The sequence below is a fragment of the Rhamphochromis longiceps genome, linkage group LG8 (assembly GCF_057381845.1).
Source record: "Rhamphochromis longiceps isolate RC_006_pf linkage group LG8, R_longiceps_female_GT1.1, whole genome shotgun sequence".
NCBI classification, from domain to species: Eukaryota; Metazoa; Chordata; class Actinopteri; order Cichliformes; family Cichlidae; genus Rhamphochromis; species Rhamphochromis longiceps.
The window spans coordinates 16965832-17022259 of record NC_140564.1 but is presented as its reverse complement, the minus strand read 5'-3'; the positions used below and the strand labels follow the sequence as shown (position 1 = coordinate 17022259).

The 56428-nt window shown below is 40.1% G+C and overlaps 4 protein-coding genes and 1 pseudogene across 5 annotated transcripts; 2 read left to right on the top strand and 3 right to left on the bottom strand.

The window, feature by feature from the left end:
* Nucleotides 1-19849: 19849 nt before the first annotated feature.
* LOC146663388 (uncharacterized) lies at nucleotides 19850-21700 on the bottom strand. The gene is made up of 3 exons (XM_085416137.1): nucleotides 21287-21700; nucleotides 20825-21141; nucleotides 19850-20616 (listed from the first exon to the last, which is right to left on the bottom strand). Exons 1-3 carry the CDS (start codon nucleotides 21529-21531, stop codon nucleotides 20261-20263), a joined length of 918 nt encoding a protein of 305 aa, XP_085272263.1. The 5' UTR covers nucleotides 21532-21700; the 3' UTR covers nucleotides 19850-20260.
* Nucleotides 21701-35221: 13521 nt separating this feature from the next.
* On the top strand, nucleotides 35222-37061 carry LOC146663387 (uncharacterized). The gene is made up of 4 exons (XM_085415273.1): nucleotides 35222-35873; nucleotides 35985-36053; nucleotides 36147-36241; nucleotides 36658-37061. Exons 1-4 carry the CDS (start codon nucleotides 35802-35804, stop codon nucleotides 36764-36766), a joined length of 345 nt encoding a protein of 114 aa, XP_085271399.1. The 5' UTR covers nucleotides 35222-35801; the 3' UTR covers nucleotides 36767-37061.
* A 2382-nt stretch (nucleotides 37062-39443) lies between these two features.
* On the bottom strand, nucleotides 39444-45311 carry LOC146663386 (XK-related protein 8-like). The gene is made up of 3 exons (XM_085416139.1): nucleotides 43632-45311; nucleotides 43059-43249; nucleotides 39444-41387 (listed from the first exon to the last, which is right to left on the bottom strand). Exons 1-3 carry the CDS (start codon nucleotides 43937-43939, stop codon nucleotides 40663-40665), a joined length of 1224 nt encoding a protein of 407 aa, XP_085272265.1. The 5' UTR covers nucleotides 43940-45311; the 3' UTR covers nucleotides 39444-40662.
* A 673-nt stretch (nucleotides 45312-45984) lies between these two features.
* LOC146663385 (XK-related protein 8-like) lies at nucleotides 45985-49234 on the bottom strand. The gene is made up of 4 exons (XM_085417365.1): nucleotides 48909-49234; nucleotides 47695-47926; nucleotides 46440-46473; nucleotides 45985-46338 (listed from the first exon to the last, which is right to left on the bottom strand). The coding sequence occupies exons 1-4, from the start codon at nucleotides 49232-49234 to the stop codon at nucleotides 46181-46183; spliced, it is 750 nt and encodes a 249-aa protein (XP_085273491.1). The 3' UTR covers nucleotides 45985-46180.
* A 772-nt stretch (nucleotides 49235-50006) lies between these two features.
* LOC146663384 (G2/M phase-specific E3 ubiquitin-protein ligase-like) lies at nucleotides 50007-55546 on the top strand (annotated as a pseudogene). The gene is made up of 9 exons (XR_014913119.1): nucleotides 50007-50137; nucleotides 50373-50526; nucleotides 50726-50798; nucleotides 51045-51387; nucleotides 51871-51966; nucleotides 52500-52810; nucleotides 53938-54119; nucleotides 54525-54694; nucleotides 55303-55546. The product of XR_014913119.1 is annotated as a G2/M phase-specific E3 ubiquitin-protein ligase-like (transcript).
* Nucleotides 55547-56428: the final 882 nt, after the last annotated feature.

Sequence of the window (56428 nt, the reverse complement as noted above, 5' to 3'; positions counted from 1 at the left end):
AAGTGTGAATTTGCCAAGGCCACTGTAACATACTTGAGCAGGGAAGTGGGACGTGGTCAGGTGCGGCCCCTTAGCGCCAAAGTGGTGGCGATTAATGAATATCCCACACCTAAATAAAGGACTTGAACTGTGCAGATTCCTGGGAATGGTAGGTTATTACAGGAACTTCTGCAAAAACTTCTCCTCCATAGTCCAGCCATTAACTGATCTACTTAGTCCAAAAGTGGATTTTATATGAAAGTGCAAAATTCCTCCTCTGCCACACTCCTGGCTGTAATCTAAAGCACAGCGTTAACATAACTTTATGGCAGTTCAGGTACTACCATAAACAAGGTATAGCGTCACATCAGCAGTGACAACATCAGTGACATCGCTTCACGTCCTTTATAAGATTTTTTTTTCCTGATGTGTCATGATTTTTAGTATTCCCCAAAATCCGTAATTAGTAATAAGCTGTTGAAAAATAAAAAGATCACCTTAAAAAAACCTAGTACACATATTCTCTGTGTTTTAATTTGATGCAGGATGAAAGCAAACATGTCACACTGATGTGTTACAGCATTTTTCTTTTTTAAATGAGTGAAGTTATCAAACCAGAAGCCAAGAGGCTTGATGTTGTGTGCAGTCCTACTGGATCCCTACTGTCTGTTTAACGAGCAGGCTGTGAAGTGTTAACAGCTCAATGTTGCTCTTTTTTTTGGCACCTGTTAGATGTTTAGTAATGATGCTGGATTCCTGATTCCTTGCAAGCTTTGTTTACTATGTAACTGAGAGACATTAGATGCAAGCAGCTTGACTCCCGGGGGCGGGTCTAGCGTTAGACGTTTTCTCACTGGCTGCGTGCGCAGAGTATTACTTTGAACAGGAATAGGAAACAAGCATTAATGAACAATACTAATCAGATGTTCTACAGCACCTGAAACATTTGAACAAGCTAAACAAACACTGGATGACTGAATAAAATTAGCACTAAATCTGGTACTTGAACACAGTGAAATCTCTTCATTTCTAACATATTTATGGCTGTGATGAACACGCAGCGCTCTGAAAATGGGCTTAGGTTAAATTTAGAAGAGGGATGAATTAAAATTAAAAAAAAAACAAAAACATATTTCAAATTAATGTATGAATTTAACTGACAAATTCTGAGAGCCTGTGGGCGGGACCTATTTTCAATGGGCGGGACCTATTTTCAAACATCAAAGCAAAGAGAATGAGGCCATGACATCACAGTCACCAAAATTCTATAAATAGGGGTGAAACAGCACACTGGTCAAGCACGTTTCTTACTTACAGTCACGAGCGATTCACTAGACGAACTTTTGTTCTGCTACAGCCAACTTCAAACCCTGATTCACATTTGATTATCGAATTCACATCTGAATATCTTATTTAGTGTAACACGCTAAATTTGTTTCAAAGTTAAATATCAAAAATGAGCAATCAGGAAGGAAAACCAGAATTTGTCTTCACTCTGCCAAAGAGTGCACTCGACAACCTCATGCTGGTTAGGAAAGCCTTGCAAAACTCTCTGACTGAAAACAAACTTTTAAAAGAGGGTGAAAGTAGAGCCAGACAGCAAATCAAACAGATGATGACTCAAATTTCAAACATGCGCACCAAGCTGGAGCTGTATGAGAACCAAGCTGCAGGAGTCACTGACGAATCAGTGTCGCGCAAACCGCAGGTGAGCAGCGCCACCAAAGAAAAAGAGCAACAGACGTGTTCAGATCAGGAAAAGGTCAGCAACCTTGACCTTGAGATGAACTGTCTGAAAGAGCAGCTTCAGCAGAGGGACAACGAAATCCTGATGCTGAAACAGGAGAAGGACACTCTGTCTGCCAAGTTCACGCAGCTCCAGAAACATGAAAGAGATCTGAAAGAAACTATGTGGAATGCTCTGTGGAAAGAACAAACACTGAGAGAGAATCTGGAGCAGGAGAAAAAAGTCCTGGAGGAACAAAATAAGAAACTCCTGGAAGAACAGAAAGTGGTGAAGGACACAAAAGAAGAAGTCAAAGAGGCCATCACAAAATGTCAGGATGCAGAGAAAGAAGAGAAAGAACTGGAGGAGGACAAGAAAGCTCTGCAGCCACAGAGTGAGGACTCCAGCGAGATTAAAGAAAGTCAGGCAGAGACAAACATACCAGAAATGCAGACAGAACTGGACACGCAGAGAAAAGAATTAGTAGAGTCTCAGACTGAAACACAGGAGACGGCAACCCCAGAGTCGTCCTCATCTGATTGTCTGAGTGGGGAAAAGTTGTGTGTCAACAAAGTGATTGAGTTGGTGGTTTCACAGGCCATAGAACAAGTCTCCACTAAATACAAGCTCTTCACAGAGCGCCTCACTGCTGACTGCATTAGCGATCGCCTGATTGAAAAAATTTGGCCTGAAATTGAGCTGAAACATTTGGATCTATCCCCCAAATGGCTGAAAAACATAGACAAGGCCATTCTCAAGGATCTTTGCAAAAGACACAACTGCAAGGGAAAATATCTGATTTTCAATCTGAGGGAACAGCTTGATAGTATTACTGTCCCAACCTTCACCAAACACCTGTTGGCATTACCAACAAGAGTACTTAGTGTCTCTAAACACAGGGAAGAGTACCAGGAGGCTGTGAAAAATGTCACCAAAGATCTGGTAATGCACGCTATGAAGGGAGAAAATGAGGCAGCTACATGGAATGCAGGAACATCAGAGTTTATTGTACAGAGGCTTTCCCACAAGATCTGGAACAAAATTTTGTCCAAAAGCTACAAAATGTCCATGGAAAACATTGAACAACTCGGCCTGAAAGTAGCCAATGATCTCCGTGAAAAGTGGCCTTCTCCAATACTGTTAATGAGGTCAAGCAACCCAGTGGTTGACGAAGCGGTCGTCAGCATATTCAAAAAACATGCCAAGCTGAGGAGCCAAAATGTCATCTTGAGGGTTTTCTCATGTGCACGCTAAAATCGAACTGAAACGTGCACGTGATTCTGTTACAAAACTCTTAAACTGGCGTCAAATATTCTTTTAATTCAGCAACCTAAATTACATTTTAAAACCCCAACTTCCTTCCCTCATCACTAACTGGCCGAGGCAGATGGCCACCCCCATCTCAGAGCCTGGTTCTGCCGGAGGTTTCTCTCTTTTAAAAGTGAGTTTTTCCTTCCCACTGTCGCCAATGTGCTTGCTCTAGGGGGTTAGTTTTTGTGCATTATTGTAGGGTCTTCACCTGACAATATAAAGCACCATGAGGGAAGTGTTGTTGGGGCTTGGCGCTGTTTCTTATCTCAAAATGTCCAATTACAACAGGACATTTTGAGTTAAGAAACAGCGTCAAACCACAAATTAAAATAAAAAAATTAAATTAAAAAAAACAACTGTGACTTTGTGCTTTGTTTCATTTGCTGTAAATTTGCTAAGAATGTAATATAAGATTAGAATAGTGTTTATTTGTCTGCTTATTTATAAGGAACTCCATTAGCTTCCACAACAGTGGTTGCTAGTCTTCCTGGGGCCTAAGCCATCAAATACAATCAATTAAAATATTACACAATAAAGTGGATGCAAAATATCCACAATTTGGCTCTTACATCCACAGTGAGATTTTGCAATTGTGAAAATATAAGCATATAAATATCAATAACACTGAGGCAAAACACACCAATAATGTTGTTTAGATATTCTACTTTCCATGTTCCAGATCCCCAGAATTGATATTTTCACCGAATGGTCTTTTCTGTCTGCCAGTGTGTCATGCAGATTTCAAGATTAATAAGCGCTGACACTCAACCTGACAAAGTGTGAATTTGCCAAGGCCACTGTAACATACTTGAGCAGGGAAGTGGGACGTGGTCAGGTGCGGCCCCTTAGCGCCAAAGTGGTGGCGATTAATGAATATCCCACACCTAAATAAAGGACTTGAACTGTGCAGATTCCTGGGAATGGTAGGTTATTACAGGAACTTCTGCAAAAACTTCTCCTCCATAGTCCAGCCATTAACTGATCTACTTAGTCCAAAAGTGGATTTTATATGAAAGTGCAAAATTCCTCCTCTGCCACACTCCTGGCTGTAATCTAAAGCACAGCGTTAACATAACTTTATGGCAGTTCAGGTACTACCATAAACAAGGTATAGCGTCACATCAGCAGTGACAACATCAGTGACATCGCTTCACGTCCTTTATAAGATTTTTTTTTCCTGATGTGTCATGATTTTTAGTATTCCCCAAAATCCGTAATTAGTAATAAGCTGTTGAAAAATAAAAAGATCACCTTAAAAAAACCTAGTACACATATTCTCTGTGTTTTAATTTGATGCAGGATGAAAGCAAACATGTCACACTGATGTGTTACAGCATTTTTCTTTTTTAAATGAGTGAAGTTATCAAACCAGAAGCCAAGAGGCTTGATGTTGTGTCCAGTCCTACTGGATCCCTACTGTCTGTTTAACGAGCAGGCTGTGAAGTGTTAACAGCTCAATGTTGCTCTTTTTTTTGGCACCTGTTAGATGTTTAGTAATGATGCTGGATTCCTGATTCCTTGCAAGCTTTGTTTACTATGTAACTGAGAGACATTAGATGCAAGCAGCTTGACTCCCGGGGGCGGGTCTAGCGTTAGACGTTTTCTCACTGGCTGCGTGCGCAGAGTATTACTTTGAACAGGAATAGGAAACAAGCATTAATGAACAATACTAATCAGATGTTCTACAGCACCTGAAACATTTGAACAAGCTAAACAAACACTGGATGACTGAATAAAATTAGCACTAAATCTGGTACTTGAACACAGTGAAATCTCTTCATTTCTAACATATTTATGGCTGTGATGAACACGCAGCGCTCTGAAAATGGGCTTAGGTTAAATTTAGAAGAGGGATGAATTAAAATGTAAAAAAAACCAAAAACATATTTCAAATTAATGTATGAATTTAACTGACAAATTCTGAGAGCCTGTGGGCGGGACCTATTTTCAATGGGCGGGACCTATTTTCAAACATCAAAGCAAAGAGAATGAGGCCATGACATCACAGTCACCAAAATTCTATAAATAGGGGTGAAACAGCACACTGGTCAAGCACGTTTCTTACTTACAGTCACGAGCGATTCACTAGACGAACTTTTGTTCTGCTACAGCCAACTTCAAACCCTGATTCACATTTGATTATCGAATTCACATCTGAATATCTTATTTAGTGTAACACGCTAAATTTGTTTCAAAGTTAAATATCAAAAATGAGCAATCAGGAAGGAAAACCAGAATTTGTCTTCACTCTGCCAAAGAGTGCACTCGACAACCTCATGCTGGTTAGGAAAGCCTTGCAAAACTCTCTGACTGAAAACAAACTTTTAAAAGAGGGTGAAAGTAGAGCCAGACAGCAAATCAAACAGATGATGACTCAAATTTCAAACATGCGCACCAAGCTGGAGCTGTATGAGAACCAAGCTGCAGGAGTCACTGACGAATCAGTGTCGCGCAAACCGCAGGTGAGCAGCGCCACCAAAGAAAAAGAGCAACAGACGTGTTCAGATCAGGAAAAGGTCAGCAACCTTGACCTTGAGATGAACTGTCTGAAAGAGCAGCTTCAGCAGAGGGACAACGAAATCCTGATGCTGAAACAGGAGAAGGACACTCTGTCTGCCAAGTTCACGCAGCTCCAGAAACATGAAAGAGATCTGAAAGAAACTATGTGGAATGCTCTGTGGAAAGAACAAACACTGAGAGAGAATCTGGAGCAGGAGAAAAAAGTCCTGGAGGAACAAAATAAGAAACTCCTGGAAGAACAGAAAGTGGTGAAGGACACAAAAGAAGAAGTCAAAGAGGCCATCACAAAATGTCAGGATGCAGAGAAAGAAGAGAAAGAACTGGAGGAGGACAAGAAAGCTCTGCAGCCACAGAGTGAGGACTCCAGCGAGATTAAAGAAAGTCAGGCAGAGACAAACATACCAGAAATGCAGACAGAACTGGACACGCAGAGAAAAGAATTAGTAGAGTCTCAGACTGAAACACAGGAGACGGCAACCCCAGAGTCGTCCTCATCTGATTGTCTGAGTGGGGAAAAGTTGTGTGTCAACAAAGTGATTGAGTTGGTGGTTTCACAGGCCATAGAACAAGTCTCCACTAAATACAAGCTCTTCACAGAGCGCCTCACTGCTGACTGCATTAGCGATCGCCTGATGGAAAAAATTTGGCCTGAAATTGAGCTGAAACATTTGGATCTATCCCCCAAATGGCTGAAAAACATAGACAAGGCCATTCTCAAGGATCTTTGCAAAAGACACAACTGCAAGGGAAAATATCTGATTTTCAATCTGAGGGAACAGCTTGATAGTATTACTGTCCCAACCTTCACCAAACACCTGTTGGCATTACCAACAAGAGTACTTAGTGTCTCTAAACACAGGGAAGAGTACCAGGAGGCTGTGAAAAATGTCACCAAAGATCTGGTAATGCACGCTATGAAGGGAGAAAATGAGGCAGCTACATGGAATGCAGGAACATCAGAGTTTATTGTACAGAGGCTTTCCCACAAGATCTGGAACAAAATTTTGTCCAAAAGCTACAAAATGTCCATGGAAAACATTGAACAACTCGGCCTGAAAGTAGCCAATGATCTCCGTGAAAAGTGGCCTTCTCCAATACTGTTAATGAGGTCAAGCAACCCAGTGGTTGACGAAGCGGTCGTCAGCATATTCAAAAAACATGCCAAGCTGAGGAGCCAAAATGTCATCTTGAGGGTTTTCTCATGTGCACGCTAAAATCGAACTGAAACGTGCACGTGATTCTGTTACAAAACTCTTAAACTGGCTTCAAATGTTCTTTTAATTCAGCAACCTAAATTACATTTTAAAACCCCAACTTCCTTCCCTCATCACTAACTGGCCGAGGCAGATGGCCACCCCCATCTCAGAGCCTGGTTCTGCCGGAGGTTTCTCTCTTTTAAAAGTGAGTTTTTCCTTCCCACTGTCGCCAATGTGCTTGCTCTAGGGGGTTAGTTTTTGTGCATTATTGTAGGGTCTTCACCTGACAATATAAAGCACCATGAGGGAAGTGTTGTTGGGGCTTGGCGCTGTTTCTTATCTCAAAATGTCCAATTACAACAGGACATTTTGAGTTAAGAAACAGCGTCAAACCACAAATTAAAATAAAAAAATTAAATTAAAAAAAACAACTGTGACTTTGTGCTTTGTTTCATTTGCTGTAAATTTGCTAAGAATGTAATATAAGATTAGAATAGTGTTTATTTGTCTGCTTATTTATAAGGAACTCCATTAGCTTCCACAACAGTGGTTGCTAGTCTTCCTGGGGCCTAAGCCATCAAATACAATCAATTAAAATATTACACAATAAAGTGGATGCAAAATATCCACAATTTGGCTCTTACATCCACAGTGAGATTTTGCAATTGTGAAAATATAAGCATATAAATATCAATAACACTGAGGCAAAACACACCAATAATGTTGTTTAGATATTCTACTTTCCATGTTCCAGATCCCCAGAATTGATATTTTCACCGAATGGTCTTTTCTGTCTGCCAGTGTGTCATGCAGATTTCAAGATTAATAAGCGCTGACACTCAACCTGACAAAGTGTGAATTTGCCAAGGCCACTGTAACATACTTGAGCAGGGAAGTGGGACGTGGTCAGGTGCGGCCCCTTAGCGCCAAAGTGGTGGCGATTAATGAATATCCCACACCTAAATAAAGGACTTGAACTGTGCAGATTCCTGGGAATGGTAGGTTATTACAGGAACTTCTGCAAAAACTTCTCCTCCATAGTCCAGCCATTAACTGATCTACTTAGTCCAAAAGTGGATTTTATATGAAAGTGCAAAATTCCTCCTCTGCCACACTCCTGGCTGTAATCTAAAGCACAGCGTTAACATAACTTTATGGCAGTTCAGGTACTACCATAAACAAGGTATAGCGTCACATCAGCAGTGACAACATCAGTGACATCGCTTCACGTCCTTTATAAGATTTTTTTTTCCTGATGTGTCATGATTTTTAGTATTCCCCAAAATCCGTAATTAGTAATAAGCTGTTGAAAAATAAAAAGATCACCTTAAAAAAAACCTAGTACACATATTCTCTGTGTTTTAATTTGATGCAGGATGAAAGCAAACATGTCACACTGATGTGTTACAGCATTTTTCTTTTTTTAAATGAGTGAAGTTATCAAACCAGAAGCCAAGAGGCTTGATGTTGTGTCCAGTCCTACTGGATCCCTACTGTCTGTTTAACGAGCAGGCTGTGAAGTGTTAACAGCTCAATGTTGCTCTTTTTTTTGGCACCTGTTAGATGTTTAGTAATGATGCTGGATTCCTGATTCCTTGCAAGCTTTGTTTACTATGTAACTGAGAGACATTAGATGCAAGCAGCTTGACTCCCGGGGGCGGGTCTAGCGTTAGACGTTTTCTCACTGGCTGCGTGCGCAGAGTATTACTTTGAACAGGAATAGGAAACAAGCATTAATGAACAATACTAATCAGATGTTCTACAGCACCTGAAACATTTGAACAAGCTAAACAAACACTGGATGACTGAATAAAATTAGCACTAAATCTGGTACTTGAACACAGTGAAATCTCTTCATTTCTAACATATTTATGGCTGTGATGAACACGCAGCGCTCTGAAAATGGGCTTAGGTTAAATTTAGAAGAGGGATGAATTAAAATTAAAAAAAAAACAAAAACATATTTCAAATTAATGTATGAATTTAACTGACAAATTCTGAGAGCCTGTGGGCGGGACCTATTTTTAATGGGCGGGACCTATTTTCAAACATCAAAGCAAAGAGAATGAGGCCATGACATCACAGTCACCAAAATTCTATAAATAGGGGTGAAACAGCACACTGGTCAAGCACGTTTCTTACTTACAGTCACGAGCGATTCACTAGACGAACTTTTGTTCTGCTACAGCCAACTTCAAACCCTGATTCACATTTGATTATCGAATTCACATCTGATTATCGAATTCACATCTGAATATCTTATTTAGCGTAACACGCTAAATTTGTTTCAAAGTTAAATATCAAAAATGAGCAATCAGGAAGGAAAACCAGAATTTGTCTTCACTCTGCCAAAGAGTGCACTCGACAACCTCATGCTGGTTAGGAAAGCCTTGCAAAACACTCTGACTGAAAACAAACTTTTAAAAGAGGGTGAAAGTAGAGCCAGACAGCAAATCAAACAGATGATGACTCAAATTTCAAACATGCGCACCAAGCTGGAGCTGTATGAGAACCAAGCTGCAGGAGTCACTGACGAATCAGTGTCGCGCAAACCGCAGGTGAGCAGCGCCACCAAAGAAAAAGAGCAACAGACGTGTTCAGATCAGGAAAAGGTCAGCAACCTTGACCTTGAGATGAACTGTCTGAAAGAGCAGCTTCAGCAGAGGGACAACGAAATCCTGATGCTGAAACAGGAGAAGGACACTCTGTCTGCCAAGTTCACGCAGCTCCAGAAACATGAAAGAGATCTGAAAGAAACTATGTGGAATGCTCTGTGGAAAGAACAAACACTGAGAGAGAATCTGGAGCAGGAGAAAAAAGTCCTGGAGGAACAAAATAAGAAACTCCTGGAAGAACAGAAAGTGGTGAAGGACACAAAAGAAGAAGTCAAAGAGGCCATCACAAAATGTCAGGATGCAGAGAAAGAAGAGAAAGAACTGGAGGAGGACAAGAAAGCTCTGCAGCCACAGAGTGAGGACTCCAGCGAGATTAAAGAAAGTCAGGCAGAGACAAACATACCAGAAATGCAGACAGAACTGGACACGCAGAGAAAAGAATTAGTAGAGTCTCAGACTGAAACACAGGAGACGGCAACCCCAGAGTCGTCCTCATCTGATTGTCTGAGTGGGGAAAAGTTGTGTGTCAACAAAGTGATTGAGTTGGTGGTTTCACAGGCCATAGAACAAGTCTCCACTAAATACAAGCTCTTCACAGAGCGCCTCACTGCTGACTGCATTAGCGATCGCCTGATGGAAAAAATTTGGCCTGAAATTGAGCTGAAACATTTGGATCTATCCCCCAAATGGCTGAAAAACATAGACAAGGCCATTCTCAAGGATCTTTGCAAAAGACACAACTGCAAGGGAAAATATCTGATTTTCAATCTGAGGGAACAGCTTGATAGTATTACTGTCCCAACCTTCACCAAACACCTGTTGGCATTACCAACAAGAGTACTTAGTGTCTCTAAACACAGGGAAGAGTACCAGGAGGCTGTGAAAAATGTCACCAAAGATCTGGTAATGCACGCTATGAAGGGAGAAAATGAGGCAGCTACATGGAATGCAGGAACATCAGAGTTTATTGTACAGAGGCTTTCCCACAAGATCTGGAACAAAATTTTGTCCAAAAGCTACAAAATGTCCATGGAAAACATTGAACAACTCGGCCTGAAAGTAGCCAATGATCTCCGTGAAAAGTGGCCTTCTCCAATACTGTTAATGAGGTCAAGCAACCCAGTGGTTGACGAAGCGGTCGTCAGCATATTCAAAAAACATGCCAAGCTGAGGAGCCAAAATGTCATCTTGAGGGTTTTCTCATGTGCACGCTAAAATCGAACTGAAACGTGCACGTGATTCTGTTACAAAACTCTTAAACTGGCGTCAAATATTCTTTTAATTCAGCAACCTAAATTACATTTTAAAACCCCAACTTCCTTCCCTCATCACTAACTGGCCGAGGCAGATGGCCACCCCCATCTCAGAGCCTGGTTCTGCCGGAGGTTTCTCTCTTTTAAAAGTGAGTTTTTCCTTCCCACTGTCGCCAATGTGCTTGCTCTAGGGGGTTAGTTTTTGTGCATTATTGTAGGGTCTTCACCTGACAATATAAAGCACCATGAGGGAAGTGTTGTTGGGGCTTGGCGCTGTTTCTTATCTCAAAATGTCCAATTACAACAGGACATTTTGAGTTAAGAAACAGCGTCAAACCACAAATTAAAATAAAAAAATTAAATTAAAAAAAACAACTGTGACTTTGTGCTTTGTTTCATTTGCTGTAAATTTGCTAAGAATGTAATATAAGATTAGAATAGTGTTTATTTGTCTGCTTATTTATAAGGAACTCCATTAGCTTCCACAACAGTGGTTGCTAGTCTTCCTGGGGCCTAAGCCATCAAATACAATCAATTAAAATATTACACAATAAAGTGGATGCAAAATATCCACAATTTGGCTCTTACATCCACAGTGAGATTTTGCAATTGTGAAAATATAAGCATATAAATATCAATAACACTGAGGCAAAACACACCAATAATGTTGTTTAGATATTCTACTTTCCATGTTCCAGATCCCCAGAATTGATATTTTCACCGAATGGTCTTTTCTGTCTGCCAGTGTGTCATGCAGATTTCAAGATTAATAAGCGCTGACACTCAACCTGACAAAGTGTGAATTTGCCAAGGCCACTGTAACATACTTGAGCAGGGAAGTGGGACGTGGTCAGGTGCGGCCCCTTAGCGCCAAAGTGGTGGCGATTAATGAATATCCCACACCTAAATAAAGGACTTGAACTGTGCAGATTCCTGGGAATGGTAGGTTATTACAGGAACTTCTGCAAAAACTTCTCCTCCATAGTCCAGCCATTAACTGATCTACTTAGTCCAAAAGTGGATTTTATATGAAAGTGCAAAATTCCTCCTCTGCCACACTCCTGGCTGTAATCTAAAGCACAGCGTTAACATAACTTTATGGCAGTTCAGGTACTACCATAAACAAGGTATAGCGTCACATCAGCAGTGACAACATCAGTGACATCGCTTCACGTCCTTTATAAGATTTTTTTTTCCTGATGTGTCATGATTTTTAGTATTCCCCAAAATCCGTAATTAGTAATAAGCTGTTGAAAAATAAAAAGATCACCTTAAAAAAACCTAGTACACATATTCTCTGTGTTTTAATTTGATGCAGGATGAAAGCAAACATGTCACACTGATGTGTTACAGCATTTTTCTTTTTTTAAATGAGTGAAGTTATCAAACCAGAAGCCAAGAGGCTTGATGTTGTGTCCAGTCCTACTGGATCCCTACTGTCTGTTTAACGAGCAGGCTGTGAAGTGTTAACAGCTCAATGTTGCTCTTTTTTTTGGCACCTGTTAGATGTTTAGTAATGATGCTGGATTCCTGATTCCTTGCAAGCTTTGTTTACTATGTAACTGAGAGACATTAGATGCAAGCAGCTTGACTCCCGGGGGCGGGTCTAGCGTTAGACGTTTTCTCACTGGCTGCGTGCGCAGAGTATTACTTTGAACAGGAATAGGAAACAAGCATTAATGAACAATACTAATCAGATGTTCTACAGCACCTGAAACATTTGAACAAGCTAAACAAACACTGGATGACTGAATAAAATTAGCACTAAATCTGGTACTTGAACACAGTGAAATCTCTTCATTTCTAACATATTTATGGCTGTGATGAACACGCAGCGCTCTGAAAATGGGCTTAGGTTAAATTTAGAAGAGGGATGAATTAAAATTTTAAAAAAAACAAAAACATATTTCAAATTAATGTATGAATTTAACTGACAAATTCTGAGAGCCTGTGGGCGGGACCTATTTTCAATGGGCGGGACCTATTTTCAAACATCAAAGCAAAGAGAATGAGGCCATGACATCACAGTCACCAAAATTCTATAAATAGGGGTGAAACAGCACACTGGTCAAGCACGTTTCTTACTTACAGTCACGAGCGATTCACTAGACGAACTTTTGTTCTGCTACAGCCAACTTCAAACCCTGATTCACATTTGATTATCGAATTCACATCTGATTATCGAATTCACATCTGAATATCTTATTTAGCGTAACACGCTAAATTTGTTTCAAAGTTAAATATCAAAAATGAGCAATCAGGAAGGAAAACCAGAATTTGTCTTCACTCTGCCAAAGAGTGCACTCGACAACCTCATGCTGGTTAGGAAAGCCTTGCAAAACACTCTGACTGAAAACAAACTTTTAAAAGAGGGTGAAAGTAGAGCCAGACAGCAAATCAAACAGATGATGACTCAAATTTCAAACATGCGCACCAAGCTGGAGCTGTATGAGAACCAAGCTGCAGGAGTCACTGACGAATCAGTGTCGCGCAAACCGCAGGTGAGCAGCGCCACCAAAGAAAAAGAGCAACAGACGTGTTCAGATCAGGAAAAGGTCAGCAACCTTGACCTTGAGATGAACTGTCTGAAAGAGCAGCTTCAGCAGAGGGACAACGAAATCCTGATGCTGAAACAGGAGAAGGACACTCTGTCTGCCAAGTTCACGCAGCTCCAGAAACATGAAAGAGATCTGAAAGAAACTATGTGGAATGCTCTGTGGAAAGAACAAACACTGAGAGAGAATCTGGAGCAGGAGAAAAAAGTCCTGGAGGAACAAAATAAGAAACTCCTGGAAGAACAGAAAGTGGTGAAGGACACAAAAGAAGAAGTCAAAGAGGCCATCACAAAATGTCAGGATGCAGAGAAAGAAGAGAAAGAACTGGAGGAGGACAAGAAAGCTCTGCAGCCACAGAGTGAGGACTCCAGCGAGATTAAAGAAAGTCAGGCAGAGACAAACATACCAGAAATGCAGACAGAACTGGACACGCAGAGAAAAGAATTAGTAGAGTCTCAGACTGAAACACAGGAGACGGCAACCCCAGAGTCGTCCTCATCTGATTGTCTGAGTGGGGAAAAGTTGTGTGTCAACAAAGTGATTGAGTTGGTGGTTTCACAGGCCATAGAACAAGTCTCCACTAAATACAAGCTCTTCACAGAGCGCCTCACTGCTGACTGCATTAGCGATCGCCTGATGGAAAAAATTTGGCCTGAAATTGAGCTGAAACATTTGGATCTATCCCCCAAATGGCTGAAAAACATAGACAAGGCCATTCTCAAGGATCTTTGCAAAAGACACAACTGCAAGGGAAAATATCTGATTTTCAATCTGAGGGAACAGCTTGATAGTATTACTGTCCCAACCTTCACCAAACACCTGTTGGCATTACCAACAAGAGTACTTAGTGTCTCTAAACACAGGGAAGAGTACCAGGAGGCTGTGAAAAATGTCACCAAAGATCTGGTAATGCACGCTATGAAGGGAGAAAATGAGGCAGCTACATGGAATGCAGGAACATCAGAGTTTATTGTACAGAGGCTTTCCCACAAGATCTGGAACAAAATTTTGTCCAAAAGCTACAAAATGTCCATGGAAAACATTGAACAACTCGGCCTGAAAGTAGCCAATGATCTCCGTGAAAAGTGGCCTTCTCCAATACTGTTAATGAGGTCAAGCAACCCAGTGGTTGACGAAGCGGTCGTCAGCATATTCAAAAAACATGCCAAGCTGAGGAGCCAAAATGTCATCTTGAGGGTTTTCTCATGTGCACGCTAAAATCGAACTGAAACGTGCACGTGATTCTGTTACAAAACTCTTAAACTGGCGTCAAATATTCTTTTAATTCAGCAACCTAAATTACATTTTAAAACCCCAACTTCCTTCCCTCATCACTAACTGGCCGAGGCAGATGGCCACCCCCATCTCAGAGCCTGGTTCTGCCGGAGGTTTCTCTCTTTTAAAAGTGAGTTTTTCCTTCCCACTGTCGCCAATGTGCTTGCTCTAGGGGGTTAGTTTTTGTGCATTATTGTAGGGTCTTCACCTGACAATATAAAGCACCATGAGGGAAGTGTTGTTGGGGCTTGGCGCTGTTTCTTATCTCAAAATGTCCAATTACAACAGGACATTTTGAGTTAAGAAACAGCGTCAAACCACAAATTAAAATAAAAAAATTAAATTAAAAAAAACAACTGTGACTTTGTGCTTTGTTTCATTTGCTGTAAATTTGCTAAGAATGTAATATAAGATTAGAATAGTGTTTATTTGTCTGCTTATTTATAAGGAACTCCATTAGCTTCCACAACAGTGGTTGCTAGTCTTCCTGGGGCCTAAGCCATCAAATACAATCAATTAAAATATTACACAATAAAGTGGATGCAAAATATCCACAATTTGGCTCTTACATCCACAGTGAGATTTTGCAATTGTGAAAATATAAGCATATAAATATCAATAACACTGAGGCAAAACACACCAATAATGTTGTTTAGATATTCTACTTTCCATGTTCCAGATCCCCAGAATTGATATTTTCACCGAATGGTCTTTTCTGTCTGCCAGTGTGTCATGCAGATTTCAAGATTAATAAGCGCTGACACTCAACCTGACAAAGTGTGAATTTGCCAAGGCCACTGTAACATACTTGAGCAGGGAAGTGGGACGTGGTCAGGTGCGGCCCCTTAGCGCCAAAGTGGTGGCGATTAATGAATATCCCACACCTAAATAAAGGACTTGAACTGTGCAGATTCCTGGGAATGGTAGGTTATTACAGGAACTTCTGCAAAAACTTCTCCTCCATAGTCCAGCCATTAACTGATCTACTTAGTCCAAAAGTGGATTTTATATGAAAGTGCAAAATTCCTCCTCTGCCACACTCCTGGCTGTAATCTAAAGCACAGCGTTAACATAACTTTATGGCAGTTCAGGTACTACCATAAACAAGGTATAGCGTCACATCAGCAGTGACAACATCAGTGACATCGCTTCACGTCCTTTATAAGATTTTTTTTTCCTGATGTGTCATGATTTTTAGTATTCCCCAAAATCCGTAATTAGTAATAAGCTGTTGAAAAATAAAAAGATCACCTTAAAAAAACCTAGTACACATATTCTCTGTGTTTTAATTTGATGCAGGATGAAAGCAAACATGTCACACTGATGTGTTACAGCATTTTTCTTTTTTTAAATGAGTGAAGTTATCAAACCAGAAGCCAAGAGGCTTGATGTTGTGTCCAGTCCTACTGGATCCCTACTGTCTGTTTAACGAGCAGGCTGTGAAGTGTTAACAGCTCAATGTTGCTCTTTTTTTTGGCACCTGTTAGATGTTTAGTAATGATGCTGGATTCCTGATTCCTTGCAAGCTTTGTTTACTATGTAACTGAGAGACATTAGATGCAAGCAGCTTGACTCCCGGGGGCGGGTCTAGCGTTAGACGTTTTCTCACTGGCTGCGTGCGCAGAGTATTACTTTGAACAGGAATAGGAAACAAGCATTAATGAACAATACTAATCAGATGTTCTACAGCACCTGAAACATTTGAACAAGCTAAACAAACACTGGATGACTGAATAAAATTAGCACTAAATCTGGTACTTGAACACAGTGAAATCTCTTCATTTCTAACATATTTATGGCTGTGATGAACACGCAGCGCTCTGAAAATGGGCTTAGGTTAAATTTAGAAGAGGGATGAATTAAAATTTTAAAAAAAACAAAAACATATTTCAAATTAATGTATGAATTTAACTGACAAATTCTGAGAGCCTGTGGGCGGGACCTATTTTCAATGGGCGGGACCTATTTTCAAACATCAAAGCAAAGAGAATGAGGCCATGACATCACAGTCACCAAAATTCTATAAATAGGGGTGAAACAGCACACTGGTCAAGCACGTTTCTTACTTACAGTCACGAGCGATTCACTAGACGAACTTTTGTTCTGCTACAGCCAACTTCAAACCCTGATTCACATTTGATTATCGAACTCACATCTGAATATCTTATTTAGTGTAACACGCTAAATTTGTTTCAAAGTTAAATATCAAAAATGAGCAATCAGGAAGGAAAACCAGAATTTGTCTTCACTCTGCCAAAGAGTGCACTCGACAACCTCATGCTGGTTAGGAAAGCCTTGCAAAACACTCTGACTGAAAACAAACTTTTAAAAGAGGGTGAAAGTAGAGCCAGACAGCAAATCAAACAGATGATGACTCAAATTTCAAACATGCGCACCAAGCTGGAGCTGTATGAGAACCAAGCTGCAGGAGTCACTGACGAATCAGTGTCGCGCAAACCGCAGGTGAGCAGCGCCACCAAAGAAAAAGAGCAACAGACGTGTTCAGATCAGGAAAAGGTCAGCAACCTTGACCTTGAGATGAACTGTCTGAAAGAGCAGCTTCAGCAGAGGGACAACGAAATCCTGATGCTGAAACAGGAGAAGGACACTCTGTCTGCCAAGTTCACGCAGCTCCAGAAACATGAAAGATATCTGAAAGAAACTATGTGGAATGCTCTGTGGAAAGAACAAACACTGAGAGAGAATCTGGAGCAGGAGAAAAAAGTCCTGGAGGAACAAAACAAGAAACTCCTGGAAGAACAGAAAGTGGTGAAGGACACAAAAGAAGAAGTCAAAGAGGCCATCACAAAATGTCAGGATGCAGAGAAAGAAGAGAAAGAACTGGAGGAGGACAAGAAAGCTCTGCAGCCACAGAGTGAGGACTCCAGCGAGATTAAAGAAAGTCAGGCAGAGACAAACATACCAGAAATGCAGACAGAACTGGACACGCAGAGAAAAGAATTAGTAGAGTCTCAGACTGAAACACAGGAGACGGCAACCCCAGAGTCGTCCTCATCTGATTGTCTGAGTGGGGAAAAGTTGTGTGTCAACAAAGTGATTGAGTTGGTGGTTTCACAGGCCATAGAACAAGTCTCCACTAAATACAAGCTCTTCACAGAGCGCCTCACTGCTGACTGCATTAGCGATCGCCTGATGGAAAAAATTTGGCCTGAAATTGAGCTGAAACATTTGGATCTATCCCCCAAATGGCTGAAAAACATAGACAAGGCCATTCTCAAGGATCTTTGCAAAACACACAACTGCAAGGGAAAATATCTGATTTTCAATCTGAGGGAACAGCTTGATAGTATTACTGTCCCAACCTTCACCAAACACCTGTTGGCATTACCAACAAGAGTACTTAGTGTCTCTAAACACAGGGAAGAGTACCAGGAGGCTGTGAAAAATGTCACCAGAGATCTGGTAATGCACGCTATGAAGGGAGAAAATGAGGCAGCTACATGGAATGCAGGAACATCAGAGTTTATTGTACAGAGGCTTTCCCACAAGATCTGGAACAAAATTTTGTCCAAAAGCTACAAAATGTCCATGGAAAACATTGAACAACTCGGCCTGAAAGTAGCCAATGATCTCCGTGAAAAGTGGCCTTCTCCAATACTGTTAATGAGGTCAAGCAACCCAGTGGTTGACGAAGCGGTCGTCAGCATATTCAAAAAACATGCCAAGCTGAGGAGCCAAAATGTCATCTTGAGGGTTTTCTCATGTGCACGCTAAAATCGAACTGAAACGTGCACGTGATTCTGTTACAAAACTCTTAAACTGGCGTCAAATGTTCTTTTAATTCAGCAACCTAAATTACATTTTAAAACCCCAACTTCCTTCCCTCATCACTAACTGGCCGAGGCAGATGGCCACCCCCATCTCAGAGCCTGGTTCTGCCGGAGGTTTCTCTCTTTTAAAAGTGAGTTTTTCCTTCCCACTGTCGCCAATGTGCTTGCTCTAGGGGGTTAGTTTTTGTGCATTATTGTAGGGTCTTCACCTGACAATATAAAGCACCATGAGGGAAGTGTTGTTGGGGCTTGGCGCTGTTTCTTATCTCAAAATGTCCAATTACAACAGGACATTTTGAGTTAAGAAACAGCGTCAAACCACAAATTAAAATAAAAAATTAAATAAAAAACAACAACTGTGACTTTGTGCTTTGTTTCATTTGCTGTAAATTTGCTAAGAATGTAATATAAGATTAGAATAGTGTTTATTTGTCTGCTTATTTATAAGGAACTCCATTAGCTTCCACAACAGTGGTTGCTAGTCTTCCTGGGGCCTAAGCCATCAAATACAATCAATTAAAATATTACACAATAAAGTGGATGCAAAATATCCACAATTTGGCTCTTACATCCACAGTGAGATTTTGCAATTGTGAAAATATAAGCATATAAATATCAATAACACTGAGGCAAAACACACCAATAATGTTGTTTAGATATTCTACTTTCCATGTTCCAGATCCCCAGAATTGATATTTTCACCGAATGGTCTTTTCTGTCTGCCAGTGTGTCATGCAGATTTCAAGATTAATAAGCGCTGACACTCAACCTGACAAAGTGTGAATTTGCCAAGGCCACTGTAACATACTTGAGCAGGGAAGTGGGACGTGGTCAGGTGCGGCCCCTTAGCGCCAAAGTGGTGGCGATTAATGAATATCCCACACCTAAATAAAGGACTTGAACTGTGCAGATTCCTGGGAATGGTAGGTTATTACAGGAACTTCTGCAAAAACTTCTCCTCCATAGTCCAGCCATTAACTGATCTACTTAGTCCAAAAGTGGATTTTATATGAAAGTGCAAAATTCCTCCTCTGCCACACTCCTGGCTGTAATCTAAAGCACAGCGTTAACATAACTTTATGGCAGTTCAGGTACTACCATAAACAAGGTATAGCGTCACATCAGCAGTGACAACATCAGTGACATCGCTTCACGTCCTTTATAAGATTTTTTTTTCCTGATGTGTCATGATTTTTAGTATTCCCCAAAATCCGTAATTAGTAATAAGCTGTTGAAAAATAAAAAGATCACCTTAAAAAAAACCTAGTACACATATTCTCTGTGTTTTAATTTGATGCAGGATGAAAGCAAACATGTCACACTGATGTGTTACAGCATTTTTCTTTTTTTAAATGAGTGAAGTTATCAAACCAGAAGCCAAGAGGCTTGATGTTGTGTCCAGTCCTACTGGATCCCTACTGTCTGTTTAACGAGCAGGCTGTGAAGTGTTAACAGCTCAATGTTGCTCTTTTTTTTGGCACCTGTTAGATGTTTAGTAATGATGCTGGATTCCTGATTCCTTGCAAGCTTTGTTTACTATGTAACTGAGAGACATTAGATGCAAGCAGCTTGACTCCCGGGGGCGGGTCTAGCGTTAGACGTTTTCCAGAGGTGGAAAGAGTACTCAAAATTTGTACTCAAGTACAAGTACTGTTACACTGGTTAAATTGTACTCAATTACAAGTAAAAGTACTGGTGTTAAAAAAATACTTGAGTAAAAGTACAAAGTACTGTTCTCAAAAACTACTCAGAGTATTAATTACTTTTTAACAGACTGATGTTTTATTCTGTTGTCAATAGCAGGCATTCAACTCGATTCACCAGTATAAATATTTATGTTCAAAGCACATTTTTCAGATGAACAAGGTATAGAAAGGTAACTTGTTTTGTAAATAAATGTAGATATAAAAGGAGGAATTTTGTTTGTTAAAACAATGACAAAAATGTTTCTGAACATGCGTAGAACCATTTAAACTTTTCCCCATACACTGAACAACAGGCAGGTAAGTGTCTTAAAGTCTTAGCATTTCTTTCACACTTTACTTTCTGAACCTTTTGTTCAGTTTCAGCAAGAGCTGGTTTTCTAAATTAACAGAGGCAATCCGACTTCGTTTGGCAGTGAAGAGTAGACCAGCACAGCTAAAAAGTCGTTCACACGCAGCAGAAGCAGGCAGAGCTGTGTTCAGTTTAAGAGAGAGGTTTTTGATGGCTGAGAAGGAGTGCAGCAGCTCCATGGTGTCTGTGGCACAAGCAAGATAACCATCAAGCTCAACTGCACTTTGCAGCCTTCTGGAGATTGGTCTGGAGAAGAATTCATCTTCATCAGATGACTCTCTTTGCTGATCCTCACTCTCATGCTCTGTCGTTTCAAGATGTTGTTTGATGTATGTCAAGGCTGTAATTGCAAGTAGATAACACAATTTTGTTATTTAAATTTCAGTGATTATTCCTGAACACAAATTTAAAATCGGCAAATTCTCAAAAAGGATTGTTTAGTATTCAGGACAGACCATCAATAACTTACAATGTATTAGGTGAAATACTCACTTAAGCATGTGTTCAAATGTAAAAATACACAAAAATGGGATCACATGAATCCTTACCAGCCTCTGTTACATCTGCTCTGTCAGTCCAGGAAGTCTTGAACTTGGGTAAGAGGACTGCAGCTGCAGCCAACTCTGGATCCTCCATCATCGCTCCAAAACGCTTTTGAAGGCCATTTTGCAGGGCTCTGATGAGTGGCACGCATGTCTTGCTTGATGTCTCCAGCCTGCTAAGTTTGGACAGTAGTTGTTGGATTACTGGCAGGAGCCATCCCATAAAGGAAGTGGACTCAGACTGAAGGATGTTTGAAGCTTTCACCAGTGGCTTCATGGTGGTACAGTACTCCCTTAGGAATGCAACTTCTGCAGGACTCAACCTGTAAGACACAACAACAAAACCCACCATGACTATAATAGGGATCTTCTGATTTAATATTAAGAGTCTGCTCACGTTTTTAACCATCCATTAAGGAAAATTCACAAAATTTGAAACCATATTGGTAGGTGTCCAATTTTACTCACATTTTCACCTTGAACTCCTCACAAATGCTCCTGATGGCATCTTCCCCCTTCTCATCAATGATGCGTATTATCCTTTCAATGGCAAGGTAGGTTGAATTCCATCGTGTTGCATTGGGACGAATGATCTGTAGCTCACACTTGTCCTCTACCACTTCATTAGCCAAATGAGATCGGCCAGTTTTGTTCCAAATGGCCTGGCATTTTGCAAAGGTTGCACGGGAGAGCCTCTTGTAGGTTTCATTCATGCTCTCTGCTAGGGCAGCATCAGTTGTTGCCACAAGGTTTAGCAGGTGACATGCACATCGCTGATGAGGCGGAAGTTGATACTCCAAACCAGAGTCTTCATCAAGAATTGCACTTGCCTCATGGTAGTCCCTATGGTCAGTCAGGTCAATAGTTTCTGGGTCTGCTTCATCTTCATCTGCATCATTTTGTGCCCCAAACATGTGGAAGGCCTTGACAAAGTTGGATCCACTATCAGTTGTGGTTCTTACAACTTTGCCTCTAATCTTGTATTGGCAATGGATATCATCAAGCGCACCAGCAAGCATGTCAAATGTGTGAGACCCTCTCAATCTTTTGCATGCTAGTGCTGCAGATCTTCTTTCCAGGGACGCTTCCTCTATCCAATGGCATGTGACTCCAAGGTAACTTTTCTGATGAGCTGACCAACAATCAGTAGTGGTAGCAACAAATTTGACTTTATCCAATTCTGCAACCAAAGTCATCTTCATGTGATCAGCAGCTTCACAGATTCTGGCACGGACAGTGGGTCTGGAGATGACTTTGGCTTGAGGTTGTAATGTGGTAACCAATTCTTTGAAAGATGGCTGTTCTACCACTGCAAATGGCTGTAGACCCTCACATATGAAATTGATGACAAGCTTGTCAACAGTTGCTTGTGGAACATGTTTGTTTGCAGCTCTCAACATCAGGTCTGGTAACTTGGCTTGTGTATTTGCTGAGAGCTTGTTTGGTGTGGCTGTGGTCTTTCGCTGTCGAGATGTTGATGCCACAGTGATATTGTACTGCTCAGTCTTCGATGGATGTTTCCTCTGTAGAGATAAATATTATCATACGTCAGGTTCATACATTACTTCATAACATCACTGTGATTAACACTAAAAGAAAACACATTTTTAAAACATTATTCAACTAGACTTGAGCTAATCTTTGATTGTTGAGCATAGTATAAAAGAGTGGTGAATTGGTCAAATTTTGCAGATATATTGCTGTATTTATTCACAAGTGTAAACCAATTTTGAACGATCATTGCAAAAAACATGAATTTCTGTATACATTCTAAGTTCTGTAATCTGTATACTATCTGTAAAAAGAGTATCGACCAATGTATCAGTATCTAAATTTTTAACTCCTTTTTATCAGTATCACCCTAAAGTTTTCAGTATTAGTCAGGTCCTAAAAATACTAAGAGAGCAAAATATGTGTATCTAGCAAATCTAATTTAAGAAAAGGGATCACATACACAAAAATGCTGCCCATACAGCTAACAAATAAAACCAATCCACATTATGTTCTTTAAAAAAAGATATCATATTGGGAAACATATAACCCTACTGATTAAGAGCCATGTCACTATGATAGACCTATATCAGGCCAATGATACTGATCAACTGATCCATCAATCGGGCTCTGGTACATGTCAGCTGAGAGCTGGAAGATTAATTTGAGATGCAGCTCAGCACTGTGTTCAAGTTTGTTTGTTTTTTTGTTTGTTTGTTTTTTTAAATAGGCCAGCTGATTGTAGGCCTGTGAGTTTTAAATGACTACAAGTTTAATTTATTGTAATGACGGTGGTTATCCAAATAATAAGCTAAAACATTCCTACGAATTGTAGCTCAATTATGCATGCACACACGCACATTAGCTAGCTCCGTCTTATTTTAATATCAGGCTAACCAATGGCGGTGACAATATCTTAGCCAAACTAGTAACCTTAACACACATGAAAAATAAGAAAGCAATATCATACACGTATAGTTGTAAAACCTCTTACCTCAATGTGTTTTTTTAGATTAGATGCTGAAGTCTTGTAAACTGAAATGACTGTAGAGGTCAAACAAAGTTTGCACTGCATCTGGACGCTGTCTCCTTTTCTTCCTATGTACACGAAAAATTCCTCCAGGTATGGCCACGGGCACGCGTCCTCCGTCTTTTCTACGTCGTTTTCATGGTTGACAGTGTTGTCCTCTGTCTCCATTTTGGCTTCTTTGTCTCCAAATCTTTCGTCTATAAAGTAGTTTATACTCCACCATTTAGCACCTCCAGACACCTGTGCCTGCTGCTGCAGCGGAGTTTATTCTTTGCTTACGTCTTAAATTGGCGCGGTTGCGATTGCACGGCGTTATTGGCTGCAAAAATGCAGACGAAAGGTTTGAATATTAATTCAAATTGTGGGCGTACTCAGTAGTGACTTTTGATTTTATAAGTAGCGAAGTAGATTACATGGTGTAAGTTGTACTCAAGTATGAGTAAAATTACACACTTGAAAAATTACTCGTAAAAGTACAAGTACCCAAAAAATGTACTTAATTACAGTAACGTGAGTATTTGTAATTCGTTACTTCCACCCCTGACGTTTTCTCACTGGCTGCGTGCGCAGAGTATTACTTTGAACAGGAATAGGAAACAAGCATTAATGAACAATACTAATCAGATGTTCTACAGCACCTGAAACATTTGAACAAGCTAAACAAACACTGGATGACTGAATAAAATTAGCACTAAATCTGGTACTTGAACACAGTGAAATCTCTTCATTTCTAACATATTTATGGCTGTGATGAACACGCAGCGCTCTGAAAATGGGCTTAGGTTAAATTTAGAAGAGGGATGAATTAAAATTAAAAAAACAAAACAAAAACATATTTCAAATTAATGTATGAATTTAACTGACAAATTCTGAGAGCCTGTGGGCGGGACCTATTTTTAATGGGCGGGACCTATTTTCAAACATCAAAGCAAAGAGAATGAGGCCATGACATCACAGTCACCAAAATTCTATAAATAGGGGTGAAACAGCACACTGGTCAAGCACGTTTCTTACTTACAGTCACGAGCGATTCACTAGACGAACTTTTGTTCTGCTACAGCCAACTTCAAACCCTGATTCACATTTGATTATCGAATTCACATCTGAATATCTTATTTAGTGTAACACGCTAAATTTGTTTCAAAGTTAAATATCAAAAATGAGCAATCAGGAAGGAAAACCAGAATTTGTCTTCACTCTGCCAAAGAGTGCACTCGACAACCTCATGCTGGTTAGGAAAGCCTTGCAAAACTCTCTGACTGAAAACAAACTTTTAAAAGAGGGTGAAAGTAGAGCCAGACAGCAAATCAAACAGATGATGACTCAAATTTCAAACATGCGCACCAAGCTGGAGCTGTATGAGAACCAAGCTGCAGGAGTCACTGACGAATCAGTGTCGCGCAAACCGCAGGTGAGCAGCGCCACCAAAGAAAAAGAGCAACAGACGTGTTCAGATCAGGAAAAGGTCAGCAACCTTGACCTTGAGATGAACTGTCTGAAAGAGCAGCTTCAGCAGAGGGACAACGAAATCCTGATGCTGAAACAGGAGAAGGACACTCTGTCTGCCAAGTTCACGCAGCTCCAGAAACATGAAAGAGATCTGAAAGAAACTATGTGGAATGCTCTGTGGAAAGAACAAACACTGAGAGAGAATCTGGAGCAGGAGAAAAAAGTCCTGGAGGAACAAAATAAGAAACTCCTGGAAGAACAGAAAGTGGTGAAGGACACAAAAGAAGAAGTCAAAGAGGCCATCACAAAATGTCAGGATGCAGAGAAAGAAGAGAAAGAACTGGAGGAGGACAAGAAAGCTCTGCAGCCACAGAGTGAGGACTCCAGCGAGATTAAAGAAAGTCAGGCAGAGACAAACATACCAGAAATGCAGACAGAACTGGACACGCAGAGAAAAGAATTAGTAGAGTCTCAGACTGAAACACAGGAGACGGCAACCCCAGAGTCGTCCTCATCTGATTGTCTGAGTGGGGAAAAGTTGTGTGTCAACAAAGTGATTGAGTTGGTGGTTTCACAGGCCATAGAACAAGTCTCCACTAAATACAAGCTCTTCACAGAGCGCCTCACTGCTGACTGCATTAGCGATCGCCTGATTGAAAAAATTTGGCCTGAAATTGAGCTGAAACATTTGGATCTATCCCCCAAATGGCTGAAAAACATAGACAAGGCCATTCTCAAGGATCTTTGCAAAAGACACAACTGCAAGGGAAAATATCTGATTTTCAATCTGAGGGAACAGCTTGATAGTATTACTGTCCCAGCCTTCACCAAACACCTGTTGGCATTACCAACAAGAGTACTTAGTGTCTCTAAACACAGGGAAGAGTACCAGGAGGCTGTGAAAAATGTCACCAAAGATCTGGTAATGCACGCTATGAAGGGAGAAAATGAGGCAGCTACATGGAATGCAGGAACATCAGAGTTTATTGTACAGAGGCTTTCCCACAAGATCTGGAACAAAATTTTGTCCAAAAGCTACAAAATGTCCATGGAAAACATTGAACAACTCGGCCTGAAAGTAGCCAATGATCTCCGTGAAAAGTGGCCTTCTCCAATACTGTTAATGAGGTCAAGCAACCCAGTGGTTGACGAAGCGGTCGTCAGCATATTCAAAAAACATGCCAAGCTGAGGAGCCAAAATGTCATCTTGAGGGTTTTCTCATGTGCACGCTAAAATCGAACTGAAACGTGCACGTGATTCTGTTACAAAACTCTTAAACTGGCGTCTAATGTTCTTTTAATTCAGCAACCTAAATTACATTTTAAAACCCCAACTTCCTTCCCTCATCACTAACTGGCCGAGGCAGATGGCCACCCCCATCTCAGAGCCTGGTTCTGCCGGAGGTTTCTCTCTTTTAAAAGTGAGTTTTTCCTTCCCACTGTCGCCAATGTGCTTGCTCTAGGGGGTTAGTTTTTGTGCATTCTTGTAGGGTCTTCACCTGACAATATAAAGCACCATGAGGGAAGTGTTGTTGGGGCTTGGCGCTGTTTCTTATCTCAAAATGTCCAATTACAACAGGACATTTTGAGTTAAGAAATAGCGTCAAACCACAAATTAAAAAAATAAAATAAATTTAAAAAAAAAAAAACCTTTGAATTTGTGCTTCATTTCATTTGCTGTAAATTTACAAAGAATGTAATAGTAGATTAGAATAGTGTGTCTCAATATTATGTATCATAGCATCATTTCCCAGTTTGAAGTGGATGTCATAGTACTGTCTTTCTGTATGTGAAAAAACTCAGAAGATAAATAAAGTATAACCTGTGTTTGATGTTAGCTGGTTACATTTGTTTAGATATTCTACTTTCCGTGTTCCAGATCACTTTGCCCAGATAGCTTCCTGTATTTGAAGATATTTACAAGTATTTCTAGTAGGGCTGGGCGATACATTGAATTTTTAGGTTATTTACATATATCGTGATACAGCAAAACAGAAATGTTCTTATTTGAGATTTTCCTCACATTGCCCAGCCCTAATTTTTTGCACCCAATACAACAGGCAACATGGTATAGTATAAAGCAACATTTGTGCTGATGTGTGGGCTGGAAGCCCCAATGGGTGACACCAGCTAAGGTGATCGGGAATGACCGAATTAAGATCACGTGGGAGGTGGGTCGTGTGGATGGCTTCAGTTGTCACAGCTGTACCACATCCAGCTGTTAACCTGAGTGAATCATGATGAGCCCATAAGAAACAGCAGTCAGCTGCTTTGAAGTCTGTGTTGCAACATCCAGCGTGTGGCTGTTTTACACACAATGTGTGTGACCTCCGTCACGCAAACATGAATGACAAAGCAATACTGAAAGTAGTAAGAAGTGTGGGAAAATGAAACTGAATGTGTTTCAGCGAGGGAGTTTTCTATATGACGTTATCAGTCTCTCACATCATTGCGAAGGAATTTTGACCCACTCTTCTACATCACACAATGTTGTTTTGGATCATCAAGTTATCCTAAGTTTCTCTTGTGCACAGCTCTCTCACGGTTCTGCCACAGCATTTAAATTAAATGGAATCTGGACTTCGTGGCTGGACAATTCAAACATTCAATTGTTTTTCAGCCATTCTGTTGTAGATCTGCTGCTGTGCAAATACACAGAGAAAGAGAACAATGGTTTTCTCCTGGTAACCATTGAAAAAAATAATTGTTCAGCCCTTTTCTAATTCAACTGTCATTAATATTTAACATGCTGTGGCAGTTTTTCTGAGCATTGCACTCTCTGGCTTTGGGATGAATTTTCTCCTGGGAGGTGTAACAGTCTGTTAACACACACCTGAGTGCTCTATGCTGATGCTCAGCTCTTGATCAGTATATCAGTCCTGGGGTAAAAAGAATATTTGTTTCCTCTTTAATTATTAGTCTCTTCTAAGGAAAAATTACAAAAGTGAAACAGAGAAAATAAACAGAGCTCACATACATTTGAAAAAACAAGGGAAGCTTGGTATCCTTGCAGCTCGTTTAACCTTTATTTAGTGAATGTATTACGCTTCAATAAAGTACAGCCTAGTAACAGTGCAATATTCTTTGAACAGGTTTACCAATAATACGGGTTTTTTCCTCTTTTTCTCTTTTACCTTAAACAATAACACATTCGTCAACATGCTTTTTACACCAATTTCACACTTATTTTATTTAGAGATCCATTAAAATATCTTTCAAAGAAGTCTTTCCTCTCAGCCCTCAAACATCAATTTCATACAGTCATGTTTCTCCAGAGCAGACAGTGCAGATGAGATTTTATGTCCACATTAGGCTGAGTAATATGAGACTGGAACTGTGGTTAGTCAGGATGCAAGTCCAAGTCCTTAATCCTACACAACCCTGTGATCTAAATTTTAAATTTGTGGTATAGCATGACTCCTGTGGATGTCAAATGATGCAGATCAGGAGTAATAGCTCTAAACCAGCTTCCTCATTGCAGTGCACAACGTATGTTGTACGTTCTGACGTGCAGAAGTCAAAGTTAACTTCTGGTTGCTCTGTTCTGATACTGACGGAGTATAAATTCACATGGTCATCTCCTGTACTTCAGTATTTATATTTATGAGGGCTCTAAACCCAAATTATTATAATGATTATTATTATTAGAGTCGTAGTAGTACTGCATCCAAGATTTCATCACGTGTGGTCACTCGTAATTTTTGCCTAAATCTGCATGACCTAGCTTGAGTAATAAACTCTTGTCACAGGATCCAGCTGAAGGAAAAATGGTGAGCATGCACATGACATAAGCCATGGAGCACTGCCACGAACATTCATAACATGCGGACATCATGGTTCAGGAATCTGGACACACTCTTACTGACTTTGTGTAGAAGCTCTGTGTGTTTCTCTTGTTTTCCATGAATCCTCTGTGACTGAGAGCCAAACGATTATGAAACATAACCAGCTTCTCTGGAAAACAGCATTTTTGTCACACACAAGAAGAAGCAAATAAATTCAGTTACAACAAATGAAAGAAAACTTTTGTTATTGTAAGTCAGGAGACTGAGACTTGACTCATGCATCAACATTTTCCCAGTTCTTAAATGAGTCTACACACAGGCATATTTTACAACAAGGAGACGTGAAACCGATGATGTAATCTATAGATGGTTTATTGCAGCAGACTCAGCTGCTGGAGTTACTGTGGTTTGGTCCTGAACCTCTGACTTCATGTCAAAGTTTTCACAGTTGGAGAGAAGCTGTATCTTCTCTCCAGAGCACACCTCCACCTCACCTGCTCCCTACTCTCACTACATATCACAGTGTCATCAACAAACATCACAGTTCACAGAGACTCCTGCTGACCTCATCTGTCAGGCAGTCCATCACTACTGCTTCATCAGTTTATGTGGAAATAAAGACACAAATCAAATCAAATCAAATCACTTTTATTGTCACATCACATGTGCAGGTACATTGGTACAGCACATGTGAGTGAAATTCTTGTGTGCGAGCTTCACAAGCAACAGAGTTGTGCAAAATACAATAATGTAAACAAGCAAAATACAAGAATGGCTACATCTGAAACTAATAAATATATGTACAATATATAATAGTATATGCATTTCTGGATGTGTATACTAAATATTTTTCTACGTGTGTGTGTGTGTGTGTGTGTGTGTGTGTGTGTGTGTGTGTGTGTGTGTGTGTGTGTGTGTACACATATTTTACAAATTAAATAGAGTAAACAATAAATAAAATATATAAAATAAATAAAATAAAATATACAGAGTTGAGACATGTGCAAAACAGTGGCATTACTGTACAGTATGGAGTGCATAATGTTAAAGTTCCAGTAGTGAAGCTGAGGTGTCTATGAAGTGTTCAGCAGTCTGATGGCCTGGTGGAAGAAGCTGTCTCTCAGTCTGCTGGTACGGGACCGGATGCTGCAGAACCTCCTTCCTGATGGAAGTAGTCTGAACAGTTTATGGCTGGGGTGACTGGAGTCCTTGATGATCCTCCCCGCTTTCCTCAGGCACCGCTTCCTGTAGATGTCTTGGAGGGAGGGAAGCTCACCTCCAATTATCCGTTCAGAGCACCGCACTACTCGCTGGAGAGCTTTGCAGTTGTAGGCGGTGCTGTTGCCATACCAGGTTGGTGATGCATCCAGTGAGGATGCTCTCAATGGCACAGTGATAGAAGGTCCTGAGGATGCGGGGGCTCATGCCGAATCTTTTCAGTCTCCTGAGAAAGAAGAGGCGCTGCTGCGCCTTCTTCACTGTTTTGTTTGTGTGTACTGACCACGTAAGATCCTCAGCCAGGTGTACACCAAGGAACCAGAAGCTGCTCACTCTCTCCACAGCAGCGCCGCTGATGGTGATGGGGGTGTGTACTTCTCTGCACCTCCGGAAGTCCACTATCAACTCCTTTGTCTTTGCGACGTTGAGGGTGAGATGGTTGTCTTGACACCAGTGGGTCAGGGCGCTGACCTCCTCCCTGTAAGCCGTCTCATCACCATTGGTGATAAGACCCACCACTGTAGTGTCGTCCGCAAACTTCACAATGATGTTGGAGTTGTTAGTGGCTGTGCAGTCGTAGGTGTAGAGTGAGTACAGGAGAGGGCTCAGTACACACCCCTGTGGAGCACCAGTGTTCAGTGTGACGGGGGATGAGGTGATGCTGCCCAGTCTGACCACCTGGCGTCTGTCAGACAGGAAGCTAAGGATCCAGCTGCAGAGGGAGCTGCTCAGTCCTAGATCCTGCAGTTTCCTGTCCAGCTTCGAGGGAACGATGGTATTGAATGCTGAGCTGTAATCTACAAACAGCATTCTCACATACGTGTCTCTCTTCTCCAGGTGTGACAGGGCAGTGTGTAGTGTCAGGGCTATGGCATCATCAGTGGACCTGTTGTGGCGGTATGCGAACTGTAGAGGGTCCAGTGAGACTGCGGTCAAGTGAGCCCTCACTTACGAAGTCACAGTCAAGCTAGCCGCCCCGCCAGCCGCACCTAAAATGTGGTTGCACTACTCTTACGCATATTACGGTATAGGTGCCGACTGGCTTAGAAACGAAGTGTTTTCTGTCCTGACACTATTTTACTTCACAATCCACTCCCAGTTTTGGTTTATCTCCACTTTCCCCCCTGTGATCCACAGCCAAAATTACTGTATGATTCAGAGAAAATTAACAATAAAATTTGCCCAATTTACTCTACTGTACTCTTAATATTCTCATTTTTGAGCTCAGATTACAGGAAAACTGTAAGAGGTGACACAGATATTTCACTGGATTATGACTCTGGGTGACCCCCACTCTTCACACTGTCATCCACAGCAAAAATTACTGTACGGTTTTTGAGAAAATTGATAGTAAAATCTTCCCATTTTGCTTTACTGTACTCTACATATTGACATTTTTGAGCTCAGATTACAGGAAAACTATAAGAGGTGACGCAGATATTTCACTGGATTCTGACTCTAGGCTGTCGCCACTCTGCACCCTGTGATCCACAGCCAAAATTACTGTACGGATTTCCAGAAAATTGATAGTAAACTTTGCACAATTTACTGTACTATACTCTATATATTCTCATCTTTGAGCTCAGATTACAGGAAAACTATAAGAGGTGACACAGATATCTCACTGGATTATGACTCTGGGTGACCCCCACTCTGCACCCTGTGATCCACAGCCAAAATTACTGTACGGTTTTTGAGAAAATTCATAGCAAAATCTTCCCATTGTGCTTTACTGTACTCCACATATTAACATCTTTGACCTCAGATTACAGGAAAACTATAAGAGGTGACACAGATATTTCACTGGATTATGACTCTGGGTGACCCCCACTCTTCACACTGTCATCCACAGCCACATTTACTGTACGGTTTTTGAGAAAATTGATAGTAAAATCTTCCCATTTTGCTTTACTGTACTCTACATATTAACATCTTTGAGCTCAGATTACAGGAAAACTGTAAGAGGTGACACAGATATTTTACTGGATTATGACTCTGGGTGACCCCCACTCTGCACCCTGTCATCCACAGCCAAATATACTGTACGGTTTCTGAGATTGCTGTGTTGACAGAGTATGATAAAGGCTAAGAAAATATACTGCCTAAAATAATATCAAATTTATACAACAAATTACAAAATTGCCACATCTGCTGTTATTGCCATGTGTTAGAGCATTATTTAGTCACAGAAAATACATATCATTGTAATATCATCAGGTGGCACGGTGGTTAGCACTGTTGCCGCACAGCAAGAAGGTCCTGAGTTCAATTCCACCATCAGGCCGGGGTCTTTCTGTGTGGAGTTTGCATGTTCTCCCCGTGTTTGCGTGGGTTCTCTCCGGGTACTCCGGCTTCCTCCCACCGTCCAAAGACATGCAACTTGTGGGGATAGGTTAATTGGATAATCCAAATTGCCACTAGGTGTGAATGTGGGTGTGAATGGTTGTCTGTCCCTGTGTGTTAGCCCTGCGACAGACTGGCGACCTGTCCAGGGTGTACCCTGCCTCTCGCCCTATGACAGCTGGGATAGGCTCCAGCACCCCCCGCGACCCTGAAAAGGATAAGCGGATGGATGGATGGATGTAATATCATCAGTAAAAGAAATACTCCCACTATGTAAGACATGTTTTTAAATTCAGTTAATAAATATTTTATCAAGTCCATACAGATGTTTAAAGACATAATGCAAAGCATGTTTGTTTCTTATTGCTTACAAATGTGTTTGCCTTTAACATAATTTACATTTCATTTATACAGTTTCACAGACGAAACAATAAAATCGGTTTCCTGAACTGTTCTTGATGGCCCAAATTTTGAATCCTTTTGAGGGTGATGCATTATCCAAGAAAGTGGGAAATTTGTTCATTGATCTCTGACCCTAGCTGACTATGACGCCTCCTAATTCTGCTTCCAGCCTTGCTGATTAATTTGTTCTTCCTTTTGGCATCCCTGTCACTGATGCTGTCACCAGTTGTACACAGCATCTCTGTTTGTCCACCAGTCTAATCTGTAATTCAGGTGAACCCAGAATTACATGTATCTTTGTAATGTTTCAAAAAATATACACTATATGTTGATGGGCATTGTCACACCTTTCTTTCCTTTATAAGTAAGAATCTCTATGGTTTTAATGACAATTCATATACAGATTGTGGAGGACATTTAATTCAACATTCAAAAAAGTTCCTCATCAGCAGACTATAGTACAATTTCAGCCCACCGTTAATAAACCCATCCAATGCAGGGTTATCAGAGAAATTATGCAAATGTTATGTTTTCATGTACTGGTAATCTATTTATCATTTATCATGATTCCTGCTCTGATGATTACTTTCTTCTACTTCTGTAATTTTAATAGATAAAGGATGTTGAACATTAAGCTCCAAACAGGATGAGTGAGGAAGACCACAGAGGAGAATCGTGGATGTAGTAAAAGAATACATGCAGCTGTTTTTTTTTTCATGGTGGAGGAGCAACTTCTGATACTATCTTAAAGAAAAAACACATCAAATTGAAGAGTAAAAATAATGACAACAATATGTCTACATTTTTTTTTATTAATTCCTTAAAGTAAATGCAGTCTTGTCATGGTCAGAGTTGCCCACTCATATTTAACTAATTCAAATACAATTACTGCATATCAATGCTTATGTTCTAATAAAAGGCATTGTTTAATACTTCTTCCATGACAACCCAAATAAATCAATGAGAGGGAAACGGAAATATTAGTAATCAGGCAAGGTTTACTGTTCATTTACCATTCCCTGATAACAGTAAGCTTAACAAAAGAAAAATGTTGGGGACGAGAGCCGGGACGCTGAGCCAGATCAAAGACATTACTAAAACAAAAAGACGCCAACAGCTTCCCTAAAGTGGAAATAAAATAATATGCAAAACAAAAGGCCTGTGTACCTGCTTGACACATACAGTGGGGCAAAAAAGTATTTAGTCAGCCACCGATTGTGCAAGTTCCCCCACCTAAAATGATGACAGAGGTCAGTAATTTGCACCAGAGGTACACTTCAACTGTGAGAGACAGAATGTGAAAAAAAAATCCATGAATCCACATGGTAGGATTTGTAAAGAATTTATTCGTAAATCAGGGTGGAAAATAAGTATTTGGTCAATAACAAAAATACAACTCAATACTTTGTAACATAACCTTTGTTGGCAATAACAGAGGTCAAACGTTTACTATAGGTCTTTACCAGGTTTGCACACACAGTAGCTGGTATTTTGGCCCATTCCTCCGAGCAACACGGACTTTCAACTCCCGCCACAGATTTTCTATGGGGTTGAGGTCTGGAGACTGGCTAGGCCACTCCAGGACTTTCAAATGCTTCTTACGGAGCCACTCCTTTGTTGCCCGGGCGGTGTGTTTTGGATCATTGTCATGTTGGAAGACCCAGCCTCGTTTCATCTTCAAAGTTCTCACTGATGGAAGGAGGTTTTGGCTCAAAATCTCACGATACACGGCCCCATTCATTCTGTCCTTAACACGGATCAGTCGTCCTGTCCCCTTGGCAGAAAAACAGCCCCATAGCATGATGTTTCCACCCCCATGCTTCACAGTAGGTATGGTGTTCTTGGGATGCAACTCAGTATTCTTCTTCCTCCAAACATGACGAGTTGAGTTTATACCAAAAAGTTCTACTTTGGTTTCATCTGACCACATGACATTCTCCCAATCCTCTGCTGTATCATCCATGTGCTCTCTGGCAAACTTCAGACGGGCCTGGACGTGCACTGGCTTCAGCAGCGGAACACGTCTGGCACTGCGGGACTTGATTCCCTGCCGTTGTAGTGTGTTACTGATGGTGACCTTTGTTACTTTGGTCCCAGCTCTCTGCAGGTCATTCACCAGGTCCCCCCGTGTGGTTCTGGGATCTTTGCTCACCGTTCTCATGATCATTTTGACCCCACGGGATGAGATCTTGCGTGGAGCCCCAGATCGAGGGAGATTATCAGTGGTCTTGTATGTCTTCCATTTTCTGATGATTGCTCCCACAGTTGATTTTTTCACACCAAGCTGCTTGCCTATTGTAGATTCACTCTTCCTAGTCTGGTGCAGGTCTACAATACTTTTCCTGGTGTCCTTCGAAAGCTCTTTGGTCTTGGCCATGGCGGAGTTTGGAGTCTGACTGTTTGAGGCTGTGGACAGGTGTCTTTTATACAGATGATGAGTTCAAACAGGTGCCATTCATACAGGTAACGAGTGGGGGACAGAAAAGCTTCTTACAGAAGACATTACAGGTCTGTGAGAGCCAGAGATTTTCCTTGTTTGAGGTGACCAAATACTTATTTTCCACCCTAATTTACGAATAAATTCTTTACAAATCCTACCATGTGAATTCATGAATTTTTTTTTCACATTCTGTCTCTCACAGTTGAAGTGTACCTCTGGAGCAAATTACTGACCTCTGTCATCATTTTAGGTGGGGGAACTTGCACAATCGGTGGCTGACTAAATACTTATTTGAGTTAGATTTAAAACCGTTGTAATTGATTACAATGAATGTTCTCATAAGAAGAATTATTTGAATTTAGTTACTATTGTCTTGTTGAAACACAGGTCGCATATTTGTGGAAACAACAGGAAACGGAAGTTGTTGTTTCTGTGGTCCCATCTCAGATTAGAGGTAACAACTTTGTCATACGTCACAGTGAGTTCCTGACCCTTAGACCACACAGCTGGCTTGTTGGAGAGGTATGTAAACTAGTTATTTAAAAAAAAAAAAGTACTGCATAAGGTTAACGTTAAAGCTGGGGCAGGACATTAGTTTTTCCCTACACATTCAGTAAGTACTACTTTAGATCGACATTCCAGGCATATCCTCATGACTGAATACTGAGTATACGTAAGTAAAAAAAATCTTTATTAAACTTTGTATTCCAAAACTTTATCATGTTTACAAAGTAATAAAAGGTTATTTATTATACTCCTCAGGTCATTGAAAGTCTCCTGCACCACTGGGCCATTCGGCTAAATCAGGGGAATAATATCTACATTATGAACCACTACACGAGCGGTGTGATCCTCTATGGAGAGAGAGAACTAATCAGGAGACAAAGCTTGTCCAAGGTAAAAAAAATTTTTTATATATTCTAGAATTAATTTTTTAAAAGTTAATTAATGTCTCGAAATGGAAAAGGTATTGTTGCAAATTTGTAATTAATTCCTAATATGTCACAGGTGAACTTTGACAACTACAGAGCCGTTTTATCCTTTGTGAACATTGGAAATATACACTGGAAGTTTCTGGTTAGTATGAGCAGCATTTCTGTGAAAACAGTTTGTTTCAATAACACATTATTGAAAATTTATGTACTTTTTAAATTTATATATCTATCGCAGTACATAAATGCAGATGACAGCTGTCTGTATTTGGTCGATCCTTCAAGAAACTCTTTGGAGCAGGAAGAGTCTGACCGTGCAGCCAAAAGATTCCGGTAATTATGCGTTATTACATGTATATAATAACATGAAGTATTAGAGAAGTGACAGGAGGACTTAGGAGGTCTTTTTCTAAAGGTGAACGTATGGTTGTAGATTAAAGTTTAATAAAATCTGTGGTTATCAGTTCTTTAAAGAATTTTAAAAAATAATTCAAAATTACACACATATGTAATTTTAAATAATAAAAAAAACCACTGACAGTGTTTAAGCAGTGATACATTTGAGACAGTTAACATTTGTAGATTTAAAAGAACATGTTAATAATTTTGATACTTCATCTAACATAATGTAGAGCACAGGGCTTTCTGACACACCATTAAAAACAGTGATATGTACTATATGTGTCTTTTTCTGTGTGACTTTTATCTTTCATTATTATATAAATGTGATGTATGTTATGTTCACAAAGTGAATACTTCAAAATGAGGAGGACATGCTACAACAAAACAGACTGGGTGAATGTGAGACTTCGAGGAGGAGTACTGACACATCCATTTCAACGGGATGGTTCTAGCTGAGGAGTAATGGTCATCATGGTATGGTACCACATTAACGCAATAATATTTTTCTGTGAAATTAGATAAGAAGATGGGGTGGGGGAAGTTAAAATAATCTTAAAAGGTTAAATTGTGTAAACAGGAAGTGTAACATTTGCAGATGTTTTCAATTAATTGTTTTTGGGGTTTTTTATTTCAGATGGTCAAAGTAGTAATGGAAGCATTCCCAAATAAACCAGAAATGACATTTTTGACGACAAAAAAAGAGATGGCCCAGGCACGAAGGACATTTGCACAGACAATACTTGAGGCCTCCGGTGTGTAATATCTTCTTCAAATGGACATATTTATTTGTGTCAAACTGATGAACACTAACATATATATATATATATATATATATATATATATATATATATATTTAAAAATTGTTTTATGTTATCTACAACAAAGTATTTGACTCTGTGTCTTAAAGATTGTAATTGATTAAAACATAGAATTATTTACGTAATGTGTTTATGAAAGTTCATATGTTTTTGTTTACAGATCCAGTGTGATAACTGCAACCGCTGGTTCCATTCTGAATGCCTGGACATGACAAATGAACAGCTCAGCAGTGCTCAGAAGACAGAGTGGAAGTGTGTGCTTTGTGTAACCTAATTCCACATGCAGTGAAAGCTACTTGAATAATCTGCTTATAGTTGTTATTGGTGTTTTGAGGAACACGTGTAAAACACAATGTGTATAACATTCTTGCTTTGTGCACGTACTTCAAGTATTTCCTTTTTGATTTTTTGGGTTGATTTGTGTGATGACAGATAATGAATAACAATATATCTAAACTGTGTAGTAGTAATATGAGAAATCAGTAATCTGAGAAATGTAATTTCTCACCCTGACCGGTTGAGGCAGATGGCCGCCCCTCCCTGAGCCTGGTTCTGCCGGTGGTTTCTTCCTGTTAAAAGGGAGTTTTTCCTTCCCACTGTTGCTCATAGGGGGTCATATGATTGTTGGGTTTTTCTCTGTATGTATTATTGTAAGGTTTAACTTATTATGTAAGTGCCTTAAGGTGACTATTGTTGTGATTAAGCACTGAATAAATAATGTCTAAAACTAAAGTTGCTACTTGAGGTGGTGTGTGAATGACATTTTGAAAAATTTAAATTGTGTGTGGAAAGAAATTTCTTGTAGTTAAGCAAATACTTCAATGAACTCATTTTGTTTGGTAATGGAATAGGATTTAATTTTATCAGAAATCCATGCAGTAATTGTTGCTGTGGATGACAGGGTGCAGAGTGGGGGTCACCCAGAGTCATAATCCAGTGAGATATCTGTGTCACCTCTTATAGTTTTCCTGCAATCTGAGCTCAAAGATTAGAATATATAGAGTACAGTAGAGTAAATTGGGTAAATTCTGCTATCAATTTTCTCAAAAACTGTACAGTAATTTTGGCTGTGGATCACAGGGTGAAGAGTGGAGATGGCCTAGATTTAGAATCCAGTGAACTATCTGTGTCACCTCTTACAGTTTTCCTGTAATCTGAGCTCAAAGACGAGGACATTAAAAGTACAGTAGAGTAAATTGTGCAAAGTTTACTATGAATTTTCTGAGACTGCACATTAGCCAGTAATAAACTGGGTAACGGTGGTCTGTTAGTGCGCCGTCTCAGTCGAACCAGAACGCCAGATCTTCTCCCTCTGCGTCGGCGTTTGCGGCCTCCAGGGCCAGAGAACAAAGGCGTCTCAGGTGAAATGAATGGGGGGTCTGCAAACGGAGCGTCCGTGTTGCAAAACTTGAACTCCGGAAAGTTATAAGAAAGACCGTCTTTTATGTCCAGTAAGGTTTGTCGGTCGTACACAAGGAGACATGTGCTACTCGCGAAAAAATGAAGGAAAAGTAAAATTAAACACAGAAAAAAGCTGTTGCTTGGGGGAGCTCGCGACAAGGCTGCCATACTCGGCGCCATCTTGAATCAGAACAAAACATCATAGAAGAAAAAGAAGTGATTTAATACTTTAGTAATTACACTGAAGAGATGAAAAAGTTTTCAACAAACAGAGATTTGATGTCTAAAATATTCATTTCTTCGATTAATCAACATGTGAGCTGAACTCACAACTAACATCTTTTGTAAAAAAGGAGAAAACATTCATGTCAGAGTTTAGATTTGCATTCGAGTGGTTCAAAACAATAACGACAACAAAAACTTAATGCACATTATTTAAAGCTTAAGTGTTGTGTAGAAACCTCATAAATACAACCAATGTCATTTTCACAAATGTAAAGTTTAGTGGAAATGTTCAGATGTCCACTTTTCTTTTTTTCTATTTGTAATATTCTCATTTCAAAGACATTCAAAGCCATTTGGAGACATGCAGAGGTCCTTAAAGCTGAACCTAATATAGTCAACACTAGTTATTTAACTGAGGTAATCACTCTTTCCCCCACAGTCCTATGATTTTTCCCTTTTTCTGTAAAGCAATGTAAATACATTTTTAATACTTTGAGTCAAGTTTTAATATTCATATAGGAATAAACTACAAAAGAAACACAGTCACAAATATAGGCCATTGTTAAGGGTTCAATATTGAGGAAGGGTACAAGAGGTAAATCGAAGAATAACCACACTGATCCGGCCGGGTGAAGTCAAACAATGATTTAATGCACGCGTGGGAAGATCACTGCGTACGCAGACAGCAATTGATGATCTTCGACTTAATCAAAGCATAAACATATATTTTATATCATCAGGGCTTAAATTTAATGACGCCCCCTCAACGTCAGATCCATTTCATACATAGGTCAGATCAAAACCACAATAACTTTTAACACAGTTTAAAAAGAACATTGTCTTCGTCTTCCCAGCAGGTACTTCCTGTCACTGCCGGATGCTCGCTTATCATCTTGACACATCAGCAGCAGTTCTGCTGTATATATACAGACACCATATTTACATACATACTTAGCATCAACATAATGTTCAAAAGGAGTCTGATTCTTCAAGTGATAAACATTTGGCTTGGATGTCCAGGAACTCTCGGCCAGAGCTTTTCAGCTGCCGGCTACACACACACACACACACACACACACACACACACAACAACACAACCTCAGGTCCCGACACGTCATATGCAGTGGAGGTGTGATGAACTCATTGAGCTCCGCTGTGTCAGCCTCACCTGCAGCCGTGCACAAATCAAAGTGAAGTAAGAAAAACCGGAACAAACGCACACTAATCATGAAGCTACAGAGCCCCTTTACTCACATGGGTAAGGAATATTTTCATTGCATGTCCACATGTTGATGTGGCAACAAGACATATACAGCAGGTTACCCCACAGTCAGACGCCTGCCATCTACCAGCTAACTGTGTGAAGAGGAAAAAATGCTATAAATGTCTGTTTTTTTGTTGACACGCCTCCTCAGTTTATGGTAGAAGCAACTTAATCCAGTGCTAAGCACAGTGAGACTGATTACGTTGACATTCGTAGAAACCTTCTTGTCTGGGAGGAGGGATGGCAGACTCAGTCACTGCTGACAATAATTTTAACCTGTTACATTCTTTAGAAAAGATGATCCAGTGAAAGAGCCTTTGAAAAAGGATCTCTTCACATGTAAACAACAATTATTTATTACAGATTTGATAATTAAAGCCTCTCATTTTCCACCTCGTTTACCCTTTAATTTACGACTGATATGTTGAAATGTTTTGACACACAGTGAAATGATTTAATGCACAGCAGAAAGTGCATATTCAAATTCATCTCCACATTAAGATGAGTAATCCCTTGAGACATTATATCTGTGGCAAAAACAGACAAAAGGTCAGAGTCCTAGAAAACACAGCCAAGTGATCTCAAATAAAACATTCTACATGACTCGGTCTCTTTCCAGTCGTCCCATGGATATCAAGTGCACATCAGGAGTAAAAGTTCTCGGCCAGCTTCCTCATTCTTTTATTGCAGTGTGCTGATGGGGCGGGCGGATGATGAGCTGCCACGTTTGCTGCGGCTGCAAACATACAAAGTCCCACTTCACCTTCAGGTTGCTGCTTTGTGCTGGCCCCTTTAAGCTCATCTTTGTCAGGGTTTGGATGGAAGACTTTATAATAAATAATTTTAAGTATTAGACCAAGGACGTAAACTGCAATAACACAGGCACCTGTGATTAAAGCGTGCATGGGCTCTATCACAAAATCAGGAGGATCTGTGCTCATCTTCCAGCACCACACAGCACAGAGGATGCAAATATCAGTCAGTATATACCCGTGATAGAGCACAGTCCTGTACCGCGTCTTCCCCTCGGCCACATTAAACCAGTCGAAATACCAAATGATGCCAACAGTGGCTCGATAAAGCCATTCTCCACAAGGACTTTCCATGAAGTCCGTCTTGGATCGCCAAGCGAAGAAGAATAAAACCAACCAAGAGCAGATGAAGTGGGCAAAGATGAAGCAGGGCAGCACGGAGGTGAAAAGAGCGAGAGCAGTGAGACGAGAAGAGATGAGAACCAGGTTCCAGATGAAGTAGATGACTGATGAGGTTATCTTCTGGTTTTCTTTGGCAGGCAGGAAGGAGCGCAGCGAGCGATGGTAGGCTGTCACAGTGAAGGCGATAGCTGAGGCTGAGCCGACGGCTTTCAGAACTGAGGGAGAACGAGAGGCAGCGTCAGAACAAGCAAAGAGAAATGTTGTGAAGTGTGCCACTCCACATAACGACAAGCAAACCTGGTCCCAGATCAACAACTTTTAATGTATCATAACTTTGGTATATTTAGAGAAATTTTAGGTTCAGGTTGTGCAAAAGTGCAAAAGTCTAGCATAGGCCTCAGTTTTCAACAGTCACATATGAAAATTTTAGGTCTGAAAAAACACATTTGAAAATGTTGGCTTCAAAATGCAGATAAAAATCAGACCTTTGATATGGTAGAACTGTTTGGATCAGGCCCCATCACTCACATAAAAATAACCTGAAAAGCACTTTGTTAAGTTTTCCCAACTGAATGATCAGGAAGAAGAACAAGGATCCCATGCATCCCAAGCATCACCGATATTAAACTGGTCCAGGTTTGTGATTGAAACACTGGTTTATGCCATTAGATTAGTGGTTATTTAAAAAAATCTGTTTTCAATTTGTAACATTTGAAGTGGGTGTAAAATTAATTTGAGCTCAAACATGTTTTTCAGCGCTGAATAATTCACGTGGATATCGCCTGTATTTAAGAGTTATCGAAGATCAACAACATCACCTTTAAAACCACTCCCGTGTACTTCACCAGCCTGTAACTCACAAAGCATTTGTAGTGTGAAGGTAAAGTTTTGCATGATTTCAACAAATATGCCAGAGTTCTTATACAAGGAAATCAGCTGATTCTGTGAGGGTCATGTGGAAGGCAATGACCTGTCTTGGGTTCCTCTTCAAGCATTGTTCCTTTTAATGGTTAGGGATTTTCCTGCACAAGAAATTTTTTGATATGCATGTGATCGGTAGCTGGAGTTACAAAGGACACAAATTACATTACTTTTTTTAAAAAGTTTTTTATTAAAACTGTGGCACAGAAGAACATGTGTCTGTATTTGTTTGGATTAGGCTAATCGTTCTAGGCCAAATACATGTTTTTGGTCTCTCACTCTTATCAGATTTTTGTGCATGTGGCAGAAATTAATCAGGAATAATACTTTAAACAAAAACATGTAAGTACAATAAACATGGCTTTGTTTTTGAATCTTTTAGCCGAGCGCCGGAAAATGTTTCAGCGCGTGGTGACCCTGTTGTGTAACTTTATGTGGTCTGCCACTTCCTGTCCAGGTTGCTGAGGTTCCTAAACACTGAGGTTGGAGTAATTTCACTTACAGATGATAAAGGAATATCTGGGAGGGGAGACATTTCACAAACTGAATGGTTACTGAACTATGGCTTGATATTACAGCACCACACTTGAATTGAGTGAGCTCTTTAGAACAAAGCATTCTTTTAAAAATGTTTTTGACAGCGTGGCTAGCTACCTTAATTATTTTGTACACGGTGGCACTGAGATCAAAGATCTGTGGCTGAATACTTTTGTATTGTGCATATTGTATTTGTACTGTGTACAAAAAGTGCATACTCTATGTCTAAGTACACTGCTAGCATAAAAATACTTTCGGCTTAGTTGAAGTGAATATGGGTGAGCTGATCTTTGATAATCTGAAGACTTTAAACTTACTTTAAAGTAGCAATGAGCCTCCCCATTTAGTTTTTCATTAAGAATTTATTTTACAGTGTCACTATTTCTGCCCAAAACATACATGACTTTAACTCGAGTAATAAACTGTACCTGTAACAGGATCCAGATGGCCCTGCTGCAGAATGATGGTGAGCATGAGTGTGAGCTGCGGGGCGCTCTCTGAAAACGTCTCTACGATTCGCAACATGCTCAGATCTTGGCTCAGAAACACAGCTACACCCTCAGGGTCAGGGAGCTTTGTGCGGAAGCTTTCTACAGCCTTTTCCAGGACTCCTGCGTGCCTGAGAGCCAAAATATAATAAATGAGTCACAACCAGGTAAAGCAAATCCAAATGTCAAACACACCTAGTTGAATTTTCCTGAAAGCATTCTTGTTATGGAAGCAAGTGAGCAAATGAAATCAGTTTGCCCGACACACAGTGAAGGAAAGAAAACAAAATGTAGCTTATCTTGTGAAACAGAGAAAATTAAAGCATGACTCGGGAATTCGGGAAGTTATAAATGCTGATTTTCACATAATAGTTCAAAAATAAGATAAAATGAAACTGACAGAACCACAGCACTACAGATGATGAAATCTGTACTCTTGTGGTTTAATGCACAAACCTGATGGAGTTCTTGCACTACAGGCACTTTAAACACGCTTTATTAATTTAATACTACCTGAAGTAGATGCCCAGCTGGAAAACATGCAACAGTTTGAGCAGCCTCTTGGTAGGCCAGCCCTCGACCTTTGTCTTCATCCTGAACTTGTCATAGCTATACCAAAGCCAGCTGTAAGCCTGAGTGAGCAGTGACGAGACCAGGAGCAGAAACAGCAGAACAGCAAGGCACACGTAGGCCTTTTCCTTATAGAAGGACACAGCGGTCCATATATCCAGCCCTATGTCAACCAGGTACAGCGGCAGGCCCACACAAGTGAAGAGGAAGTCCCAGCAGGAGTATTTAAAGTTAGCCTGAGTGCCTGACATGTTCACCCGTCTCTCTGCGTGCCTCTAACACAGCTGCATGTGATGCATGAGCTGAAAGACAACTTATATAGACAGATAACAAAAGTAAGCTCAAGATTTGAGAGTTTCAAAACCCCTCCTACCAACCAGCCCGTGTCCTGAAACTTATCTTAAAGGCACATTGTGTTAATTCACACACATACACACCTCCTGCTGGCGAATATCCCGCTAACAGTAAACATCGTCTTTGGATGACTGTCAGAAAGACTGAAACTGAAATTCCTTTCTGGATATTTTAAGCATCATCCAGAAATCCTGCCCTTTAGTCTTCTCCTTACCTGGCACAGGTTGACAGCTGTGAGGTGGGAGCCCTGCATTAATGCACCCGCTGGTTTACCTAAAGGGGAAGCCCAGATCTTTTTACTGTAAGCCAATGACTTACAGTAAAAAGATGTGCGGATGCTCGTAATCTGGGTTTGCAGAAAGACACAAAAACAAAAAGAAGTGACTTAACTTAGGTACTACTTTAATAATTGCACGGGACAGATGAGGTAAATGTTTAACAGGAAGTAATCCCCTTAACTTTTCATACCAGCTGACAGCATGCCAAAAAGTGGCTCCAAACACTATCAACTCTTTTACAGAACAGAGTTTCAACATATAGTAAATGATGTAAATGATGATGTGGAGGCAGGTTTACTGAAAAAGCTGAGAGAAGGATGTGCTTTCAGCTCTGCATGTATACTAAAGTAAAAGTATCTTGGCACATGACATATTTGAACAAGCTAAACAGATAGTGGATGGATGAGCGACAATAACACTAGATTTGGCAGCTAAATGCAGAGAAATATCTAAAACATTCGTGTCTGTGACAAATCAGCAGGTTAGCTGAACTCGCTTTACAACACAAAAGAAAAAAGTAGAAACCAAGCTAGTGGATTTAAAACACTTGACCAGCTTTTGAAAAGAAACTATGAACGAACGAACTTACAGTGAAATTTACATTCAAAAAGGTTCCAGCAGCAACTCTAACAAGATAAAATAAAACACACACACGATAACAAAGGTAATTTAAAACCTCAGAAACAAGTTTTGCAGTGTTTCAAAAACAAATTCCAATTTAGAGGGAAAATCCAGATCTCCCACACTTTTAGTAAAAAAGAAAACCCACTAGAAACAATGTACAAATGTAAGATTGCTGTTTTTATTTTACTCTTTAACCAAGTCTCTTTATTAAACCATTTATAGCTTAGTTTTTATAATTACATACTGAATAAATACAATTCTATTCTAAATCTATTTCTAGAAATCCTAAAGTGAACTGAACTATAACACCTATATAGAAAAACTGTCTTTCTGCTCACACTTTACAGTAATCTTTAGGCTACTAACAGGCTGGAGTAATAAAACACAATTAAAAAGCACACAAACAGATTTGGTTGAGCTTATCAAACGATTCCTGCTTCAAACAGAATGAAAAATTAAACCTGTATGCAATTTTTTTTCAAACGTAATTTATACATTAGCCACAACACTAAAACCTTTAGCAGATTTTGTATTTGCTGAGAACACCCATAAACCTACCAACCATCAAACGCTCTCACAGCTCCTGTGTTGGTAACCCAGCAGGTCTGAGAGGCTTTGACAGCATGAGAGGATGTACACATAATTAGGCAAGTGGTGTTAATGTTGTGGCTGACTAGTGTTTGTATAGTTACAGTACAGTATTTGTGGTTGTAAGAAGCCACTGTGGGAGCATCTTTGTGTAAACACTGGACTGAGCTGAGTGCTCATCAGGTATTTCATTTGACACTTCAGTTAAAAATGTATCCAGAAATCCCCTTTATTACAATATAAACACTGTCTGTATGTTTATGCTTGAACGTAAAAGTACACTTAGTGTAAATACAAGTTTATTATTGCAAGTTTCTTGTTTCATGTACGATTTTAGAATCTGTACTTTGAAGCCACAGAAGGGAATGGTTCACTTCAGACATGTTTGCACTAGTGGGAATATTCGCATTTGCAGAGGTGATATTATCCTATGTGCACATTGGACTATGAAGCTACAAGTTGGAGACCAGCTAATGTCTGATCTTAATTTGTCAATCATTTATGTTCTTAAGTGCACTTTGGCTGGGAAAACTTCAGAGTTTTAGTGCACATTGGAAAACTATTTTAGTGCACTAAGCCTGCAGAAAAAAACTGCAGCACAAATCTGAGAAACAGAAACAGATGCTTCATTCAGTAAAAAGCCAAACATCACAGATGAGGGGGCTCGGCACCGTTTGTGCCGTGAGGGTTTCGGAGGACTCTTTGATCTGTGTAAAAATTAGTGGCGTGGCAGGCCATGCGTTTGTTGACAAGTGTAGAGGACGGGGTGCTGTCCTGGATGGAAAAGTCTCTAAAGGACACTTCTGCTTAGCAGCAGATTCCACAGGAAATAGATTAAGGAGGACCCCCATCCCTGCTTGGCTTTGTCTATGAGGAAGGCACGCAGGCAGCGGTGGTAATCCACTACCATCCAGGCTATGGAGGTGGTTGAAGCAGCAATACTTACAACTGAAAAACAGAAGTCAAACCAAGAGGAAGTGAACAAGTGCACAACTGAATCAGAATCAGAATACTTTATTGATCCCTGGGGGAAATTATTTTTTGTTACAGTGCTCCATTTTAAACCAACATTAAGACAAGACAGACAATACGCTAACTAAGAATAGTACAATATATACATATATATACATACATACATACATAAGTCACTTATAAATAAATATTTGGAAAAGAAACATGTGTAGTTGTAGCAGCAAACAGTGTGTTAAGTGGATGCGTTGTACAGGGAGATGGCCACAGGCAGGAATGATTTCCTGTGTCGTTCAGTGGTGCTTTTCGGTAATCTCAGTCTCTCACTGAACGAGCTCCTGTGACTGACCAACATGTCATGGAGTGGGTGGGAGGTGTTATCCAACATTGTCTTTATCTTGGACAGCATCCGCCTCTCCGACACCACCTTGAGGGAGTCCAGCTCCATCCCCACAACATTGCTGGCCTTACGGATCAGTTTATTAAGTCTGTTGGCATCTGTGACCCTCAGCCTGCTCCCCCAGCATGCAACAGCATAGAGGATCGCACTGGCCACAACAGACTCATAGAAAATCCTCAGCATTTTCTGGCAGATGTTGAAGGACCTCAGTCGCCTCAAAAAATAGAGACGACTCTGGCCCTTCCTGTAAAGTGCTGTGGTGTTTTTAGCCCAGTCCAGTTTATTGTCAATGTGTACTCCAAGGTATTTATAGTCCTCCACAATGTCAACACTGACCCCCTGGATTGAAACAGGGGTCAAGTGTTTCCTGGTCTTCCTGAAGTCCACGATCAGTTCCTTGGTCTTTGCCACGTTGAGCTGCAGATGATTCTGCTCACACCACGTGACAAAGGAGTCGACCACAGCCCGGTACTCTGTCTCATCATCCCTGCTGATGCATCCAACCACCGCAGAGTCATCAGAAAACTTCTGAAGATGGCAGGTCTCTGTGCAGTGGCTGAAGTCTGTGGTGTAGAGGGTGAAGAGGAAGGGGGAGAGGACAGTCCCCTGTGGTGCCCCTGTGTTGCTAATCACCTTGTCAGACACACACTGTGGGAGACGTACATATTGTGGTCTTCCTGTCAGGTAATCAACAATCCAGGACACCAGAGAAGCATCCACCTGCATCGCTGCTAACTTATCACCCAGGAGGGTCGGCCTGATGGTGTTGAAAGCACTGGAAAAGTCAAAAAACATGAACTGTGATGTTTGCTTGCTGTTCACAGAGAGAGAACTCACACTGAACTGTCCTGGCCTTGTTGGTGCGAAGTATGACGTGGATCATCAGGGTGAGCTGAGGTGCGCTCTCACAGAAGGTCTCGATAAGACGGAGCATGCTCAGGTCATGTGTCAGGTAAACAGCATACTCTGACCCTTCCTCTTTCCTCCACCAGACTCTAAAGCCCTGACGTATGGCGGAGATGTGTCTGAGTGCGGATGGGAGAGCAGCGTGAGAAAATGACACAGCAATGAACAAACCAAACTCATGGAAATAATCGGGTGTGATTCATTAGGAGAGGTCAAAAACAGTGTGACTGAGCTTTTCATACCTCATTAATTCATTTTTATGCAGTCAGTTGTGCTCAGACTTACTGGATTTACAACTTACCACACCTGACACTGACATTTGTACATGGCTTGAGGTGTTTTAAAGAAAAAATATGGTTTCATTTTTGATTAGAAAATAAAGAAAGTGAAAAAGCTATGCTAAGGAAACTTTCACAACAAACAGGCAGAGGCCTTAGCTGCTGTTGAAACACTTATTGAGAAACAGATTCAGTGATGAATTCGGAGTGATTACATGAAATGACCTTACTAACATTTAACAGATGTGTTTTACATTTACTTAGTTCCTAAAGCTAAAACCCGGGATGTTTTACTGTTTTAAATTATTAGCACCCTGAGTTTATTTATCAGTGCCAAACTTTAAAATGTTCAAAACAGGTACTACTATACCATAACACCTTTATTCATAAAGCACTTTAAAATAAACCGGGGTTCACAAAGTGCTGTACATATAAAATAGCATAAACAGAAAATAAAATCAAACATTAAAAAAAAATAGAGAATTAGAGAAAACAGAAAAATAGAGCCAACCTTTCAAAAAGTGCCAGAGGCTTCAGCAAATAAATATGTTTTAATACGAGTCTTAAACTCAAAAGGAGAAGACGCGCATCCGAACAATCAAGCAGCTGCATTACCCCGATGTTTATCAAATTAAAAATTTATTTCAGTTTTAAATTTATGGACTGTGCACTGTTGCTGTTCAAACATGAAAAACCTAGTGTTAAAGCTAAAATAAAACTGCTTTAACCTTGCCACACTTCCATAAAATCCTGCCATTTAGTCTTCTCCTTACGGTGACAGCTGAGAGTTGGGAACTCTGCGTTAAAGCACCTGCGGGTTTACCTAAAGAGGAAGCCCAGTTGTAGAACATGCAGCAGGCAAGACAACTTCACTCTGTCCCCGAAGAGCACGCTTTTCGCCCCAGTCTGTGCGCTGAAGCCCGGCAGCTCTCGGTCGTACTTGAACCAGAACCAACTGAACATCTGGACCACGACGGACGACAGGACCATGAGGTCAACCAGGACTCCGAACCAGAAGAAGTCTCCTCGGCAGTAAAACTCAGTGGCCACCCAAACATCGGAGCCCCAGTCTACGAGAAAAGTGCACACTCCGATCACGGAGAAGACGAAGTCGGTCCAGGAGTACTTTGAAAAAGTTCCGGGCTCCATGGCTGAGCCTCCCTCTCTCAGCAGCTAGCTGTCCACTCTAGCTACCTGTTTCTGAGAAGCTAACCTTCAGCTAACGTCGTGTACCGTTATTTTCCTCCCAAAGTGGCTCCACAGTCTTCTTCACCACGATGAAGAGAAGTTGCAGAGGGTTTGACATTTTGAGCTCCAGTAAATTAATGTTACGCCCCAAGACAAATAAATTACGTTTAAAAACTAAAAAATACTTCCAAAGAGAAGAACGGGTGTGTTTGTGTGATTGTTGGCCACGCCCACCGCGGCTAATGCAGGTTTTAAGGGCCATCAGTCAAACAATACTGTTGCTCTGGGTCTAAACAGAGCGCGTTGTGTGTGACATCTTCTTTTGCGCATGCGGGCCGCTTTGAGCGTTCACACTAGAGCGCGTTTGCTGTCGCATTTTATTTGTAGTGTGAACGAGCAGACAAAAAAATCGGATTTGATCAAAAAATCGGAATTGAGCATAAGACCTGCATTGTGAACCTTTTACTCGAAAGGGCCCAAGGCAGAAGAGGTAAGAACAGAACTAAATGCACTGAAATTACTAGTGGAGGGTTAGTAATAGCCCGTAGGTTTCAATTGCTCGACGAAGCTAAGTAAACAAAAATACCAGTGAGTATATACATGCAGAAATGTTTAATTTGCCTTTATCTCCATTAGGTTTCCAGCACAGCTAAGCAGGTCACATTCTGTGGCTCAGTCTTTCACCAAAGAAGTGATTCTCTTGCCAGACCATCTAACTACACATGTGCCAAGGCGTAACAAAAAAGCTTGGCTTTTTGAAAATGGACATATAAAATCTGCACTGGAGTTTAGCTGTGACTGGGACTCAGACAAAGTAATGCAGGCAATAAGGACTGCCTTCCAGCCAGTTCTTGAAGGATGCAGGTAAGCATTAGATCCTTTTTTATAAAAAAAAAAATATTTTTTGTTACTTAGATTATTATACTATTAAAGGTCAACTTTGGGTATTTCCAAAAAGGATCTGGGAGCACCGATCGGATGACTGGATTGATATCTTTTAGAGTTAACAAAAATTAAGCCTTTTAATGTATTGTATTGTATTGTAGTCTGTTAGCCATAACAAAAATTTCATATATACTATGTTTTCTTCCTCCCCTAGGCTACAGATTTTGCTGGCATGCCACACCAAACTAGTTGAGCCATCACTCACTTCCAAACAGACTTTGAATGGAGACCTTGTGAAAAAACTGTTTCATCAGAAGTCAATTTATGTCAGACCTGACAAGGTCATCTTATGTGAGGACAATGAATCAGTAAGTAATCCTGATCATTTCAGCAAATGTATGTATGTTCATAAAATGAGAGTGAAAAAGGCAAAGATGGATTTTAAACTCCCTTAAACATTGTCACTTGTATTATGTTTTAATACATAATACATAAACATATTACTAATATTTATTATGACATTTTGTTGTCAGTATAATGAAATGTATTCTCTGTTTTAATTTACAGACATATTCTGATGGAGAGAGTAGCCATACAAGCAGGCAGGATTTCACAGAAACGTTGAATTCTGACAAATGCGGTAAATATTCCTATCTAAAAGTCGCTCCAAATAAACTGTAAATTAAGTTGGTTCAGTGTCTGTTACTTAGTCATCTCAGCCATTGTGTCTTTAGTTAAGTGTCAAGTCTTTGTTAAAATCATATTTAAATTTAGTTTAATATTTTGAGCAGGAAGAAATGTACCCCTAAATACATGAAAAGCAAAAGCTATAAATGTGATTAGATGTTATTCAAAAGTTAAACTCCTGTTCTTTGTGTTCTCACAGTTGAAATTTCTAAAGAAGTTCCCTCAGCCATTCCCATTGTTAACGCACAGTCCATGTCTGTTGATGATGAGGTCATCTGGTGCGTTGCAACCCAAGATGTTTGTACTGTTGAATCTTCCATCTCTGCTGACACCCTCACAATGTCCACCAATCCTGCTGTCGTTGCTACTGATAAGGATGAGCCTTACTCCAGTGGAACATCTGCCTTTGTCAGTTACAACACACCTGGCTTATCAGCGGGTTCTTCTGCCAGTGTTACTGGTGACACACGTGTCTTCTCTAGTAACACCTCCAGTGTGTCCAATGGACCTACCCAGCCAAGTTTATCCAGCACATCCTACAGGTATGTGTTTTGTACATGTTTGTATCTTTTAATCTTTTGAGCTATATTGTGCAAAAGTCATGAGCCACCCCTGCTTTCTTTGTATTTTGCTGGAAAAATAGGAAAGAAGCGCAGTGATTTACTGAAGTCTACAAAATTCTGTCCAGAAACAGACATGGAAGCGCAGTATATTAGAGTAGAAAAAAACTTGTAGAATTTTAATGAGCTTAAAATTCAAAATGTGATATGAGCTACTTTAGTCTTCAACATAGCTTGAACTCTCTTAACCAAGCTTTCTTGATGGTGATGTCTTCTTTTTATTGAATTTCTTTAAGCATGGTTCAGGAATAGTTTTCCAGGCTTTTTGTTCTGTTCTCTGTCAAGATGATCCCACACAACTTTAATAATGCTGAGGCCAATCTATGTATTGTGATAATGTAATTATGTCAACATCATTTATATGTAATTTAACTAAATAATTTACAAAACATTCTGGCTTTGCAGTACATATCTTGGCCTGTTTGAGGAAGAATACCTGTCAGATGACCCCGACCTCCAAGAAGCCATTTCAAGGTCTTTAGACTCAAGTGCAAGTGAAAGGTCAGTACAACACAAACTTTTACATGTCATGTTGAAAGGTCAACATATTAACCATTATTTTATGTTTGTTGCGGAAAAGGAGTCACCTACTGTCTAGTTTTGGATCAGTTTGAATAAGCAAACTACAAACTGCAACGTGCGATTTCTGTTGTCATTTGAAGATTACCAAGGCTATCAGATTACTTATATTTTACTTGATATATGTTTTGGTTTATTTTTACTTTTTTGAATGGAGGTTGGTTGTCAGTGTTGGATCTTGTTGTTTTTCTTGTTCTGCTTGTATTTATATAGTGTATTTATACTATTTATAAATACTAGTGTATTTATGACAAGATAAAAATGTAAACTTAATTTAACTTAAACTTAATCTTTTTTCCATTATCACAAACATTCTTGATTTGTATCTCTTTTTTGTTAAATATCAATTACAGTCTTAAGGATGGTACATCATTATTCTGTTGGTGGGTTATTGCCATTGAGACTAGTATATTTCTTTACTGTTTTTTTTTTTTTTGTGTGTGTGTATGTTTCAGTGACGTCCAGAGCTTAGAGAGAATCTTGGAGCAGATTGTTACTAGAGTAAATAATGACAGCACTGTACGCTTCAACATCATAAGGCGAAATGTGTGGGATGGAGCATCCAGAGCCATGGGCAGATCCAATTTTTCACCAGAGAAAAAAATAGATGTGAAGTTTACTGATGACTATGGAATATCTGAGGGTGCTGTTGACAATGGAGGACTTACTCGGGAGTTCTTCCGACTTTGCCTCTGTGAAGTCAAGGACAAACTTGGCATCTTTGAAGGTCCACCCAATGCTAAAGTTCTTACGTGCAATTCTAAAGGTACTTATGATTTAATTAATTGTTGCCATTTGATTTATTTTACATCAATACATTACACATCAATTGGTTTGTGATTACATGTACGAGTTTAGTATCTCATACAGTTAACTAAACACATTTTTTTGGCAATGACAGAATTTTTGTACCACCACAGAGGATTTAAAAAAATTAAACCTAGATTGACTGAAGGGAAGATTGTCTGCTTTAGTTGAAAGGTTTGAAACAGTACTACATATTTAGAAATTCTGGACATTTTTATACATGCTCTCTCATTTCTCAAAAGTAATTATTCAAATGACTGATATGGTGTAATTCAACAATCAAGAGATGCACTTATGAATGGAAACACAGATGTTTTACAACAAGGTGCAATAGTAAATAACTGGAAGGACTTTGCCAGAAAACATCTAAAAGAACTATGCTATACTACTATGAAGATATGGACAGATGACACCAAGATTAACCAAAATGATGGAAGGAGAAAAGCATAGTAAAGAAAAGAATAGCTTAAGTCACACATAGTGGAAGCAGTGTTATGACACGAGCATGAGTAGCTGCCATAGAACCAAGCCACTACTGTTGTCAATGATATCACCGGTGATTTGTGAAGTGTAAAGGGCAATCTGTTCAGATTCAGCCAAATGCAAATGCTAAATTGATTGGACAGTGTAAATTGATAATAACCCAAAGCATAACAAGCCAGCTCAGTTACCTGATCTGACTGTAAGGCTGTAAAGAATTGTAAAGAATTTTAATCCTTGTATTAAAAATAATACATAAAATGGTGTTAGCTTTCAATCACTTGTCTAAAGCAACCATCTTTAAAGATGGTGGATAATGTATAAAATTGACTGTAATTCCTAATCAGCTCGTGCCATTTTTTAATAAAATACCTCGAAGGAATTGCACTTTAGTATCATCTTGATTGTTTGGTATTAAAATCCAAGGTGGTGGTGCACAGCAAAATTAAGATGATTTTGTCATTATCCAAACTATTATGGGTACAACTGTATGGGCAATATTTTTTTCAGAAATAACATTTGGTAACTTGTACTATAAAAAATGCCACAGTAACAAAAATAATGATGCAAGCTTTTGAGATGATGTTTTATTTTATTTGTTAACAGCAATGAAAGATAATGGATACTACTATGCTGGCCAGATCATGGCAATGTCAATTGCCCACGGGGGACAGAGTCCATGTTTCTTGTCTGAACTCTTGTATGAGTGTCTTCAAAAGGGTCCAGACAATGTAAAAGTCAGCACTGATCATATTACTGATGAGGAAACAAGGTCACAAGTGCAGTCGGTGAGCATATTTTCCTTTGGTTCTTTCAATTTCATTGTACCGGTAGGTCTTTTTTTGCTTGTCCAACATTTTTACTAACACTTTCCTAATTTTTCTTGCCCGAGTCCTGCACCTTTCTAGTAAAAGATCGAACATTTTAATGGCTACAAGAAGGAAGAACTAAAAATGTGTGTGGCAGGTTATGGTTCTGTTGGTTACTGCCCAAGAAACTCCAAGTTTCAGTTTTCAGAATTGAATGATTGGACTTGTTTTCCAGCTTAATAACTTATACCTCAGCCTCCTGATCGGTTATGGGGTTTCATAGGGTTAATGTACTAATTAAACACTGAAGCTATTAGTTTTGTATGTTCTACTAAATAGTAGAGTCAAATAATTCATTTTATAATTTCCTCATATTGTTTTTAGATCATACAGGCCGAGAATGATCTACAGCTGCAAGATGCAGTTGCACAGGCAGCCAGCTTGATCAGTCTTGCTGGTCACAATGTTTGCATAACACTTCAAAACAAACAAGAAACTGCTTTGGATCTGGCTCACTGGTATGTCCTTCAACGGACCCGTGCACCTTTTGAAAGGTATGTCTAAACACATACTGTAATGGTAAAAAATTAAGCCTGTCAAACTAAAGTCACTGTGTTGTGAAACAATGGTATTACCCTATTTGGGTGGTACAGGTCTGTAGCGCTCCATTCTAGTACAGTTCATAACAAAACAGATATCTTTCATTCATGAAATTAAAATTCACATAAAACGTTGTATCTGTGCCGATGTAGGCATGTGTTTAAATATGTAAATAAAAATAGATTCAAATTGAGTAGCATTTGGGTTGACTGTAGACTGACAGAAAAGGTATGCCAATGGAACAAGAGACCAGATGTATTTGAAAGCAATTTGTCACTTTTACTCCAATTAATGACAGGTCCCTGTGTATCATATTTCAGCTCAGTTGTTCCATGTATAGGCATTCTTTATCTGTGTCTAAGACAGTCTGGCCCTGTAAGGGGAAAAATGTTCTTCACCTCTGATACAGCAGTCCACAGGAAAGTAAAATGTAATTAGTTCAGAAATGTCTCTTGATAAAACCTCAAAACCTCTTGTTATGATACAGGTTCCAAATCCAATCAAATACAAATATAATAATAGTAATATAAAATACAATTTGATTTTGTTTTATTTTGGCTAGGTTCAGAGATGGCTTGAGGTCTCTAGGTGTCCTAGATGCTCTACAGACATACCCTCTTCAGATGAAGTGCCTTTTCGTGAAAGCTGGAATGACTCTCAGAGCAACTGATATGGAGAATCTATTCCAGATCATTCACTCCGAATGAGGGAGTAATGCATTTCAAGATGAGTGCCGGACCCTGGCTTTCTGGCAAGACTATCTTCAGGAGGCAGAATGTGAGTTTACTACTTGGCACATTGTTTGACCATAAATCAAAATTCTCACTTTTGTGCAGCAGCATCATGAAATTACAGACATAGATGCCATAACACTTTACCTACTGAGCTATCCCTGCCCCAGCAGGGATAACATCCAACTAGATGATGTTAATGCAGCACTACGGGCAATACCTACAACCACGATTACCGACACTAACAAGCTGATCTACAATACGGCAGCAGTGATCAGTGAGATGCTTGGCTACAAGTTGAACAGCCACAAGGGGCAGTACCCTCCATGGAGAAGGAGGCTAGAGGGCAAGATCAAAGTAGCACGGAGAGAGGTTAGCCAACTAACGGAGTTGCAGAAAGGTGCGACGAATAAGGTGCCTAAGAAATACAGCAAGCTGTCCATACCTGAGGCCTTGGAAACTGCCAAGCAAAGACTCACAGCCTTGGCCAGCCGCTTGAGGAGGTACACCACAGAGATAGAAGGCAGGAGAATAAACCAGCTGTTCTCCACAGAACCAGCAAAGGTGTACTCTCAGTGGCAAGGGAACAATAAGAGAACAGCACCACCAAGGCTGGAGACGGAGCAATACTGGAAGGGCATATGGGAGAAGGATGCAACCCATAACGGCAATGCTCAGTGGCTAGAGGATCTGAGGGCAGACCACAGCGACCTCCCTGAACAGGGTCCAGTAACCATCACAGTGGCAGATATCCAAGAAAGGGTCTCCAGTATGAAGAGTTGGACAGCACCAGGGCCCGACATGGTTCACGCCTACTGGCTGAAGAAGCTAACTGCACTCCACGAGCGTCTGGCAGCACAAATGAACCAGCTGCTAGTTAACGAGAGACACCCGGAATGGCTAACTGAAGGCCGGACGGTCCTGATCCCCAAGGACCCCAAGAAGGGACCGGTCCCC

What these genes read in the sequence shown, in the direction of transcription:
- LOC146663386 (XM_085416139.1), bottom strand. Translation starts at nt 43,939, where the DNA reads ATGTCAGGCACTCAGGCTAACTTTAAATACTCCTGCTGGGACTTCCTC. An exon ending in CAGCTGGGCATCTACTTCAG is followed by an intron (nt 43,250 to 43,631) that starts GTAGTATTAAAT and finishes TTTGGCTCTCAG; the next exon opens with GCACGCAGGAGTCCTGGAAA. An exon ending in CCATCTGGATCCTGTTACAG is followed by an intron (nt 41,388 to 43,058) that starts GTACAGTTTATT and finishes GTTCTCCCTCAG; the next exon opens with TTCTGAAAGCCGTCGGCTCA.
- LOC146663387 (XM_085415273.1), top strand. Translation starts at nt 35,802, where the DNA reads ATGAACCACTACACGAGCGGTGTGATCCTCTATGGAGAGAGAGAACTA. An exon ending in GGAGACAAAGCTTGTCCAAG is followed by an intron (nt 35,874 to 35,984) that starts GTAAAAAAAATT and finishes AATATGTCACAG; the next exon opens with GTGAACTTTGACAACTACAG. An exon ending in ATATACACTGGAAGTTTCTG is followed by an intron (nt 36,054 to 36,146) that starts GTTAGTATGAGC and finishes TATCTATCGCAG; the next exon opens with TACATAAATGCAGATGACAG.
- LOC146663388 (XM_085416137.1), bottom strand. Translation starts at nt 21,531, where the DNA reads ATGAATGAAACCTACAAGAGGCTCTCCCGTGCAACCTTTGCAAAATGC. An exon ending in GAGGAGTTCAAGGTGAAAAT is followed by an intron (nt 21,142 to 21,286) that starts GTGAGTAAAATT and finishes TGTGTCTTACAG; the next exon opens with GTTGAGTCCTGCAGAAGTTG. An exon ending in AGCAGATGTAACAGAGGCTG is followed by an intron (nt 20,617 to 20,824) that starts GTAAGGATTCAT and finishes TTGCAATTACAG; the next exon opens with CCTTGACATACATCAAACAA.
- LOC146663385 (XM_085417365.1), bottom strand. Translation starts at nt 49,234, where the DNA reads ATGGAGCCCGGAACTTTTTCAAAGTACTCCTGGACCGACTTCGTCTTC. An exon ending in AAGCAAACATCACAGTTCAT is followed by an intron (nt 46,474 to 47,694) that starts GTTTTTTGACTT and finishes TTCAGTTGTAAG; the next exon opens with TATTGCTGCTTCAACCACCT. An exon ending in CCACCTCCATAGCCTGGATG is followed by an intron (nt 46,339 to 46,439) that starts GTAGTGGATTAC and finishes TCTGCTGCTAAG; the next exon opens with CAGAAGTGTCCTTTAGAGAC.